At 46.2% G+C, this 71,611-nt stretch overlaps 3 protein-coding genes across 5 annotated transcripts in view; 2 read left to right on the top strand and 1 right to left on the bottom strand.

Moving 5' to 3' along the window:
- myom1a (myomesin 1a (skelemin)) overlaps nucleotides 1–4,836 on the top strand; it is a 30,354-nt gene extending 25,518 nt beyond the window's left edge. For all 3 annotated transcript variants that reach the window (XM_080011478.1, XM_080011476.1, XM_080011477.1), the window contains 5 exons: nucleotides 668–831; nucleotides 1,011–1,047; nucleotides 2,636–2,658; nucleotides 3,139–3,194; nucleotides 3,611–4,836. In XM_080011478.1, the coding sequence (XP_079867604.1) occupies nucleotides 668–831; nucleotides 1,011–1,047; nucleotides 2,636–2,658; nucleotides 3,139–3,194; nucleotides 3,611–3,868 (538 nt within the window). In that variant the 3' untranslated portion in view covers nucleotides 3,869–4,836. The remainder of the gene's footprint in view (nucleotides 1–667; nucleotides 832–1,010; nucleotides 1,048–2,635; nucleotides 2,659–3,138; nucleotides 3,195–3,610) is intronic.
- An 8,073-nt stretch (nucleotides 4,837–12,909) lies between these two features.
- Nucleotides 12,910–33,358, top strand: lpin2 (lipin 2; the record flags this gene model as incomplete). Its single annotated transcript, XM_080010410.1, has 19 exons — nucleotides 12,910–13,110; nucleotides 19,671–19,766; nucleotides 20,766–21,130; nucleotides 21,799–21,906; nucleotides 21,999–22,125; nucleotides 22,648–23,014; nucleotides 23,133–23,232; nucleotides 25,510–25,667; nucleotides 25,946–26,039; nucleotides 26,124–26,193; nucleotides 26,277–26,369; nucleotides 26,575–26,657; nucleotides 27,153–27,300; nucleotides 28,101–28,249; nucleotides 30,450–30,536; nucleotides 31,459–31,611; nucleotides 32,277–32,391; nucleotides 32,867–32,970; nucleotides 33,214–33,358. The coding sequence occupies exons 1-19, from the start codon at nucleotides 12,919–12,921 to the stop codon at nucleotides 33,356–33,358; spliced, it is 2,754 nt and encodes a 917-aa protein (XP_079866536.1). The 5' UTR covers nucleotides 12,910–12,918.
- Nucleotides 33,359–36,485: 3,127 nt separating this feature from the next.
- On the bottom strand, nucleotides 36,486–50,129 carry emilin2a (elastin microfibril interfacer 2a). The gene is made up of 9 exons (XM_080011482.1): nucleotides 49,850–50,129; nucleotides 48,671–48,796; nucleotides 47,745–47,935; nucleotides 45,629–47,560; nucleotides 39,510–39,812; nucleotides 38,713–38,760; nucleotides 38,173–38,244; nucleotides 37,809–37,949; nucleotides 36,486–37,293 (listed from the first exon to the last, which is right to left on the bottom strand). The coding sequence occupies exons 1-9, from the start codon at nucleotides 49,972–49,974 to the stop codon at nucleotides 36,962–36,964; spliced, it is 3,270 nt and encodes a 1,089-aa protein (XP_079867608.1). The 5' UTR covers nucleotides 49,975–50,129; the 3' UTR covers nucleotides 36,486–36,961.
- Nucleotides 50,130–71,611: the final 21,482 nt, after the last annotated feature.

Genomic DNA, 71,611 nt, shown 5'->3' with positions numbered 1-71,611 from the left:
TCTCAACCAAGACGTTGGTCTCTTTGATCCCAATCTGAGATTTTTATAATGTAGTAATTTAGTCCGATCCTCCATACCTATCTATAATATAGTAGATAATAATAAATAAATAGGAGATATAGAGATAACAGTGAAACTACGATTCAAACAGACATTTTTGTGCATTCTCTTATGGTGGTACTATGAAATAAGGATGAAGTTTGACTGTTAATCAGTTTGCTGGGGACCCCCGAGAACCTCTTGAGGGGGTTGACCCTGGGTGTCCCTGGACCCCGCGTTGAGAACCACTGCTCCAAGACACTATGTCATACAGTCCCTCACTGCAAAAGATCTCAGAAGAGATCAGAGGTCAGAAGCCTCTTTCATGACACCAGCACAGGAGTCGGATGTGGGACATTTCGATTAGCAACTGCAATCGTTTTTTTTTAGGCAGGGACAAATGTGGTTTTATTTTTGTATCACACTTGTGGGTTCTCCATTACGCCCTCGTTTGACTTCTGCATCGAGGAGCCCGTCTCCCTGTATCACGTTCAGGGGAGGGAGACATTGCCGTTTTATCTCTCTCTCTCTCTCTCTCTCTCTCTCTCTCTCTCTCTCTCTCTCTCTCTCTCTCTCTCTCTCTCTCGCTCTCTCTTTCTCTCTCGCTCTCGCTCCGTCTCTCCGTCAGGGATGCCAAGATGGCCAGCTCCGACAGGGTGCAGTCCGGCGTCACAGGAGAGCAGCTCTGGCTCAAGATCAACGAGCCGACTGAGAAGGACAAGGGCAAATACACCATGGACATCTTCGACGGCAAGGACGGCCTCAAGAGGGTCTTTGACCTCAGCGGCCAGGGTGAGAGAGGTGGAAAGCCTCCATCCAGAACCGGACCAAGGAATAAAAAAGCTCTTCTTTCCGTCACGGTGTCCCCATGAACTATTTTAGTTCCCGGTAGAACTACTGTTGACTGACACTTAGTTTCAGATAATAAGATAATATCTCACATTTTTTTCATCTGTTCTGCTTCCACGCAGCATGGGAGGAGGCATTTGAAGAATTCCAGAGGCTGAAGTAAGTGCACAAACACAGACCTGCCAACTGTGGGAAAATATCGTGAGTGAACAACAGTGTAACGGGGAGTCTCTGTGGTGTTTGAGTCACTGCAGCTAAATGACTCCATCAGTTATTCACACCGTAGGCGTCTCCTAACGAGGATAATCACATCGTATTGGAGCTGCTACGGCTAACTATATACAGTTTACAAACGCATATCATTGGGATAAACACCTTAAAATGCATCATCTTGTAAAGTTACCGAACATGTTTACCAACTAGAGATGCACCAACTGCTATTTTCTTGGCCGATTCAGATTCCTGATTTTGCTATTTCTGTTCCCACAATAGTGAGATTGCTGATTTTGACACTGTTCATTATTGTTCATTATTCACTATGGAACAATAATAGAACATGAAACTGTCCCTGAGTTCCAGTTAAATAGAATATTGGAATGTCACCAAGTTTCAGTATAATTCAACCTATAACTCTCACTGAGTTTGAGTAGGACCCAACATATAACTAACACGGTCCAGTTCAAACTTCAAATTAAAGTCTCTTTCACTTTAAGTGCAAATATACATTTATATTATATTTATATGGTACTTAGCAGATAAATTGCAATCATTACAAAAATTTAACACAATGAAATAAATGGCTGATTCTTCTCACTCTCGTTCATTGGAAGTCCTCCTTCCCTCACCGTGCGTTAAACCAAGTGAATCAAATGGAAGAATCCTCTTTTTACTGAGTGACTCGTCAAGAACTGAGTCTTAAAAAAAGAGTCAAACTTCTCATCGCGAGCAGAGCTCTGCTGTGACAGCAGTAGATACAGTCTGCACAATGTTAGAATACTGTCAGGCGATAAATAAATAATTTACATTTACCTTGAAGTACCTCCAAACAGCAATCCTTTTCTTTCTTTCGCTCTTTTTTGAGCGACAACCATGCAACTACATTACATTACGTTGGTATCGGGTTTGAGTACAGTACGTAAGAGCAGTATCGGTGTGTACATTTGACCGGCACAGAATCGAAAAAATATATGTGACACTGATCATTAACATTACGGTCACATTTTTGTGCTTTATTATAACTCCCCCACTTCCCATTTGACCTCAGAAATGCAACGTTACACCTCGGTGGATAATAAAGTACCACTCACTGCTGTATATATATATATAAATTTTTGCTTTATATATGTTTATAATTTTTTTTTGCATAGTTTCAGCTGGCATTTCGTACCTGCGTATTTTGACTAAGAACTGCGTAGTAGGTACACAAAATGCATGCAGGTTGGCAGGTCTGCAAACACATTCTACCAGCGTGTGCTGTTGTGTAATTCTATTATTCCCGTCTCCTCAACCGAAGAGGATGTTTATAAAAAAAATAATAAAAGAAATGAAGATAAAAAATGGCAAGCGGCCATCACAAGCTTAAAATAGCCTCGATGTACTCTCCGTGACCTTTTAAAAGCCACTTCACTCCAAACACATTTCCAGGCATTGTGAAAAAATTGTTTCTCGCCGCCTTTGTACTCGCACCTTTGACGCCATGTTGAGATGCTTCTGACGAACATCTCTCTCTCTTCCCTTCCTTCCTCAGAGCGGCAGCTATTGCAGAGAGAAGTAAGTGGTTGTTTGTACTAAGGTTCGTCCAGAGAGGGAAAACGTCTCTCCCTTTCCAAAATGGTGTCACGGTTTTCTGGACATTGAAGTTAAACTGAAACTGAAAATGAACTATACTACAGTATACTATATACAGTACTTCAATATATTTCTGATATTACATTTTGCGGCACTATTTTCAACGTTTTCAAATCCATAAATGTTTTGATTGCTTGTTGTATTTACATCCATCCACTCATCATCCATTCATTCATGCACGCTCTCCAATTCAAAGGGACTGTCGATGGTCAATATGTGGTGATTGATGTGGTTGATTGAGTTGATTTGGGATGAATTGGGATTCGTTTTGGTGAATGTTTAGAGATACTTGCATTTGTGCTTCCTATGTATTGTTTAATGTCATTCATATTTGGCTCTTATTCAATTCTTAATGAAATCACAGTTGCTTACTGGCTTTTCTTTATCATATTTCCTCTCCAGACCGCGCTCGTGTTGTCGGAGGCTTGCCAGATGTGGTCACAATCCAAGAGGGCAAGGTAATAAGATCAGATATTTACTCTGAACATTTGCTTTGCTCTCTCTCTCTCTCTCCCTCGCTCTCTCCTAATGTCGAAGGCATCTTCAGATTTATTTGTTTATTTTTTAGATTGATTTATTTTAAATCACTGCTTAAATCTCCCCCGTCTAAAATATTATGATAACTTAATCTCTAGGACCCCTAATTAATATTAAATATGTTTTCTATCCCATTGTACTTTTGTAATGTGATCATTTTCTCGCAGTTTGATAAACTGAACTACTGCTCTATGTTGCTTTCTTTTTCGATTGATTGACATTTAAAAACAGCATGTTGATGTACACACAATTCCTTTGTATTGATGATATCTGCTAATAAAGTTTTGGAAAGTTTCTTCATAAAAAAACACGCCTCACCCTCTCTCGCTCTCTCCAGTCCCTGAACCTGACGGGCAACGTGTGGGGTGACCCCGCGCCCGAGGTCTGCTGGGTGAAGAACGACAGAGAGTTGGTGTGCGACGAGCGCTACTCGCTCAAGTTCGAGCACGGGAAGTTCGCCAGCATCACCATCGCCGCCGTCACCGCGGCCGACTCCGGCAAGTACGCCCTGCGGGTCAAGAACAAGTACGGCACGGAGGCCGGCGAGTTCACCGTCAGCGTCTACTTCCCGGAGGACGAGCAAAACAAGGAGTGAAAGGGTGGCGTTGTATAATAAGCGGTGGCGGGGAGGAGAGGAGGAGGAGGAGGAGGAGGAGGAGAAGGAGGATGACGGGGCGATCTCCAACAAGTCTTACCCCGGTGCATGCCCGTGTGCCAAAGCAGTCTGAATTGAAATATTAAACCAGGAAGAAAAACGGCGAGGATTCCTCCTGTCCCTGTTTTCCGTGCGCTGGGCTAAGCGGCTTGGAGCTCGGCTCGTCGGGGATGGAAGTTCCGAATGTGGATTTGTGAACCGATAGTTGCTTAGTATGTAATTACGTGTCATTTCATGTCTCATGTCACTTTTGGCCGCCATCCAGAAATATAATAATGTTAAGACACTTGTAACAGAATCACCCATGAATCATTTTCACCAAAGGCCCGACAGTTGTGTGTTTTATTCTTACTACACTGTTAGGGTTTAACTTTTGAGTCGTTTTTTGACCTCTCAAACCTCCCCGACACCCCTAAGGTACGATATATAAAAGGGGGAGTAAAAACATAAAAACAAAAACATTTAAATGTTGTTAACTTTTTATTTGCTATTGGCTCTTTATTGTGAAACCTTTGAGATCATTTGGTCCAGTGGAAACAGGGTCAATAGAACGCTCATTCTGTGTTAGTTATCTGCGTCAGTCTTTACTGGAAGTCGGCACGAGTAGGAAACGTTGACAAAGTGAAGGTGTGTTGAAAACACGTGATTGAACCGGGGGGAAACGTGTCTGTGGCTCGGCCCCGAAGCTGCGTGCGGCGGGTAATTTGTGCGGGTCTGCAGGCTGCGGAACTAGTTTGATGAGTGATAACACCACTCCGTCAGAGGAATGTGTCTCCGAGTAAAACTAGACTAGAAATCATTCAGGACGTCCCCTCGCTGAAGCTGCTCTGAGACCGAGACAAGAGGTTCGTTATCCCTATGACATACATGTATGGTACTGTATCAATAAAGTTGAACTTGAATGAAAACTTGTTCTTTTTTATTCTTTAGATCAACATAGCCATTCTAAGCCATGAGTGAGCAACTTCCAATAATATAATTAACTGTAGTTATTAAGATATTTTCTTGTCAGTGGGGCAAATCGCTGGCACATAATTGATTCATTGCTGTGGTGTGGGGATGGTATGGTGAGCAGTTACACCTGACCTGGATCTAGGTGATTGGGATCAGAGTGGCTGCATACCTGTTGGTTGGTCTAACGAGCAGCAGGTAAAACCGCCATCACCGCCCACACTCACTCAGGATAGGAGCCCCTGTCTTGACATATGTCTGTCTGCTTCCAACCGATCAACTCTCTACAATAAAACGGTGTTCACAACCCACCGTCTTCTGTGTGGCAGGGGAAACTGCCACACCGGCACCTGCACTGGCACCTGAACAGGGACTCTCCGGCAGGGGGAAGGGACACAGTAGGGCCGTACGGGGATTCTCCCTGGCCTCAGTTTGGTGTCGGGTAAGTGGTGAAGGGGTGGTCTGGGTTGAGCAGCCTGACCTGGATCTAGGCTTGTTGGTTGGTCTAACAAGCAGCAGGTTAAACCTCCATCCCCACACACACTCCGGAGAGGAGCCCTGTCATGACATGTTCGATCTGCTCCCGGCTTATTCCAACTGGCCCACTCTCTACAATAAAATTGATGTTTACAACCCCCGTCTTCTGTGTCTCTGTGCCAGAGGACCCTGAAAACATCACTTGGGTGGCGTGTGTAGGTGAAACTGTCACAATTGCATTAGGTTTATTTCTTATTTTTGACGCTTTTATGGGGCTGTAATTGCAATTTATGTAATGGAAAATATGTTTTAGGGTAAGGATTTCATGCACTGAACTGCAGGCATATTCATGTGGTTGCCCACATTAATGCCTGGCCCTTTGAATATATTCTAAGGTTAGCGATGAACTGTGGTTACATTATGAGACATGTCTAGGGCTTAAAGTACCCACAACCATATCACCATCCAGAGTGCATTTAACACAACCTGAGAGAATACTATGAGAAATGTCATATATCATTTTAAACGTTTTTCATTAACTGATAAAGATCATTTAAAGAATGAAGGTGGTTTTCAAGTGGCTACAGAATCAACAATGAAAGTCATTTGTGACGGAAACGCATGTACATATATAAACCTCTTACATTATGGGAATTCCCCGCATAGCCCCGCCCGCCAGGCGGCGTCATCAGGCGATTTCTTTGTGACTTCACAACTCTCCCCCTATAAAGAAATGGGAGCTCCCAAAATGTAAGTACAGCTTTCGACCTTCCCCACCCGGTTGGAGAAGGTTTTCAGGTACACACATACACGACAGTTATACAAAAATAAAATTAAATAAACAATACATATTAAGCCTTTATATGCACATTTTGATCACAGATGAACATGTAGTTTGTTTCCCTCTTAGATTAGTCTATGAATGGATCCAATATTTAATCTATTGGCCGAGTTGGAAACCAATTCTCCATCTGTATCGTCAAAAAAATAAAAATAAAAAAACATTGAATTTGGCCATTTTTGCTTCCCGCAGGGAGGCCAGGATGAGGTCCGGTCCGGAAGGATGATTTTCTTGGCCACAACCACTCCGAGCATTAGAGCCATTTACGCTTCACGCATGAGTCCCCGAGCGGCCTCCGAGCATCCAAAGAAGGCAAGTTCAGGCCCCCGGGGGTGCCAGGGGTCTTCCACAGAGACATCTTAGGAAACCATTCAAATGTGACAAGAGGATGAAGCGCGAAAACAGACAGGTTCATGTAGCCCGTCTGTGTCACACAGTGGAAGACCTGTGGGATAAATGAGTAAAGTTCATGCACAGCCTTATACTGCAGACCTTCCGTTTGATTGCATTGGTTTAACAAGTAGGCCTCTAACTAGTAACTCTGCCGTCGAGATAATTCTTCCTCCTAGATTGCATTCGGTCACCCAGTGGCAATCGGCGCTTTCTTTAAATAAATAGTTCCGACTGAAGTTTATCCCTGTTTCATACTCGCCCCTCATAGTACCTGGGTGGGTTGCAGCCTTATCTCCATATTGGACGCGCAGCTCCACACTCCCACCAGGATTGAATGGGTATGATGATGGGAGCATGGAGTCCAGCCCGGGAATGAAACCTACCTGCAAAACCGCATGAAGGCTCAGGATGAAACAGGGATCAACTAAAAGAGAAATAAATACAAATAAGTCCCAACTCCTTTAATCCCATTCGGCGCTGCAGTGCGGCGCTCGGCCGCTAGGGGGGCCCTCCTCCGCCTCCAGCACAGCAGCAGCAGCAGCGGCGGCGGCGGCGACAGGCAGTGCGCGGTGGTCCGTGCTCCAGCCTCCAGGGTCGGACACGTCAGGAGGGTTTGACCGGGTCTTATGGGGGAGACACGGGGAGCCACTGAAGATCCGCATCCGTCTTTCCCTGCAGTATCGCGGTAGAGTCGAGGAAAGGTAAAGGCGTCGATCCCGGAGCGGGTCGTCGGTTCGCTGCCGCCGTGGTTTTTATTCTAGTGGCGCCGCTGGTGATGCTAACCCTGGCGTTAGCCGCTCTAGCTAGCCGCCCGGCGCGCTAGCGCCTCTTAACCTTCATCCCTACAAAGTAACGCGTGGGCGCAATTAGTCAAACGGTTTTATCCATACGGGTTGAATTACGAGTGGGTTTGTGTGGAATTCGGCGTCAACCGTGCGGTTGGGTCGCATAGGGTCAGTGTTGTTTGAATGGACGTTAGCAGCGCCCTCCATTCAAACTGTGAGACTGTTATTTTATTTATTTATTTTTTCGTTATCTATTCTTTTTTTTTTGATTTTTTTTTTTTGGTGTAATTCATTTCTCTTGCTAGTCGCCGTTAACTTCCCGATATTTAATTGGGCCTAGTCGATGATCTTAGTTTATATAAAAAAAAAACCAACAAAATAAAAACTTAGAAAAGTCCTAAAATGTCTTTTTTAAATGTATTTATTCATTCGATTGAATGTATCCGTGTGTTTGCTTTATGTCAGTCCACGTCCTCCTCTGCGTTGGGGTCAACATGTCCTCACAACAGCTTAGAGAATCGCCTACGTTTGCAAAACTTTCACAGCTTCCCACTTTTGACAGGATGCGAATGTGACTTGTCCAAAAATTCCATTTCGTTTGAATAGGTCCTTTAAAAAAAAAAAATAATAATAATAATAAAAAAAAAAAAAAAAAAGGCAACTATGATACCTGCAGACACCGTGGACGGGGCGTCGCTGCTCGCCAGCCAGTGTTAGGGTTTCTTGTGGTGGTTATTTAAATGTGGCGGTTAAAAGTTCTACAGCTCGGTTGACACAGAGGGACACAAGTACAGCACATGGAAATACTTGGAAAAGTCAGCTTTGAATTGGGGAAACAGAACCACCCTGTAGCCATCACAATTGTGTTGTCTATAAACACAGAGGAACTCTGCAGTTGGCTGGAATGCCCACTGGGCTTCAATAAACTACATGTTCAGACTTATTATCCTGGCGAGGGAAACTTGAATTGCAAAGAATTTTGAGTAGCGACTAGGTTAGCCCCGAACGGTTTCAGACTCTTGTTTACTTTATGCTGACGGGGTATAATATTGGATATTGCAAAACTGTTGTTTAAACTAGCACAGGGGCTGCGCGGAACACACTTTTAAATGTTGAGCTGAGTAAGAGCACAGGTTTGCTCACTTTTAAGGTTGACAATCTCTCCCTCCTGTCCGGCCTAGCCTCATTATGAGTGTCGCAGGAGGCATGTTTAGTAGGACGCCCACGTATTTGGACTAAATTGATTACCTTTAAAACAAACCCCTTTTTTCGGTTTACCCATGGACCTTTATTATTGAACAGGCTAAAAGGAGCAAACTGTTTAAATTATGTGTTATTTTGACACAATTAAGCAATTATTAATGGCCTTTCATTGCGCCTGCCCTTTGCCTTACTTTAACGTAACGGGTACACTACTCCAGGGAAATAAGCTTTTTCAGGTTATTTCAGTAAGGCTGCGTTTTAAACACTGCTCCACTTCATTTAGAATTTTACAAAAAAAACAACAGCTTTTTATAGCCAATAACATCCATGCAATCACAAGTGCTCAACAGTCCCTGGGGGGTGCTCTGAATGGAAAACTGCTTCCAATCTTGAACTTGACATGTGGTTTTCTCTGATATTGTGATAAGCGAGGTTTCAGAGAGCCACGTGTGTTGTGTTTATCCAAGGCGTTCACTCAGGAGCCGAGCCAGACGGACGATGCAGGGCGCCAAACTCGAGCTGACTATGAACAAGAAAACGAAAACACGATTTGTTTCACTGTTTTGACTCCGGTTGGAGCATGGTCTATATATCCCATCGGCTTCCTGATTAGATGTACACCTTTGCCATGTGCGTTGCTACTACAATATTCTCATAACGGCATTCACATGTCCAGGTGAGATCCCGTGCTTTGCAGTATGAAGGCTTGCAGTGCCAGAACAACGAGGTCTACGTCAAAATCTTATACAGGAAAGATCTTGGTGGTGTGTGACAAATGAGCATGAGCTCCTCCTTAATTAATCATCCACAGAAACGAGGGCACACAGTGATCAGAGTGTGGTACATGTGACTCGACCGCCTGCTCCTTTCCCCCAGTTCGCCAAGCTTGTGCCCTTATCGCCGGGAAAACATTGTGCAGCTCTTCACAGGAACTTGCTGTCCCCTTATCAGCCGTACACCCGACAGCTTAAAGGGCCGACTCGATTGGCTAAACACTTGTGTGTAAGGGGCTGTTTGGACAGGCACCGAGCTGTGCTTCCATCACACAGTAGCATATTAGAGAACAGCCCAGGAAAAAATAGGCAACATTTATGACGATGTAGCACAATCGTGGCCGGCCCCACATAGGAATATAGTTGGTTGTCCTTGTGCTTACACCGTAAGGCTGTTAGGTATGGCTGTATTTGCAATAGGCACAACTATGGCAGGAAGGCTTCATCGTTCTCAGAGTGAGGAATACTTGCCTCACTGGAGAGTGTCCTGAGGTGGACATAACATATCGTTATCACTGTTGCTCCAACTGCAATGAAGAAGCTTCGGTCCGGGGGGGACATGGAGCCCCCCGGGAGCAATACAGAGGACAACACGGACAATAGTGAGCAAGATGAGTGTTCATCTCCCAGGTCCGCTTGGTCATTGGTGAGTCGGGATTTGGTCCTGTTTGTCAGTGTCAGTGAGGGCCTGATGCTGGAGGGTCTTTCACAGTGTTGGTCACTTTCTTGTATGTTTTGAGGAGTGGTTTACGCTTGTTTTGGAGGTAGGCCATGATGAGTCATGAATGGATGGTGAGTGTTTAGCTGCTTTGACTCATGAACTCCTGACAGTGTCTGGATAATCAGGTCCAGACATTGTCCGGAGTTGCCACACACATTTAGCACACAACCGGAGATTGTCCGTTTCAGATCCGTTTACACTACTTGGAAAAACTCTGGAAATATTAATAGTTTGGTTTAAGTGAGGGGCGGAGCCTTGGTAGGGCGTGCAGGAGGCAGGATGTGATGCAATGAGGCATGATACTGCAGAGTTTACAGCACACCCAAAATGGCGGATGGGGCTACCAACTTATCTTTTTTGCGTTGATACTCCTTGTGGACTCCCGTGACTTGGATATATCCACAATATAAATGATAGAGTGGACGGGAATATAAAGGAAACTGGAAAAGACTACGAAGCAGCTACACTCCGTGCAAGAAGATCTGCACGAAGGTAAATGAGTGGCGCATGATAGAAACATCATCAACACGTGACATGCCCAGTCGCTCACTGTGAATTCTCCGGACACTCACCTGCTCTGTTCACACATACCACTCAATCGGATATTACACAGACTTTGTACTAGGGTGCTGGCTGGCTAAAGTCCGGGTAATGTCAAAATTATTTGAACATTTGCGTTCACACATACAGCTCCTCCGGGTAATGTCCAGATAATTTCAAGATTGCAATGCAGGTGTGGAAGCAGCTTTGGTCTCACACTAAACTTTGGGTTTTAAACTAAGATATTTTTATTTTCCTCTGCTATGGTACCTGCATACCTTTTGCTAGTGTCTTAGTGTTTCTTGGGAATAATGATTATGGAAAAAAGCATACATATACTTTCTTAATTCAGGTATACTTGTGTTGTGTGTGTGTTTTCCACTTCTTTTCTAAGTGGGTGTGGAACAGCAAGGCGAGGCATCATATTGGCCCATTGCAGCTCCAAGGAAACTATATTGGGTTTGTGTGGCATGGAAGTGCATGTTTTTGACCCATCTGGAAAGTTAAATAAACGTTGTTTGCCCCTATGTTTACCCCTGTGTTTACCCCTGGAAGGATCAGATTGCTGCAAAATTCACCCTATTACTAATGCCGACCTCAGACAATGTTGATCGTATATCTGTGTTTCACCCCCCTTCACCGCTGTCTCCAGACTAGACTCAGAACAAAAGATCATTGTGAGCGGGGAGTTTTCTTAATTTAAACCCAGTGAAGTCAGTGAGTGACTCATTGTTTACTAATACAACTAAACTCGACCCTAACCAGAGTCAAACTGGCAGCATTTTGTCTTGTGTAGTACTCTTAGAAAGGGGAGCAAACCTCAAAAATGTGTTCATTAAATCAGATTCCACAAGCTGCCAACGTGTTTGCCAATATGAGTAGTCACCGCTTTAATTAAATAAGTTCAATTTATTGTATTTTCAGGCCCCTTAACTATTCCCAGTCTGCAGTGTTCTTCGGGGGAGGCAGAATCCCCCCCCCCCCCCCCTTATTGCTCTGATGTGCTGTCTCGAGGGGACAGAATGTAAACAGGAAGATTGTCGTTTCCATGTCAGCAGAGCAACTAGGGTTTGGGTGTCTCTTCTCATTGTTTCACCGTCACGTGTCGCCACTCAGATTGATGTTGCTGAAACCACAGAGGCCATTGACGGTGGCTCTCTGCCAGATGGTAGATTACCACAACACAGGGCAGTTTGTCAGAGAGAGAGGGAACTTAAAAGCAGAAATCGAACTTGTTTGCAAGCATACTCCCAATCACATTGGTACCAAGTTAGAAGGGTTGGCAAGTTGAAGCCATTTGACTGACCCAAATATTTTAGCAGCATTTCTAACTTCCGTGGTAATTTTAATCAAGCCTGAAGTGTATTCTCATGCAGCAGGCCAAATTTACTACATGCAAAGACCTTCTAAACAGACGGTCGTTGCTACAGCTATGTTTTTACTTTTGACAATTTAGGTATGATTGTCCTTGTGTTTGCATATGTAATTTTATGTCTTAAAGTTTACAGTATTCTCAATAAAAACAACAGGATGTAAGTCAAGTTTGTATTGCACACAAGTTAACTCAATGCGCTTTGCAAGAAAAGGCAACAAAAAAGGGTCACTTTGTTCCTGTTTTCAGGCATGGCATGGTCTTGAGGGATGCGCTACAAAGGAACTATCTTGTTATCTTTAAGTTTTGCCAAATCAATCAAGCAAAGAACTCAAGCCCCTTTTCCACGGTCAGGCCGAACGCTTCTCAGCGTGGTTGGTGAAGGTTACAGTCGCGGTTCCACTACGCACGGTTTGGCATGGAACGGTTGTGAGCCGTTCCTATTCCTGGATTTTCGGCCCCGGGTGTAGTAACCGTAATGAATGGGGCAAAAACACGCTGTAATGAAAATGATACTCGCTACGTAGCTGTAAGGGCTGCCTACGTATGTTAATGGCTCAAATATATATCCTTCATTGGGAAAGAGTGCGTGGCCAAGTCTGCCGGTCCTTATATCTACGGAAATGATAACTTTCTCATTGTCGCTTCCTAAGCCCTCTTTCCAGGATCCAATCAAAATAGTAATGAAAACATGGGGTGTGATGAAAATGGGGATGATAATAGACTAATAAAAATAGCGGCTATGATTCTCAAATTCAGTAACGGTTTTCAGAGTAAGACACAGTCGAGTCATTATTGGAGGCAGCAGTGTGAAAGGAAACAAAATTAATTCGAGTAAAGGTTCGCCGTTTCTCTGACAGTCATGACTGTAGGAGAACCATCTGTCCGTGCTCCTCTTATTCTGCTGATTCCACCCTCTTTCTAGGCGGACACCATGAACTATGTGGGCCAGCTGGCGGGGCAGGTGCTGGTGACCGTCAAGGAACTGTACAAGGGCATCAACCAGGCCACGCTGTCCGGCTGCATCGATGTGGTGGTGGTTCGCCAGAGAGACGGCACCTACCAGTGCTCACCTTTCCATGTGCGCTTTGGCAAGCTGGGGGTGCTGCGCTCGAAGGAAAAAGTGGTGAGTAGCGGGAAGATTCATTGAAAATGGAGACGAATAAATCTCCCGATAACCACTGCTCAAATGTTTTATATTGATGACGTCATGTGGATGTTGAAGCGTCTCACTATTACCCCAGTCTCAACAGAAGTCCTTCTGAATTTCTTATCTGATCAGTGTAATGCCTCTTTGAAAGATATCTACTTTGGCGTCTGTACTTCAAGCCATTGACAAAGGAATTAGCGTTGGTTGTCTTGTTATCTGGGGGATGTTTGAAATACACACCTGTTAAAGAGGACATATTACGCTCCTTTTTACACAAGTTAATATAGGTCTCTGAGGTCCCCAAAACATGTTTTTGAAGGTTTTTTTTATTTATTTATTTATTTTTTTTCAGATTATGCATTCGAGCCATTCTAGCATGCCTCTATACCATTGTGTTCCAAAACGGCTGTTTTCTGTGTGTGGCTTTAATTGTAAATGAGCAGCCAAGCCCCTAGTTTCTGAGCCAATGGGGTTTGAGCACAAGTTCCCGGTTCTGTGAGCCAATGGGGTTCGCGCTTTAATACATTTACAGAAAGAAACACAGCAGAATTAATTCTTAAATTTCCCTCATCTGCAGTTTTGTCACAGACCGTTTGTTTTAATTCCTCTTTCTTTTAAAAGATTTGTGCTGGTCTGTAAGCAAACAACAGTGCACTTCTCCTGCCAGCAAGTCCGGTCGCGCTCCAGCCCTGGGTGGAGCTACTCAGATGGAGGGCGGTTCTGATTCGAATGTCTCTCAATGCTACGTAGCGCTGAGTCACAAAGACGAACAGCTCGCATGTTATCTAAAACTGAGAGCTCACAAAGAACTGACTGGGTTGTCCTATTTCACAGTTTGTGTGTTAGTAGGCCCATCAGAGGCCAAGATGTATGCACTCAAGCGCTGAGAACCTGAGTGAGCTTTGCATAATAGGTCCCCTTTGAGTTTGGGAGCCCTCAGGTCCCGGTCTCCTTGAAGCCCTTCAACATACTCCGGATTCCTCACTAAGTTTCAGCTTGGAACAGTTATTATCTCTGTCGATCTAGAGCCCTCATTCATCAACAGATTTTGGTGTGTGTAGGCTCATATCTATATAACATATCTAAAAGTGTGGAACGTGTTAAAGTGTACGTCCATAAAAAAGAACATGTGTATGCGCATCATTTAGCAGTAGAAAAGGGATTGTCAATGACATTGCATCCGTTCAATGTGCAAATCTTACATTATTTACAATGTAGGAATGGTCTTTCTGTATTGAGTCTTACTGCCCGGTAGTCGCTTGATATGGATATTGTGACTATTTCATCGGTAAACTATTTTGGCTGAGGTTAATGATATTGCATTTGAATCAAGCACAATTGAATAAATGATAGTTATTTGGATCTGCTGTTATATTATAAAAAGGTACATTCCATCGAGAAATAGGTCCAATATTTCACGGCCCTCAGCCTTCATAATGCCGCCTGTCCTTCATGCAATTTACTCAACTCCACAACACATTGAGTTCCCATATAATGCTGTGAAAGGGAGTAAAAAGCAGCTTCCATGTAAGAAAACAGAAATTGGTCTTTGGATGCATCTCTAAAATAAGACATACAGATGTTGCTACTAAGGCAAGAAAAAAAACATAAAGAAAACATAACCCTGTCTCGCTCTCTGTTTAGCTGGCTGAAATAGACCTGTCGTGCGTAAACTTGTGTGCTCTCTTGGTTCATGGCGGTTTAAATATGGGCTAAAAGCAACCGGTCTGGCAGCTGTGTTGCATTCAGGAGGTGAAGAGGAATTACAAGCATAAATTGTTAATGTTTATCCAGCGCCTATTTCTGTCTAAGAAGGAGGTTTTACTCGGAGAGTAAATGGTCTGCATCTTATACTGTATATCTTCTTATATAGCGCTTTTCTAATCTTGCAACCACTCAGACAATACGCGCCTCACGTTCACACACATTCACACATAGATGGTGGCGGCAACCGTGCAAGGCGCCCACCCGCCTCTTCCAGAGCAGTTACGTGTTCAGTGTCTTGCTCAAGGACACTTCTGCTCGCTGCCGGGGAGGAGCAGGGGATCGAACCAGGAACCCTTTGATTACTGGACAACCCGCTCTACCTCCTGCACTATGCCACCCGAGTCAACATATAGTTGTCCTCCTTTCAAAAGAGACATTTGTGTTTAAGGATTTAAATAATAACAGTAAAAAGTATCCACAAAAGTAATGTAGTGTTATTACTTATGGGTTGGTGTATTCTTCCATTTGGGGCTTTAGTTAAACCCATTAGTGAAGTCATTTGTAAAAACTGCTTTTGAGCAATTCCATTCCTATTTAATTTTTAAAGAGTTTGCTGTGTAGTTACTCTTTCTGCCTCATCTCATCTTAACTCATGACATTTTTTTTTTTTTACATAATAAAAGCTGCATTCCAGTAGTGTATTGCCATAATAATTTGACAAATGCTTAAGCATATTAAGCCAATATACATTAAGCATATTGATGCTTTTTGTTTGTAAGAGATTGTTTTTTTTTTTTTTGGGGGGGGCGTTGGAGTTGTTGCTATTGACTTGTCATTCTTGAAGTCAGCTGCTCAACATCAAGTAACGGTGATATAGCTTATCAATTCTTGTAAAATTGGAAATTTAGAACTCATTCCATATCAATAAATGATTTAAGGTAAAACGTTCAACCCCACCCCCAGATGATTACTGCTAGCTGCCGTTGGCTGCAGGTCGGATGACATTAATCATGGTCAAGAAAGAGTGGCTATTTTTAGTGTTCTCTCAAGGGAGCCGAATTGTTCTGGTGCCTGCTGCGGGCGTAAATCATTGATGTATAAAGCAAGAAAGTTAAGCTTGTTTCCTGGTTCTTTTCTTCAACATTAGTGAATAGATGGAGGATAGCCTGCATAAATATTTGACAAACCTGGACCTGCTGTCAGGGAAATAGGTTAGGGCAAACCTTGAAGACTGTGGCGGTTCGTATATGTGTTTTGTATAATCACACACAAAACACACATACTGTACATACTTTAATAGTTAAGAATAAAATAAAAAATATTATACAGCACTGACCTTAGCTATCCAATAATAAAAAAATTAATTATTTTGTATCTTATTAACCAATAAAAGACCTTTCAATTGAAGAAAACAGAGTGGGTAGACTTGAGGAGGGTGTAAGCTGCCTAGCTATCTACCCAGAATGCTGATAGGCTTGGTGGGAGGAATGGATGAATGAATGGTTCCTATGGCAACAGGCTAAGACTTCATGTATAGAAGGGGGGGGGGGGCATGTGAAACGGAGCGCTGCAGCAAAGCCTGATGGTTAATAATTATGAATGTATCAGATTGCTTTCCAAATTATTATGTGGATAAGCAAGACCTTAAAATCCCATTCCCCGAGTGTGTGTGTGTGTGTATGAACTGGTCTCATCCAGTGCCGATTGACTGCTTGTCTTTTCCCTTCCCAGGGTACAAACTGTGCTCAGCAGGGAACACTTACACACGAGTGAGTTCCTGTCTGGTTGCCACTGATAAATAAGTAAAATGAAACATAGTGGCTGCCAATCGATAAATCCAATATTGCAAAAGGGTACTCGCAGAGCGGCGTCAGAGCAGCGTCATTAAGTTCAAGGGTGTGGAGAGCCCTTAAATTTATTCTGGCCCATTATCAACTGTGCATTGAGATTCTGAGGCGTCACCCGCTGCACATAAATTGGCACCGCCAGCCCTATGGGGGTATGTTTAAGCCACACAGACAGGAAAGGTTTTCTGCAGCGGGTGACCTGGCAGGGCACAGGCACCAAGATCAATAGAATGCCATTGCCGTCGTTTTGGGATTTGTATTAAAGAGCTGGTATTGGTTTGTGAGACTGGGCGGGCACAGTCTAATTGGGCCCTCTCCCTCTCTTTAGTCTCTGCCAGACGTGGCCTGGTTTCCTCTTTTTGTAGTGTCACATTTCTGAATTGCCCGAATTCTGCTGGGGGTTTTGCTTGGCAATACTTAGCGGCCCTGGTCTCTTGGCTGGCTGGAGGACAGGGGAGCCCGGCGGCCCTAGTCGCTAATTAGGTTCAGTGAGGCCGTTCTCTGTGGCCTGGAAAATGCTTTTCTGATGATATACCCCTTTTTTTTTTTTTTTTTTTTTTTTTTTTTTTTAAATCACGCTGCTTTCTTGGCTAGGTCTTTTCTGGAAAAAGGTTATTTAATCGTTACTAAAGGTTCATTCTAAGTTTATATGAATGAATTCACAAGGCATGATGGTGGTTTTCCTTGTATATTATTTCCCTTCCCTGTGCCAGGTGGGTGGCGGGTAGAAATGATACACGGGTAGATCAGTGCCATGCTGTGGATCTGGCTGTCATCCAGCAGGTGATAGGGACCCGATTTTGCTGGTTCCTGATTGAAGGACTGCGTGCGGCTGTTCCCTCAGGTGTCGTCACTAATGGACCCATTAAAAATGCATTTTTAGATTTTTTTTATATTGTCTTCATTTTCGGGTTTTGGAAAATGTGAATGATATTGGTGAGAAACCTGCCTTAAAATGATCTCCTGGTCCAGCTGACAATTAAAGTAATGCATAATTCTCAACGATATTAAATTTTGCCATATTTTGTATTTGTTAACACCATGTTAAAGCAATGGTTCTTTCACCTTTTGAAATGGAATGAACAATTACGCTAACACATATCTTTGTCAAAGATAAGTAGAAGCATGCAATGGTGCAATTTAAGTAGAAGCAAGCAATGGTGATTTCCTCATCTCAAACAATTTATTGAAACAAAAGCCAACAACAGTGGAGGGTACACCACAACAAAAAATGTCAATGTCTCAATAACTTGTCATGTGCCCTTGAGCATCAATTACAGCTTGACAACCACGTCTCATGCTGTTCACAAGTCAACTTATTGTCTGCTGAGGCCTGGCCCCCCACTCTTCTTGAAGGGCGGCCCTCAGGTCATTGAGGTTCTGGGGTACAGAGTGACGAGCCTCTACACGGTGACTCAGCTGATCCCACAGGTTTTCTATGGGATTCAGGTCTGAAGAAAGTGCAGGCCACTCCATTTGAGGTGCCCCAGTCTCCAGCAGCCGTTCCCTAATTATGCGACCTCCATGAGCTGGAGCATTGTCGTCCATGAAGATGAAATGAGGCCTGTGTTGTTCATGCAGGGGCACAATGACTGGATTAATGATGTTATTCAGGTAGTACGGGCTTGTCACTGTACCATTCACAAAGTGTAGGGCAGTTCTGTATTGACTAGACACACCTGCCCACACTATAACACCACCACCACCAAAGGCTCCTCTGGTGACAACAGTGGCTGATGCATAGCGCTCTCCTTGACGTCTCCAACATCGTGGCGGCCATCATTTCTGCTCAACATGAATGGACTTTCATCAGAGAACAGCACTGAGGCCACTGGTCCCTCGTCCAGTGTAAATGCTCCCTGGCCCCTGCAAGACGATGATGCATGTGCCTGGTGGTGTGGTCAGGTACCCTTGCAGGTTGTCTAGCAAAACAGACGATGCTGATGTAAACGGTTTCAAACGGTCTGATGTGACACTTGGGTGCCTCTCACCTCCCTTCAATGTGCCTGGAGTTGAGTGGCATTCATCATCCGGTTCCACAGGGCACTGTTCACAATGAAGCGGTCATCAGTGTGGGATGTGGCCAAAGCACGTCCACTTCTATGCCTTTCTGTGACTATCTCTGTTGCAACCTGCTGATGACACTCTAAGCTCAGTGGCCACTTCCCTCTGAGAACATCCTGTTTGAAGCCTCAATGGCGAGGGACTGTTGATCAATTGTTAGGTGTCGTCTTGGTTTCATGATGTCAAAATGTGAACAGCATGATGAAGAGGACTGTTTGAATACCAATTCTAATTGAACCAGGAAATGTATTGGTCGATTCATGGATCAAACACCTGTTGTGAATTTTGCCGTTCAGCTCCTTGTTAGAGAACAGCAAGTTGTGCAAAAAGTACTGAAACATTGAACAGTTGGACATGTGCATTCACAAGTTTAGAGAAGGTCAAGTTAAGTTCACCTGTAAAGGATATAGTGCATCTTAGGTTCATCCTAAATTTCACCCGAAAGCCGAATATCCCTAACCTTTTGTGAGTAGTGTATGTTACCGTATCTGTATGCCACATTGCCAAATCAAAATTATATATTTTTTTTATTATACTTAAATATCATAATTTGACGGTATTTTGGGGAGGACTGTTGGTGCTTTCATAAGATATTAACACACAAGAAATTTTTAAGACACAACTATTTGTAAGGTGGATATTATGACCAGACAGCCAGAGCCATTGCTTAGAACAACAAGAACAGTTTATGATGTTCAGAAAATGACTTTACTCTGACGCAGCCTTAAAGACGACATTGAACTATATTACAATAGCCAAAATCCCAATTGGAAGTGATGAGAAAAATGACTTGAGGATAAACCACTCGAGTAATTTTGAATACTTTTTGAATTGTATTGTCCAAAATTCTCATTCAATCGATTTCCATGACATGACACCATTTTCAAGGCTATTCTGTTCTGTGTTCTGTCCTTTCAGATCGACATTGAAGTGAATGGTGAGACAGTGGACCTGCACATGAAGCTTGGGGACAATGGGGAGGCCTTTTTCGTCCAGGAGACTGAGCAGCTGAATGTGAGATTCTAACCAACCATATGAAGGAAAATCTAGATGTTTCTCGAAAATGATTTTGATAAAAATATAAATATAAATAATTCTCGAGATTGAATATAAAATTATTGGCATTCATCACAGAGCGTTACTTTCAAAGTTATGCCTTTTTTTTTGCAAGTCCTGTCCCAAGAGCTTCTTGCGTAAGAGTGAAATCGCTAAAAGATACTGTCTCGTTGAATAAAACGAACAAATAAAGGAACAATTTTTGCTCGCTCCTTTTACTTTTTTTTTTTTTTTTTTTTTTTTCTTTCTTCTTTTTAGCAGTAATCTTTTCACAGCTTGCAAGGATTCACTCATTTTGGTAATAATGTTCATTAAAAGAGCATGTAGTGTTGCTAAAGCGATTGATCTTCCTCCTCAGTAAAATGAGGGAACTGCATTGAATGTAAAGCAATCCAGCAAGTACCAGACAGTGCGTGGACTTTGTGCCGTCCACAGCGCTGTGCCTTTCCTGGATAGATTTATTAAGATACAAAGTTGTGATCTAAGGTTATTATTATTATTATTATTATTATTATTAATAATATTATTATTATATTCCTTGGACAAATAATTAACAATCAGGTGGCTGCAGTAAGTGAATTTCTGTTGCATGCTGCTGTTGTCCTTAGTGGTGGTCGGCTGTGCTTTTTGAAACACTACAGTATACAAGGCCACAGTGACATAAAGTTATAGATAGCCTGCAGCAAACATTAAGTGGAAGTGTTGAGCACTTTTTTTTCCCGTGTCAAGTTTTGTTTGAGCAAACAGAGGCTGTAACGCAAGTTGTTATACACACTTCAAAACAGGTTCTGTGCCAAATATGCAAGAAGTCTGTGAGATGGTTCAACAACAACAACAACAACAACGTCTCAAAGTCATAGGCTTCCCTCATTTTTTTTGAACATAACTTACGCTTCCTGGGCTCAAGTCCATTATTCATATCAAATTCCCTTTTATCTTCTCTGGTCTTCTCTGGAGCAGATAGTCCCAGCCCATCTGGCCACTTCCCCCATCCCCACCGATGGCCACATGTTCTGGATCACCGAGGTGGAGCACATGGTGTCGCAGGACCTGGAGTATCACCCTATCGACCCCGAGCCTCCTGCCCTAAGCACAGTGGGCATCAAAAAGAAGAAGAAGAGGAGGAAGAAGCACAAAGGAGACCCCCGCAGAGAGGAGCTGACTCCACCCATGGCCCACAATACTGCAAACCCAAATGCTGCTAACACGCCCACCGCTACCACCACCACCACCGCTGCTGCTACCGGCGGCACCGGGCAGATAGAGAACATCTTTGAGCTGGAGCTGAGCTCTGACGAGGAGGCCACTGCGCACGCATCAAGGTCGGTCCATGCTCGGCACAGAGGTTCTTGAACAAAGTAGATTTAAGTCAATACTCCGATACAATTCAACTCTACTGATTCATATGACATTTCATATGACATTTAAACATCCAAAACAATTATATAGGTCAAGGAGTCCCAAACTTGGGCCCCTAGTGGTCATTGAATGAATTGCACATGTTTCGCACCAAAATAATTTCACTTTTATTTGTTGAACTTTTTAAAATTTTAATTTTTTTTAATTATTTTTTCTTTTTAACAAAATATTTATTCTCAACCTCACTAATGATAAGGGCTGGGTAAATTCAAATTCTATTCTTTCCATTTCTGAATGGATTCGAAAATTGTGATGTCTTTGTTGGAAGTTATGCAACTATTTTCCCACCACAGTCACAAATGAATGGAAATATTTAATTCCTGAATTCTTGTTCATCTGTAATGTGAAATATTTTTATTACGCATGTCAGATGGTATACCGAAAAGTTGGTAGTAATTCTCATTTGTATTAAATGTAAAGATACTGTATATTGATATAAAATCGTGTTGTAAGCCCCAATGTCGGTTTCAATCTATATCGAATTCAATCGTGAGATCCTGCTCAACGCCCGGCATGTATTTACATTCACATTGAATAACAGGTCTGTTGACCATAGGTCTGTTGGTTTCAGGTCACCGTCCATGAACACCATACGCGATATCGACCCCAAGTTACCCGCAGCCAGACACAATCAAGACAGCTACCCGTATTCTGACGGCGACTGGACTGCGGCCGACAGGTACAGAGTTATAGCTGCACGCACTGTATGAGTTGTACTATTACTGTGAATACTGTCTGTGCGTTATTGAGTGTCTCCGTCCGTCCTTCCAGTCACGGCTTGTCGCAGGCCTTCTCCCCCAAAAGCGACTCAGAGCTGTTGGTGAGGCCGTCGGAGAGCATGCTCCGAGCCGAGTCCCACATGCAGTGGACCTGGGGAGAGTTCCCCGCATCCACCAGGGTAAGCTCCTCCAGATGCCTTTCACCGAGGAACCCACCCCCACCCAGTGGTGGAGGGCGAGAAAGTAGAAGTACTTTGTTACTGTTCTGTACTATATTTTTCAAGGGTCTGAACTAGTCTATTTGGTCTATTTTTACCCCGCTACATTTCAAAAAAAAAATCTAGACTTTTTTCTCTACTACATTTCAAACAGTCGCGTTACTTTATTTTTTAAATAAATCAGAATTTTTCTTCATATATATTTTTAAATACAGATCGTTTTTTTTCTGTATTCTAGGCTGTTACATGGGAACTTAATTTGACAAGTACTTTTACTTACATTACCTTACCTATACCTACATTACTTTTACTTAAGTAGAACAGGCAATGTGGTACTTCTACTAGAGTAATTATGTGTCAGGGTATTTGCACTTTTACATAAAGTAAAAGTAAAAGAGAGAAAGTAAAAGAGTACTTCTTTCGCCTCTGCCCTTCAATCCTTCCATTAAACTGATTAAACTTCTCTCCGTATCCTCTTATCAGGTCGCCAAGAAGGAGAGGCCGGAGCTGCCCAAAACAGTGACCATCACCCCGTCGGAGAGCACCCACTTCCGCGTCATCCTCAGCTCGGACGCGATGCGGCGTGGCGCCGAGCCGCTGATCATCATGGACCACGGCCGCAGCCCGCTGCGCACCATCGTCAAGCCCGAGCCACTGACCCCCATCGCCGTGATACGCACATGCTCTTTAGCCTCGATCCACAACGAATCTCCGTCAGAGCCCCTGGACGTCCCGCCCTCCTACTTCGCGACCTCCACCCCTTCCAACAGCCTCACAACTCATGCCTCCGCCCAGGTGCTGGCGGACGTGGGAGAAATCTCCAAGTGTGACTCACCGTCCAAGAAGAAAGGTGAGAAAGGGCCGACCGCCGGACAGTTTTTTTTTCTTATTATTTTTTATTGATTATTAGTATTTTTTTTTTTTCTCTCCTGCGTTTTTGTGTTGAATGTTTCTCTCGTTGCATAAAGGGGTCCCAAAGAGGAGCCAGCACCAGGGTCCCGACGATATCTACCTAGATGACCTGAATGTACTTGAACCTGATGTTGTTGCACGTTACTTCCCTAAAAGGTTAGTTCACTGAAAAAATATTAAAGGAGACCTATTATGAAAAACTGGCTTTTGCAGGGCTTGTGCACATTCATCCGGGTCTCTGATGGGCCTACGAACACACAAACTCTGACATAAAACAACCCAGTCAGTTTTCTATGAGCTGGGTATTTCAGAAAATGTGTTTGAACAAGCCGTTCAGATTTGTGTCTCAGTCCTACCTCTCATTGAGACGCAATAGAATTAGAACTGCTCCCCATCTGAGTAACTCCACCCACGGCTTGCAGGGACCAGCACAAATCTTTTAAAAGAAAGAGGAAACAATACCAACTGTCTGTGACAAAATTGCAGACGAGGGAAATGTCAGTATTTAAAAAATAATTGTATATTGTTGGGAACGTTGACAGTACACTGCGGCAATTAGGCCTTGCAGATCTAATATGGCTGAACAGGGTTTGACATTAAGCTTTATAAGTCACTTTGCAGGGGCAGATGTTTTGGTTGCCTGCTTGCCGGAGGGAGTTAAGTCACAGTGCCAGTGAAATAGCAGCATGGACGACGTGGAAAGAAGTATTTATAAGTCGTTATTAAATAATTTATTCTCCGTTCAGCATTTTTTTATCATTATTATTGGTGTTAAAATTGAGTTGTGATGAAAGTGTTAGAATAATCATCTCTAGGAGCTTTGAGCTCCGTCCAGACCTTGTAAGCTTTGTGCGAGCAGTAGAATTAGTTACTTGAATAAACATTTATATAAGAGTGTATTTTACTTGAAAATATTGAAACATTAAAAAAATAGATTAAACAAGAATGTCTCCTCTATTCGAACAACGGCTCCCTTTTTCTCTGTGCTGGGGGGGATGATTTGGAGGCCTCAGGAAATACCTATTTAAGGCCCGTTCTCCACCTCGCTCATTGCCGTAGGTTCTGTTTGAACATGGAGGGGACACATTAGGCGGTGGGGTCCGGGGGCCCTCCCCCAGGACATTTTGAGCATCAAACACTTCATTTTCTCTATTCTGGTGAATTGTTATGCATCAATTTGTGCCTTTTCTGCCTCATTTTTTTGGTGGAAATGTTTATTTATGTAAAGGAAAACACAACTTTTTAATGAAGGGGACAAATGCACATGCTCTAAATATTGAAGGGGACGTATCACCTGCATCCCCAAAATTGACTTAACTAAATGCAGTCTTTCTAAGTAAACAATAACTATTTCGAGCTAGATCTCTCCAGTAAACAGAGCTAAATGAGAATTCTAACTGAACATTTCAAATGCTCTTTACTCCGGTCGAAGACAATGGAGCAAGAAAAATGTTGTGAATGTAACATTTAATTATTTTAAAACAATAGGATAGAATTGTTTTCATTAAATGCCTTGCTTTCATTATAATTGCGTCATTTGTTTCAGAGGATTTTTTTTATTTTGTAGTGGAAGAAATATAAAAAAAATATGTCATACAATTTCAGAGTTTAAAATAAATGCTTAGAAGATAAGAGCTTTTTTTTATTTTTTTTTATACACTTTTCAACAGTACTGCAAGTGCGTCTCTTCTCCTCCGCCCACGACAACTGTCTCTCTAAAAACGTACGTTTCCCATAACAACAGAGGGGAGACACGGCTTAAATCTTCTCCTCTCCGTAAGCCCGTCCCATCTCGACCCTCCACTTATCCCCCGACGTTGCTTCCCTCCTCTGCATCCCCGGTGTGTTTTCTTCCAGAGTTCAGATGGTATATCAGCTGGTCTGGCCACCATGCCGGTCGGCATTAGCGTGATCAGCTGTTCTCTGGAGTAAACAAAGGCAGCGTGTCCCGGTGGAAGCGGCATAATAAAAACGACACGAAAAAAACAAACACAAACTCTCTAAAAAAAACTTTGTTAGAGAGAGCAGGGCTTCACAGAGTTGAGTGGGGGAAAAAAAACAAGAACGAACAAAAGAGAATAAAAGTTAAGAAAGTTAAGGAGCAGACTCAAAAGTTGGAGCAACGTAACAGGCAGCATGCAGCTTTCGCGCACGCGCACTGATCGATACTGAATCGTGACATCCTGCCCGATATCCAGCTGTAGGAATAGTCAAGTTTTGTTTGGGTTTTTTTTTTTTTCCTATTAAAACCTGAAGAAAGAAAAAGTCTGCATAAAAAGAGTACCTCCAGTGACTTTTTTTTTTTTTTTAACTTCTCTACAAAAAGGGAATTTCTGCCTGGCATAATAAAATCTATAGAATTGGAAGCACTTTCAACCGCTAGGATATGGCTTGTGACCATGTGCATCACATGAGCTGTGTTTGGGCTTCCAGTGAGTCGGAGGCGGCCTCTGGATCCCAGTCCCCCCAGTCGGTTGGCAGCGCAGCGGCAGACAGTGGCACCGAGTGTCTGTCCGACTCGGCCGGCGATCTCCCCGACGTCACGCTCTCACTGTGTGGAGGCCTCAGTGAGAACGCCGAGATATCCAAAGGTAGAAAGAACTCTTCTAGTGTTCATCTTTCTCAACGTAACCCACAGTGCTCCTAAATCGCACATCATTCCAGAGCTGCAGGCGGTCCATTTTAAATGGTCATCAGTTCAGTTTTACGAATATTATTCCTTAAAAGTCATTGTATACTCATAGATTTGAATGTATGAGCCCTTAGGTATAACATTATTTGTTTGATTTAACCATAAATTAATTTTTGTCAAAATTAGTATGATTTTCTAAATGGTTTTTTTTTGTTTTGTTTTTTTTAACCCTTTCAGAAAAGTTTATGGAACATATCATCACTTACCACGAATTTGCTGAAAATCCAGCAATCATCGATAATCCCAATTTGGTTGTAAAAATCGCTAATCGGTAAGTAATCATTAATGGCCCATTATTTGTGAATTACATGATATTAGTTTGATCTTTTTCTTAACGACTGGTCTCAATCCACAGATATTACAACTGGACGCTAGCCGCACCCTTGATCCTATGTATGCAAGCGTTTCAGAAGAATTTGCCAAAGGTAACATTGTTTATTACACGGTGCTCACAAAGGGGCGTGTTGTGGTCAGTCAGCGTCATTTCAACACTTTCTGAATGTCCCAGGCTACCGAAGAGGCATGGGTGAAACAAAAGATGCCAAAGAAGTCAGGCCGCTGGTGGTTCTGGCGAAAGAGGGCTGACAGTACAATCAAGCAGGTATGAAACGGAGCTTGTTGTCTTCAAACCTTTTAGAAACCTGCTTGCCGCTTTCTTTTGCCTCTCCAATCAAAGAGTCAAAACTGTGCTGTAACCGAGGTGAATAAGTTTCTCCCAACGTTAGAATTGCAGATCTACACTCTCTGGACTTTGTATTTGTGTTGTTGTGCTACACATGTACTTGCATATTTATGAATTCTCCCAGTCAGAAACCAAGCTGGAAACCAAGGATGACGCTCAGTTGGGGGAGGGAGGAGCCTCCCTATCACAGGAGTCGCTTGCCCTGAAGTAAATTAGCGTCTTAACACACACACACACACACACACACACACACACACACACACACACACACACACACACACACACACACACACACACACTGTATTTTATTGGTCACTGTGTTTTATGTGTCGTCCGAACAGTCAGATGGGTTCCGTGGCCCAGACAATGTTATATTAAAATCCTCATTGATTCCCAGTCATGTTGTACTGTGTTGTTCAACCTCTGGTTATTAAAGTATATAATCAGGTATCTCATAAAAGTACAAGTGATGAGAATTTGGAATTGTCTAAAGGAATTCAGTTATTCAAAATGTAAAGTAAATATATATTTTTTCCTGAAACATAATTAAACTGTCTTGTAAAGGAACGCAGTTAAATGTTGTTTCCCTACTATCGTCATTAAATATCGTTGGAATTGCCAAAAATATTACATGCTTCATTTTGTAACTGAAAATGTATTGTACTTACAGTATATTTAATACAAATGTGTGTGCGTGTGTAGGCCTAAAGCGGGGGACTCCTCCAGTGACGGAGAGGAGTCCAAGGAGGTCAGCGCTGCCTCCTGCCAGGAGCGACTCCAGCCGGAGCCTCAGCCTCACTCCGGTTCCCACATCTACAGGAAGTCGTTGCGTCTCTCCTCCGACCAGATAGTAAATACACCTTTCAGCCATCAACTTTTCAATTCTACTTTTTCTTTTTTTCAACAAAATTGTCTTTGTGGCGAGCCCAAAAAAATATTTTGACATGGGAGAAAAAAAAACAACCAAAAAAACGAATTTGGCTACTGTTTTGAACAGTATTATATGATAAGTTGAAGCTTTTTTACCCATAAAACAAATTATTTTCAAATAGTAAGGATTAATTCTGGAAAAAAAAACAAAACAAAGCTTTGACACATCAAAACATCTTATTAGTAATCTCTCAATAGACTTTGAAAAATACCTGCTTTGGAGGTTGAGATGATGCATTCCATGATTTGGCACATTTCTGGGGAATCATGAACCCTGGTAGGAAAATTTGAATTTCAAATTGTACCGGATTGACAATCCCCTCTAGTGCTGAAAGCTTTAGAGGAAATGACCATCGGATACCACACAGAATTGCAACCTGGTTTTGTCAACCCTTTGTCAAAATTGCAGCTCGGCTTAAAAACAATTCAAATTCTGTGTCCTGGTATCGGGGATTTGGTCCGTTCGAGCGCCCCCTGCTGGCTTTCTAAGATCAGCACCGTGTTCATTCCCACAGAAGACTCTAGGTGGCTCTAAAGCTCTTTGCATGTTTAGCCAAACAACATAAATATTACCTAAATACTGGTTTGGGTTAAGCACACTTGGAATACAATTTTTTGTTTGTTGTTGTATGTATCTATGTATGTATGTATGTATGTATGTATGTATGTATGTAATGTCTCTTATTTCCTGTCGTCATTTCTGCCGCCATCTGTCCCCAGGCCAGTCTGAAACTGAAGGAGGGCCCCAACGACGTGACCTTCAGCATTACCACGCAGTACCAAGGCACCTGCCGCTGCGAGGGCACCATCTACCTGTGGAACTGGGACGACAAGGTCATCATCTCCGACATCGACGGCACCATCACCAAGTAGGTGCTTCCAACGCTGGGTTCAAGCAGAGTGGTTCTCCGTCAGCTACAGACATGGTGGAATTTCAAAGGGACGTTTATTTTCAAATCTCCTCTTATAGTCCTTCAACCCTCTGATATATTTATCATGCGTTGGGAATCCCAAAGTAAATTACTTGAGTTGTTTGAGAGAGACTTTAAAGGGGGACCTATTGTGAAAAACTCGCTTTTTCAGTGCTTGTGCACATACATTTAGGTCTCTGATAGGCCTAAATGACACAAACTGAAATAAGACATATAAGTCAGTTGTTTGTGTGCTGCCTGGTGAAATAAGCCATTCAGATTTGCAGCCCTTATCTACGTCATTTAGGGCTTCAGTAGAATTGGAGCCGCCCTCCATCTGAGAGTAACTCTGCCCACGGCTGGAGAACGACAAGCGCCGCTGGGAAGACCAGCACAAATCTTTTAAAAGAAAGAGGAATTAAAACTGTCTGTGAAGAAAATGCAGGCGAATTATGCTGTGTGCTTCTTCCTAAAAAAAATATAATTAAAAGTTTGTGGTAGATAGACTGTAGGCTGCGGCGTGTGATCCGCTGTGGGTTTCTCCAAACAAAACTGATAAAAATAGTGTTTTTATTGTAGATGTATTTATTATACTGACATGAAACAGAAAATCCCTGCATGCAGTGCATCCCAGCAGGGTGGCCCCCGCATGCTTCGAGAACGGCAACGAAAGTGGGGATTCACTTTTAAATGAGGCCGTGTAGATCTTATATGAGTGAAGATTCAGCAACTGGTTTGCTTACTTCTCGCCTCAAATTTGTTCTGAAACAGGTTTCGGCTTACTGATAAGGTGAAATCAGTGAACATTTATGGACTAAATAGAACGGAACCCGGAAGTGAAAATCAAACCCCATTGGCTCCCAGCACCTGGATCTTGTGCTTAAACACCATTGGCTCACGGAGCTAGGGGTCTGGCAGCTCAATTACATTTATAGCGGGCACACACTGAAACAGCCCGCTGAGAACAGGGGGGGATATAGAGGCATGTTAGAATGGTTAGAATGCATAATCTGAGTGGTATTTTCAGCATAAACCTTCAGAAACGTGTTGGGTACCATTATAGAGCATAATAGGTCCCCTTTAATGTTCACCAAACACCTAGGACTGGGTGTTGTTTTTTTCAAATTGCAGCCTTCTCATTTCCGAATGAGTTGCAAGTTGCTTTCATGTCAATGTATCGATTGACGTCAATAGGCCCCCCCGCTGCAGAGAGGAGCCGTGCGCACATCATCACGACGCCGATGCTCACGAGTCCGCCGCGTCGTTCGCCCTGTTGAAAAGGCCCCCCCTGTGTGCGTGGCAAACCGAGCAGCTCCCCAAATAAAATACAACCCCTCGTGGCGGCGTTCCGTCGACGCTCAAAGCGCCGAGCGAGGGCAGGTGTGCTGCATTCGACGGAGAGACGGAGAGAGCAGCGGGGCGAGAGCTTCCGAGGCCACGCGAAAGAGACTCTTCCCTCCCTTTCCCCGAGTGTTATCTATAGCCTGCAGCAACTCATAACCCAACACTGCACAAGCTGTTCCGTACGAGCTTGGCCAAATTTAGCAGATATTAATTCAGTCCAGAAAAATAAGGCTTTATATATTGTGTACGCTTTTTAATTAGTGGAAGGTCCGCGTTTGTTGTTTTAAACGTCGTTTCCTCAGATGCCTGCTCTGCGCCGTGGCCCACTTCACACGGGGACAGATTGACTGGAGCTTATTATCGCCGTGACCCCTCTCATGTGTCTGTATGTCAGTGTGTGTGTGTGTGTGTGTGTGTGTGTGGCCGTGAGACGTGTTGCTGTGTTATAAGAAGCCGGGGTCTATAATGAGCCCATTTACATTTCTCGCTGTGTGAATGGATGGAGCCAGCCAGCCATTTGAGGTCTGACATGGAAGTCCCTCCTGTGTGTGGGAAGGATTCTCATTAGCGAAGAAACAGCGTTTCTCAACGTTTATCCATTTCTGATGAAACAGGGAGACATTTTGAGGGGGCTGAACGACAGCTGTGTTTCATTTTTTTTCCCTTTATGTGTCTCGATGCGCACGCACACACACGCACACACACGCACGCACGCGTGCGCACATACACCCGCTGTGCTTCTGGAGCCCGGCGCGCGGCGGTGGGTCCCACAGACGGGGAAATCCTTCACTCCTCTTGTCTTTTAATGTTGCAGGTCAGACGTGTTTGGACAGATCCTGCCGCAGCTGGGGAAGGACTGGACCCACCAGGGCATCGCCAAGCTCTACCACTCAGTAGCCGAGTAAGAGCAGGAGAAATGCAATCGGATAAGAATAATCTGACTCGCCCGACCTGGATTTGACGTGAAGTTAAAACTACCGCTGGGTATTGGGGAGGGTCTCACAATTTGATTTGGTTAAACCATTGCTCTGACGCTGTACTGTTTGGATTCCAAAGACGAGAGTTTGATATTTGCGAGCGTTTCAGCGCTTTCGACGAATTAGACCCTAAATGAGTTGGAAAGCTGATATGTTTTTTCGTTCCGCCGCATTCTGGCGAGCTTCCGCTTTTGAATCTGATCGAAAACAAGCATCTCGTCAAGCGTGCTGTATCTGTGCTGTATCTGTGCTGTATCTCTCGACTGTTGAAGCATAAATTTGTGCTCAGTGTAATCAGACCCAATCTGGCGTTTATTTTGGACCCGGATCAGAGCAACAGGAGGTGAAAGTCAGGACACTCGACAGTAGAACTCTGTATTGTGTTATGTGGAGCCCCCAAGCTGTGTGGGGATAAGATGTTGCTTTGTTTGCTGTGAAACAGTGTGGACTGCCATTTGAATATTATAGAAAAGTTTGAATTGATACCATCCACCTACTTTTGAAGTACTCTGTCAAACTTAGTTGACACCATTTAGACCTGGGCAGTATTGACAAAATCAAATTTTACGATTATAGGTTATGACAACTATTGGTGCTTCTACCGGTTATATCACTATCACGCTAACCAAATTCCCAGAATATATGTAGTCTTATATCACGTTATCAGTGTTGGTATGCGTTATATACTGTGTGTGTGTGTGTATGTGTGTATGTATATGTGTGTGTGTGTGTGTGTGTATGTATATATATATATATATATATATATATATATATATATATAATGTCATTCATAGTTAGTTTGATATAATCTTGATCAGTAATAATCCCTCCTGCTCCCGTGTGAAGGAACGGCTACAAGTTCCTGTACTGCTCGGCGCGGGCCATCGGCATGGCGGACATGACGCGCGGCTACCTGCAGTGGGTGAACGACGGCGGCACCATCCTGCCGCGGGGCCCACTCATGCTGTCCCCCAGCAGCCTCTTCTCGGCTTTCCACAGGTACGCCGCGACCGCGGGGCGCCTCGGCGTCTCAACGTCAGATCCCTCCCGCCTCGAAACCCAGCCCCCTCCCCATTCATCTCAGATTTCATTCTCTCTTTCAACCCCCCCCCCCCCCCAAACGTTCGGCTTAAACTCAGATTCCCTTTGTCCCCGAAACTCTTTGCCCTCCCTGCTGCGCCTCCTCCCCCCCTCAACACACATCCGGAGTCTGAATCCAAATCCTCTTCAGCCCCTCCACCACCGTCCAACATTCAAGCTGGGACTCCAGTTTTTTTGAGACAGGGCTATTGATCGAGAGAGAAACTCCCCCCCGGTGTGTTTATTACAAGTCCGGATTGTGTGTGTTGTGCCGAGCTCACGCCCGCTAAGATCTTCAAGCCACTAGTTCTCAAGGCGGGGTTGGGGGCCTTGCAGCCACCCTGGAAAGTGATTCCTAGTCGAACTCAAATTTTATTTTATTGACAAGCGGCTGATGACGGAGCGACTGTTTTGATCGTGGTCTCACTGTTGTACCCTTCACTGTAGCATAGACCGGTCTGGAGTTTTTTGACTAAATCATATCTAACATGAATTAAACATCTCAGATTGGGGTCCCAGGGACGAAATGTGATCCCCTTGATGCGGGGGGGGGGGTTTGAGATTAACGGCTCTGTCGCTTGCAGGGAGGTCATCGAGAAGAAGCCGGAGATCTTCAAGATCGAATGCCTCACCGACATCAAGAACCTGTTCCAGCACAACAAGCAGCCCTTCTACGCCGCCTTCGGGAACAGAACCAACGTGAGTCGAGCCCAATTGTTTCCCGCGCCGGCGCTCTTGACTCGCGCGGTGTGAAGACACATGAGCTCATTTTCGATGGCTGTACCCCGAAAGGCTGAGCTCACGACGGGGTACGGCCCCCCCAGGCCCCCGGTCTGGACTCTCGCCGGGCGCGGTGTCTCTTCCCTCAGCTGCACAAACACAAACAACCAGCTGGCGCCGGGCGAGAGCCAGCAACACACACACACACTCTCTCTCTCTCTCGCTCTCGCTCTCGCAGAAACCCGCACGCAGAAACCCTCTCGCTCAAATGTTTGATCTCGAAATGGCGCCGATCGGCGCATTAGGTGGAGGGCAGGAAAATCTGTGGCTGATGTGATTAGTGGTTTGTGTCAGCGGGCGCGATGAGTAACGGCTTCTCGGAGGTTACATAATTGAGCGCTAATTTTTTTCAGATGTTGTCTTAAGCCCGCCCCCTCTCTCGTGTGCCGTCTAGGACGTGTTTGCCTACAAGGAGGTGGGAGTCCCGGTGTGCCGGATCTTCACGGTCAACCCCAAGGGAGAGCTGATCCAGGAGCAGACCAAGGGCAACAAGTCCTCGTAAGTTCGTCGACAGTTCTGCAAGTCGTGTGTGTGTGTGTGTGTGTGTGTGTGTGTGTGTGTGTGTGTGTGTGTGTGTGTGTGTGTGTGTGTGTGTGTGTGTGTGTGTGTGTGTGTGTGTGTGTGTGTGTGTGTGTGTGTGTGTGTGTGTCCCCCAAATGTCTCCATGGCGATTTGCAATTTGATTATAAGGATCGTATCACCATGATAGACTTTCATTCCTTCCTTCCTTCATGTCTCCAGCTACGGCAGGCTGAGTGAGCTGGTGGAGCACGTCTTCCCGCTGCTGAGTAAGGAGCAGAGCCAGGCCTTCATCCTGCCGGAGTTCAGCTCCTTCTGCTACTGGAGGCAACCCATCCCCGACCTGAGCCCCAACGAGCTGCTCTGATCCCAAAACTCATAAACACACCCACACACACACACACACACACATACACACACACACGCGCGCGCGCGTTCACGTGCCACACATCACATGAGCAACAGGAGCCATGCACTTGAACGCAACAAGAAACACTTGTACATCCCCAATACCTTCAGGTAAACATAAGCACTCACATGTAAATACGCACACACACACACACACACACACACACACACACAGCCACTGGCAGGGATGTTGGTTTTCGATGTCCTCTCCGTAGGAAAAAACTGTTAATGCGTTCAGGAAACACAAAACAGCAGAAAATCTGTGACCTCCTTTTTCTTTTTTTTTTTTTTTTCTTTTTTTTTTTTTTTTTATTTAATTGAATGGAAGAAATGAGGTAAAGCTTGAAAACGGCGCTCGGAGACCACCTCGCTGGCATCCGGAGACCACCTCGCTGGCATCCGGAGACCACCTCGCTGGCATCCGGAGACCACCTCGCTGGCATCCGGCCAGCAGGGGGGGGGCGACGCCCGCCGGTCCCGAGGCGTCTCTCTGGCGACTGGCCTCGTTTTCCAGGATGGGCAGGTCCGCGCCTCGCACCCGTCCGGGGGGTAGAGGCCCGAGTCCCCTGCGCTCAGCTCCAGGCGGATGCCGCCGGGTGCTCGCTCCACCCCCGAAGCCGCACTTTTTAAATCCGGCGCTCTCCACGTCCTCCGAGAGCGAAATGAAGGAAACTATTAAAGCAAAGATCTGTAGACGACCCCGCCCCCCCCCCAGACAACCTTGTTCCGGTTGTTTCTTTCTTTTTTTTTTACCCGACGATACGACAGGACCATGTTTATGGCAGTCCCTTTCTTTTCCTTTCCAAACGTCATTTCTTGGCCAAGAGAACCGGATCGGTACCGTCCGCATAGAACAAATACGTTGAATTTGCCTTGAAAGTCTCATTTCAACCTCAAACGACTTGTTGTTGTTTCACCGCCGATGCATGACGCGATGTACAGCTTACTGTTTAGAAGAAGAAGAAAAAAAAAACGTGATCCCTCATTTTTTGTGTTGTGTCCGAGCGGTTATATATGATATATACACACTTTGCATCAACTTCACTTCACGTCAGGTTTTTTTTTCGTTAACGATGCAGTGATTGTTTAACTTAACGTTATCGGTTTAAATTATTAATTTTCATCCGACTTGTTTTGTCTTAAATGCTCTAAGGATGTGCGCTGCTGGTCGCCGGGACGGGGGACGGGGGCTCGTGTCAACTCAAAGTTATCCCCCAGCCCCCCGAGGCGACTTTAACTTTTTAACAATTTATTGATCTTCTCCGACGCCGTTGTCGTGTGTGTGTGTGTGTGTGTGTGTGTGTGTGTGTGTGTGTGTGTGTGTGTGTGTGTGTGTGTGTGTGTGTGTGTGTGTGTGTGTGTGTGTGTGTGTGTGGCCACGGGGAGTTCGCCAGGAAACCGTCTCTGCGACGAGGCGGGGCCGCGCGGACTCCCGACTCAAGTAAATGTTCCCCAAAGCCTTATCCGGCGCACTTTGTGGCGTCTGCCGCCGTCCCCGCCGAAGGTAAATGGCATCGCACCGTTTGAGACGCCCGACCAGGGGAGACGAGGAGGAACCGGCTCGTTGGCTCCGACGCGTTGGAGCTAGTGATGCGCGGCGGCGGCTCAGCCGTCTTTATTTGGGAGGTGGATTGTACCGTCTTCAGACACCATCCCCTCGCGTCAGCACTAGGGTGGAAAAACAGCGAGTGATGCCATGACGCCCTTCGCATGTAGAGTAGAATCTGAGCTTTGGGAGCTGTGAGACTTCACATTGGTTGTGTGTGTGTGTGTGTGTGTGTGTGTGTGTGTGTGTGTGTGTGTGTCCAGTGCCACAACTTATATCAGAGCCAAGCGAGTGATGGGTATCACCATAAAAAGGAAGTTGTCAGAATTAAAAGGAAATACTTGAGGGAGCAGGAAGCACTTTGAAGCGCCTGACTGACGTAGTGAGTGTTCATGGTTTATACGTAGGAAGAGCATAATGCCATAACATTATGTTGACGAATCCCAAAAAGGGGGGTCCCCGTACCTCAACAGCAGGAGTGTAGTAATCGTAAGCGTGTTCTGGCTGTTTCAGTGAGACGACTGAGTGATTTATCCAAGAGCACACTTTAACAATGATAGCTTCTTCATTCATGTAGATTATTACTATTACTGTTATTATTATTATTATTATTTCTATCGGTTGTTACTTGACTGAGAGGTGCTTTTTGACGTTAGCATTGATTGTTGAGATACGATTGGTTGGTTTTTGTTTTATGATGAATAAGATGTGTGTGTACCTCGCTTTCATATTTTTGTTTGTGCTTTGTGAAGTTTGAAGTCAAATTTATCTGATTTAAAAAAAAATATAATAATAATAAAAAAAAAATCCATTCTTTCTATGAAAGTAATAAATCTTGTGTGTAAAGATCACACTTCATCTACGATCCTGCTTATACTAGACTAGATTGTTGGTTCTGACGACTGCTGTAGAAAATGCCACATGCTGAACTTTTTTTTTTTTTTTTTTTTTTCCCCCCCCCTTGTCCGATGCCTTTATTTTTTTTTTATTTCATTCATTTCTTATATGATGTGTAATCTTTTTGTGGGAAATTGATTCGTTTGGTTCTGTCGGGGAGGAAAGCCTGCCACTCGCATCTGACCAACAGAAGTACATGAAGTGTATACGCTATATTGATTTATATGGAAATGTGGTTAAAATGTAACGTTTACAAAACAAAGTTGTTGTTTAAAAGAAGAAAGGAAAAAAAAATGCTGGCCCTGATGACGCTACCAATGCGTGGCTAGTGGTCATGTTTGTGTTAAATAAAGTTTCTAACCAAATGCAACCGCCTGTGTCTTTTCATTGGTGATTAGTTGCTGCTTTTTATTTGACTTTATTTTTCCCATACCAGTATTTTATTTTAGTCTCGGGGGGGAGGGAGAAGTTCATTTAATTCACCCACACACCCACTTTACACAACACATGAAAAATGAAGCTCAACCTCTGATCCGCTCTTTCCAAATACAGTTTCCAACGCTGGACCAGCTGAGGGTGTAATATTAATAGCACACTGTTACGCAACTCAACCGCGTTTGTTTTTTTTTCCTTTTTCAAATCATTCAACGTTCTTTGGTCATTTTTATTGATCATCAATCGTCGTGTTTCAAGAGTAAGATTACAAAGTGAGATAAATCGAGGGCGGCTACAGAAGCTCATTCGTATTATTGCATGTGACGCCCCGTGTCGCATTTATAACTGACAATAATAATCGACTCTGAGGTGGTTTTTGTGAAAAATAAAATAGATAACGTTTCGTTAATTTAAAAAAACAAACAACCTTTTATACAAAGACACTCAAATAGTACAGTAGGTAGAAAATGATATAGACTATGAAATAGAAGCAACACATAACACGTCTCGTTTCCAGAACTCTAAATTGAAAACCAGAGCGATACGACGACCTCAGGAAATGGCGGCGTGAGGAATCCATCGCCGTTCCACCACCACCCTCTTGACACGCAGGCCTAATAGCAAAGTCAATTTCTCTCCCCTCCCCCAGTCTGTCGGACGGGAAACGGACCAGTCCGGTGGTGGTTATCTCTTGGCGTGTGGGGCGTAGAGGAAGATGGCGCTGAAGGTGGAGAGGATCTCCCGGGCCTCGCTGGTGGCCAGGCGGCCTCCAGTCCTGACCAGGCCCACGACGTCTCCCTTCCTCAGCGGCAGGATGACGCTGGAGGCCACCGATCCTCCGCAGCCGCAGCCTCCGCCCCCGCCTCCTCCCGTCGGACCCCCCTGGCGGGCGGAGCTCTGCAGCCGCTGCACGCTGCGGTTGGACACGGACAGCACGGCCTCCACGCGGTCGCCCGCTCTGGCCGCCAGCTGAGCGGAGACTAGGTAGCGGCCGTCCACGGGGACGGTGAAGAGTCCTGTGGAGGGATGATTGGGATGATTTTTTTTTTTTTTCACAGGAATTTCGCAATATCTGCCTAGGTGTTTAAAATACCACAATAAGGAAGATGATCAGAATCAGATTCGATGATTATAAGGTTATTATAGATTGTTTATTCTATTTATTGTATTCTCTAGATTTTTTGTATACTGCCATTTTGTTCCATTTTTATTTAATTTAGTTTTTAAATTTCTTGCATATTGCCACATTTTTCAGTTTATTCTTATTCCTTTATTATTATAGTATTTATTATTGATAACTATATATTATATCGTAAACACTGCTACATCTTAAAACACTAATCACTCATCTCCTGAAATACTGTGTATATTATATTGCAACCGTTTTGTTTTCCATCCTGATACGCACAGTATATGTACAAATTGAATTGTGTATATATTTACATTGCACATTGCCAATTTATTCCCTTTTTTTTTTTGTAACTTTATAATTACCTATTGTTGTTGATGCCACGATAAATGAACTACTTACCTGTGCTTGGGCTGTAGTGCCCCCCGTCGTTGACCAGAACTCTGTTAAAGCGGATGGTGCCGAACTCGCCAAAGAACGGCTGCAGAGTCAGCCCGGCGGAGAAGGAGAAGGGGTCGGCCAGAGCGCTGCTGTCGAGCGACGCTGGAGCAGAGGGTCAGGGTTAGAAATCCCCCCCCGATGATGCTCACAACTTCACAGTGTTCAGTAGTAATAAGCCACGGTAAGCTCTCGGAAGGAGGCTTCTCAATTGACTTGCCTTGACACCCTCTATAAATCCTAACTCTGCGTCGTAGTTGACAGCAGAGGGGCGTTTCACGCTGAACTACATCTACCACACTTTTCTTAATCGATGTAGACGCTGTACCTGTGGACAGAACCGGGGCTTGGTAAACCGGGCTCCAGGGAACCTTCACCGCCGCAGCGGCCGCCACCGGAGCTACGAGAGGAAGGGAGGTAAGGGAGAGGTGAGGGGTTGATTCTACAGATCACAGCAACCTCTCCGGCTTGAGGTGAGACGGAAGGGCCGACACATATATTTTTAAAAAGGTGTCCACGGAGATCACTGGTGTGATATTTGCATTGCAGATTCTCCGTTCATTCATTAAAATCTCCTGGCAGGTGTCGCGAGCTGCATAGCTTTGCACTAGAGAGTGTGTGTGTGTGTGTGTGTGTGTGTGTGTGTGTGTGACACCATTGATAAAGAACGGTGCAGTCAGGTGTGCTAGTCGTCTGGATTTTAAAATACATGTTCGGGTTCTGAGGCACCGGAGCTAAAGCGTGACCCCGGGGCCCGGCCCCCCCCCCCGGCTCGTAACATCTTCACAGCCATTCCCACCTGACAGCGGACGGGAAACGGCTGAGCGGCGCCGGAGACGCTCATTAGGAGGAAGAAAGGAGTGTGTACCTGCGTTGATGTGGGATCTGAATGACGCCGGCCGCACGGGGGGGTGGCCTGCGGGAACGAAGTGAGGAAAAGTGGCGTCATCGTCTTTTTAAAATGTATTATTATTATTATTATTATTATTCTTTTCTTCAGGAAACACGCCGCGGGCGGCCGCTGAGCGTCACGCGTCGGTGAAACAAAACAAACAAACGTCTGCGCAAAGCCTGGGTTTCAGTCACAAGCCAAGCCCTCGGGTGCTTCAGGTCAATTTGTTTGGTCCTTTTGATTAAAGACTACACATCTAAACTGTGTGTGTGTGTGTGTGTGTGTGTGTGTGTGTGTGTGTGTGTTCAGGATATTAAAGTAAGGGGTGAATCATAATCTGGAAATACGTAAATGCGGTTTTCATTTGGCCGTCTGGAACACTTTGGGTTCCGTCTGTTTACATCCAGACCGCTGTAGTCCTTCATGTTGAAAAGGTTTCTCTCACATACCTAGAAAATTTTACTTGAATAGATCTTAATAGATCGAAATAGATTCATCTTAATCCTTGTTATAAATCGAGATCTGATTCCGATACGTAAACACGGGGTAATGTTACCACTGATCTCAAAAAGATTTGTATCGTTAGATATGATTCAGTGCCTGATCATTTAGCGATTTAGAGTCTAAACTTGCTGGGGGCCCCCGGGAGCCTCTTGGGAGGGTCCCCGGCGGGTCCCCGGACCCCAGGTTGAAAAACCACGGGGCCTAGAAACGCGTCAGATCGTCAAATCGTCAGATCGTCAAATCGTCAAATCGGCGACTCGGTTACGTACCCGGCGCTCCGGCAAAGCCCTGGACGGGCGTGGACGACGAGTCCTCGGAGCCCCTGCGCACGGTGACCCTGCGCAGGTACCCGGGGGGGCCGGCCTCGCCCGTCTCCATCACGGGCCTCCTGGAGACCGGGGGCTGGTCCGGCTGGCGGGCAGGTGCGCTGGGCTGCCGGGGGCTGCCGGGCTGCCGGGGGCTGCCGGGCTGCCGGGGCGGCGGCTGGTGAGGGATGATGAGCGGAATGTGGATCTGGGGGATGTGCGCCAGCCTGGGCACGGAGCCAGGCCTGTCCGGTTTCAGGGTTATGCCTTGGGGGGGAGAGGAGGGGCCGGGTGAGAGAGAAGCGCAGGGTTACATCAATTCGGGGGCTTTGTCATCCTGTGGGAGAGTAAACGTACCAGTACCAGTAAACGCTTCCTTGGCGTAACCATGGGCGCGGCGCCGGCCGACGGGAAACACCGACGAGGCCCGGCGCTGCAAATTAATGACTTCCCATGAAGCCCCTCACTGTCGCGCGTCCTCCCATTCAGGCCACGTCTCAACCCCCACCCCCGCTCCCCGCCCTTCGCCCCCACCCCCTCAATTAATTTCCCTGTTAATGGCTTATATTACGTTGTGGGTCCAAATTAGGCTTGGCCTCTCGCTGCGACTTTGAGCAGGTTTTAATTTTTAACTGCTGACATTATTAACGTTTAGGAAAACGCAAAGTGGGCGGTGGGTGCATTTAGGGCCGATGAGGACCCCCCGCCGCCACCACCACCACCACCCGACATCGCCATCACAGCATGCCTGGAGGCTCAGAGATCAGCCGGGGCTGGAGGTGCGCGTAGTGACGCCCAGATGCCGTCCCCCCGGGGCAGATAACAAATAACATCAGGGCCCCCGCTTCTCTCCTCCCTCCGCCGCCGCGCTGATGCTATCACACTGCATCGTCGGGTAAATAACAGGGGATTTTTGTACCTTATCTTTTCTTTGTTCCGGAGCTTTTATTTGGGCGTTTCGCATTTGCATTTAAATCAACATCTCGGCGGTGCAAATATAATGCGAAATGGCGCCGCCACGGCGGTTAGTTAATAACAAACTCACAAATCAAATTTGAAGTCTGTTTCATTAGCAGGAGCTGGCGAAGGTGATGGAGCGGCAGAACGGAGTGCATGTCGAAATATTGAGAAATAACAATAGTTAATGACACATAAACAACGCAAATTATGGTTCGAGTGAAATAAAACTGAACGTTACGGGCGCGGCGCACGAACAAAATTTTTTTTCCGCCCTCCGCCTGGGAGCCCGCTCCTCCCCTCATCAAATAACAGAACCATCGGCCCCCAAAACAGCGTCCCTCCTCCTGACCGCAACGTACACCGCAAACCTCCCCCCAAAAAAACCCCACTTCCAATAAAAAACAAATTGAAGCCGAGCGATCCTGTCGCACTGAGATAATCACAAATCTCTTGTTAATTTCCTCCCCATACCCCGCCCCCCCCCCCCCCCCCCCCTGCAGTAACGCGGCCTGCGTGGAGTGCATATTTCCCATGAGCACTCCATCTGTGTCTCAATGAGGGGCAGCCGCAACGTCTCAAGACACAGACACGCACGCACGCACACACACACAAGGGGTAGTGGTGTAACCATGCATCACCGAAACCAGATGTCAGCGCTCGCTAACCAGGTCTGAGTCACTGCCCGAATCTCCCCCCGGATCGGTGGGGCGAGGGAGCCTGCGTGGTGTTAAGGGCCGAGGAGCTTCTGGGGCCACGCCTCGGCCAAGCCAAGCAGAGCGGCGGGGAGTCGTCGGAAAAAGGTGTCGGGGGTGGGGGCCAGACGGGCGGGGGGGCGGTTACGTCCACGCGCGACAATGCATTACGCGCGGTCGAAAACATTCCCCCCCCCCCCCCCCGTTCCTCCCGTTGGCGTCGGGAATCTGGGAGCATGGGAACGCCACTCCCCGCCGGCACACGGTGGAAAACAATCGGGGGCTTGAATTCGGAAATTCTCTGACCACAACCTGCTCTCCTCTCGCCGGTAATGATGGGAGGTTCAAGCTGAGTGAGAGGTAGACCTGAGTGACCTTCCCTGTGTGTGTGTGTGTGTGTGTGTGTGTGCGTGTGTGTTTGTGTGTGCCTGTGTGCATGCGTGCGTGTGTGTGTGTGTGTGTGTGTGTGCATGCATAAGCGTGCGTGTGTGCGTGTGTGTGTGTGTGTGCGTGTGTGTTTGCTCTCTGAAGGCTTCCAGATGGGCTCCTAGATGGTTCTTGGGGACTCACCCGCACCTGAGCCCTTCAGGATTTTTCCAAAGGGCGTGTTGTTGAAAGTCTGAGAGGGTTTGCCTGAGAAAATATCAATTCCTTATTGCGACTGAAGTGAGTCGACGCTGGCGCGGCCCCTGGCGCTAACCACCCGGCTCGGAGACCACTCAAAAGTCTGCGCTCTTTGAAGTTCGGGTCGCACTGTCCGATCCTTATCAGACGGTTTAATTTTTTCGCCGGCCCGCGCCCGGCGAGGACGATCAATCGCCGAGTATTGATCCGTGAAATCAAAGCAGCCGTTTTATCCTTCCTCAAACACGACTGCACAAAAAAAAAAACTTTTTTTTTTTTCCTTCCCTCCCTCGGGGGCTGACCTTGAAATAAATGCAACCAAACAATTTTGAGCGAGCGAGATAGATGAGGGAGAAACAGAGAGAGGGAGAGAGAGACGGGCAGCGAGAACAAGATGACCTTCCTAAAAAGGAAGGTTAGTAAAACAGTGCAGCAACAGCAACGGCTTCGCACATCACATCTGCTGCCGGGGATCGGATGTGCGACAAACCGCTGAAGCCCAGGACGAAGGATCAACTCGCTTTCTAATATTTCTGTTTTTGGGGGGCCAGGGGTGGGGGCGACGAGAGAGAAAAAAAAAAAAAAAAAAAAAGTCTTGGCACTCAAACATAATTCCATCTATTTCAACCATGTAAGGCGACAAATTCATAATAAATTTGCCATGACCCCCCCCCCCCCCCGTCGGAGAGCTGCGGTGGATGACCCTCCTCTCGCGGTTTCGCAGCTGCTGCTGCTGCTGCCACCGCCGTCGGAGGAGGAGTCGGTGCCAACAACGGGGCTGAGCCGAACCCTCGGCCGCTCCGCCCCGTCGCGGTGAGTAAGGCGGCGGCGATCCGGGCGGAAATCCCTTTTCGGGATTTTATTACCGACACTTGATGCGTTTGCAGAGTCCCGAGGGCCCTCGTGCGACACCGGCGAGAACATTGGGTCCGTCGTGGAAGGGAAATACCGACGGCTGCTTTGTCAGCCACACCCAGAGGACTGAGACTCTTTCTCGCCGTCTTCACACAAAACTAATATACAAATATAGAGTATTAAGCTGACTCTACCTCGAACAAGTACCCTCCCTCCCAGCCCCCCTTGTGTGGGTTTAGGCCACGTGACTTCCAGCCGACCACCGTCCCCTCAGTGTGGCGGTTCTGGTGACCGCCGGCGGCCCGCTGCCGCTGCCGCCAGGGGCTGGCGTTGACGATCCTTCCGCAGGCTCACCCGACGGAAACCTTCTTACGACTTTCTGAGTGCTGATTAGCTGGCGATGATCTCTACGACCGGTGATTCGACGCATCCAAAGAAAACTCCACAAATATTGATGATCGCATATGTACTCCCTTGTGAGCTACTTCTATTCCAGGAGTTGGCTCTCCGCATAAGCCCCTTGTACGGTAATGAAATCAGCTACGGTTATCTCGAAACAATTTTTGTCCGTGTTTTGGGTTCACGTGGGAGAGCCCGTTTTTGGCCCTTTTCAGCCAACTAAGCCACCCCTTCTTTCCCCCGGCTCCTCCATTCCGTGCTTTTGACGACAATCTTCTTGTGCTTTTCGGGGAGAGGGAGGCACGCGGGGATGAGGGGGCCCCTCTCGTGACATCACAGCTGAGGGCAGTCGGAGCATCTGGTCCTGGGTGTGGGAGCCGCCTGCTTCTCCCCTCTCCATCAAGAGCGGCTCCAGCAGTGAGTCAGGTTCCTTAATGAGGACCAGACTCCACACATCAGGCTGAGGTCACCCCACGGGAATCTCAGGAGGCTGGTTGCATGTACGTTTGTTTCGCGGGGTTGGTTGGGCTATGATGTATGTGTGTGTGGGCGTGTGTGTGTGTGTGTGTGTGTGTGTGTGTGTGTGTGTCAGCGTCTGGGTCCGTGTGTGCGTGCGGGGAGGGCTGTAATGGGATAGTGGAGATGTGTGCGCGCGCGTGTGTTTTTGTACATGTCTGCGGCTCTGATCTGTGTGTTTGTGTGCATTTCCAGTGCGTGTGATCGATCGAATTCTCCGTTATGTGTGGTAAAACTAGGCCGTGGTGTGTAAAAGAAGAGCTACGCCCAAATCATTGGTCCATAAAAGCATGAATAGGGGAAAGGGGAATACTCCGCAATGGGGAGGGCTTGGCTACATGCTTGGCTGAGGCTTGGTTTTAGGGAAGACTGGGTTATCATGATCATAACAAGGAATTCTGTATCTATCAATGACTCATAAATGATATCTGCTTATTTATTAGAAACCTGTAGTTCAGCCGAGATTCATCACAGTATAATGCATTATACCCAATCTCGGTGGTTTAATGCCGATACGATTACGCTGAAAGACGATAAGCAGTTATATTGAATTGTTGCCCTGTCCGTCCTATCTCTTGTGGCGCAAACACTACGGCACATGGAAGCAATGAGGCACAAAACAGTGAAAGTAAATTATTACTGAAGGTGGCCTGAGAGCGGAGGGGGGTTGCAGTTAAACACAATATCCAGAGAGGCCGTCCATCTCTCTGCTGCAGTGTTTTCCTGCTGTGAACTCACTGCACTCCTCCTGGAGATGCCGCCGGGACATATGTAACATGGATTCCTTTCGCCCTCCAAAAAAAAAAAAAAAAAAAAAAAAAAAAAGAGCGCCCGCGAAACCCCAGTCCCGAGCTGGATGCGTGCGCCTTTGGCTATTAGGTCGCAGTCGCATATGTCGCATGTGTTTTGAGTTTCATGGCTCAATCATAGTTTGTGTTTATACAGATGTTTTTTTTCCCACAAAGAATAAATTCAGAATCAGGAAGTTGAGGAGGACGTCAATACAGGCTATCTTCTGGTCTTCTTCTGTATCGCTACTATCTTAATTCAGCCTCCCCCGCATCCTTTGCCTCCCCTGGCATCGCCAGACCTTATTCACAAATGCCTGTTTGTCTGGAACCTCTCCGTTCGTTTTCGATTTCCAAGGGGCGTTACTAACGGGCGCAGACCAACATGCCTCTGGACGCAATTGTATAGACCTACAACCAATCAGAGCATTGGATAGACCTACAACCAATGAGAGCATTGTAGAGACCAACAACCAATCAGAGCATTGGATAGACCAACAACCAATCAGAGCATATGATAGACCTATAACCAATCAGAGCAGTGAGTTGGTAAATTATACTTTCACCAAATCCTGTCGGAAGTACGGCAAACACATCTTTCTTATCAACAAAAGTTTTTTTTTTTTTTTGAGAAAACGTACCGTCCAGTTCGTTTAATACTGTCGTGATTGCGAATTCAACAGACCGTTCCACATCAGCCAGCAGCCGTCTTGGTAAAGTGCCTCAACGGCTGACCTCCGTATCGCCATCGTATCAAAGCCGCCCCATATTAGATAAACGGTTGTGATTGGCCCGACCCTGGCAAAGTCGGGTGGAAATCAGTTTCAATGGGAGGGTGGCTAGACGTATTCTGCAGAGCGAATGAAACATGAGCTGCAGATTGTTCTGGTTCCCAGATTATCATTTGCCACGCTTATCCAATCACTAAAATGGGCAAACGCTATGAAAACTAGCAACCAACTATTGCCTTTTATTGAATGTGTTGCTGTGTAAATGTACCATGATCTATATGTCATTATTGGGTAAAAGATAACCCCCTAGGATCAAATAAGTACATTTGTTGAATTATGGCACTAAATAAAACCATACACTGCTCAAAGAAGTATTGACAATCATGACTTTAGCGGAATTATTCACCAAAAATTTGAAAATCATAAGCAAAAAAATCGAAGAGACCCTTTGATTTTCCGTTATTTTGTATAAGCAGATTTCCCTAAATTGACAATGATGTAAATAAAAAATAGCTCACCTGGCTGTTTGGCAGTGGCATCTTTGAGGGCGTGTCTCGTCATTGCAGAAAGCTGCGTCTGGACACTCTGCAGGGAATTCTGCACTGAGCTAATGCCCTCGCTGTGATTACCCAAGGTGTCGTTCATCCTGCGGACGGAGTCCCAGAGGCGGGCAACGTGTCCGTCCAGCCCGTCCTGGAGTTCTTTCATTTTGCCCTCGTCCTGCCCTCCGCGCACCTTTTCGAGTCTGGTCACACGTCCGTCTACAATGGAAATGTCATTTGCAACACGCTGAGTGTTCTCTTTACAGCCACTCAGTTCCGATGATAATTGGGTGCTGAGCGTATCAAGCCTGCGCCTTAGTTCTTCCACTTGGTCGGAGGCTACGTTTGCCCCGTGCTCCCTCACTGGGGCACCGGTGCCGATCTGCCCTGCCTGGCAGCATGTGTAGTTTATTTTGTGAATATCCTGGCTGTATTTTCCCATGGAGTCACCCAACCCTTTAACAGCCCCAGCCAGACCAATTACATTATCTTGGAGATTAATTAATCCATTCTGGAAATCCTCCATGGTCTTGGAACTACTTTGATATCCCGCGGACTGCCCTTCAATGATGCCCTCTAGGTTCCTGAGCTTGTCTGAGTTGTCGCCGACATCCGTGTGGAGAACATCTACGTTGTTCCTGAGCTGTTCCAAGTCCTTCACAATGTGTTCGAGACGACCGGGCGAGGGGGCCGAACTGCTTGTACGGATGGCCACATCGGAACTGGAGCATCCGGCAGAGCACAACTCCCCAACAGTATTTAACTTATCATCCAAGCCCTGAAGGAGGAATTTGTTGTTGTTGACCTCGGCCTGGATAGCATCGACAGAGTCACCAAACATTCCAGGGAATGAGTTGTTGCTCATTTCCACCAGCATGTTGGTGAACTGGTCCTCCATATTGTTAAAACGCTCATCCAGCAACTGCCGAACCCCTTTCGCTTCGTCTGCCATCGCTCGGGTCAATTTTTCTTCTATGTAGAAGCAGTGAACCTCCGCGTTTTGTTCCGTGACGTTTATGCGCGCCTCCAGCTCCTCAATTAGTGGACGGTAGTCTTCATCCGGGGAAGGTGCGGACAGGTAAGCAAGCTCGTTGTCGATACGGACATTCAAGACGCGGTGGGCCTCCGCGACCCGGTCAATTTCGCGCCACAAATCTTTGTGGTCCTTGCAATCCTCTTCCTGTTTGGACGGCTCGGTCTGCCGTTGAGTGCGCACGGGTCCATCGGCCGCTGCCATGTCCAAGCGCAGCGCCCGGATTTCCTTCCTCAGGTCTTCTTCCTTTAAGTCTACCAACTTAGTCATGCTGGCCAGGCCTTGGTCGTGACACTCGTCGCAGGAACTCTGCAGCTTGGCCATCCGATCCTCCACATTTTGATGGAGCTCTTTCTTAAGCTTCTCAAATTTGCCGTCGATGTAGGTCTGGAGGATGTCGAGGTCGGGCTGAGAGCTGCTTTCCACCATGGCGGGTGGCTGAGACTGTGACGCATCCATCAAGAGCTGGATCTGCCCCTCGTGGCTCGTCACCATTCCCTTCAGTTCTTCGAAAGCCTCGTCCTTGCTTTTCAGAGCGTTGCTCATGTCATCCAGCTGGGCCACCATCTTTTCTACGCCTCTGTCTACATGCACGCCTTCTCTGGTGGCCTGGTGACCGTCGAGCACCGCCGGGCTCTCCTCCGGGCCCGTTTCTGTGGCGCTGTTGGGCGGCCGCAGGTTGTTGAGCAGAGTGACCAGCATCTTATTGGTGTCCTCCTGCAGATCCGTGCGTAGGTTGGCGGTGAGCGCTGTCAGTGCAGCCTGGAGATCCAGGACGGTTTGAGAGAGGCGCTGAACCTCACCCTCCAGTAGGTGCCCCTTGTCTGTACCTCCATGCCTGGTTTCATGGTGACCTGTCTCTCTCCGCTCCGGCCCTACAGTAACAGAATGAGAGTTTTTGGGGTTTTTTTTTTGTAACTTCTTAACAAGTGGGATTTACTCGGTTATTTATTTATAAAAGGGAACCTTTCAGTCTCAAAACATGAGAAACGTAATATTAATGGAAAAATTCATACGTAATCACGCATTTAATTTGAATCACAGATACTTTTATCTTACTCTGTGTGTGCCTGGTGTCGTATCCACCGTTTGGTGGGAAGTACGGTTGTGTTCCTTGCAAAGTCTGTTGGTTGCTGGATGGTTTCATGTCTTTACAGTCTGGACCTTGGTGACCAGGGCAGCACCTCCACTCTAGCTGTGTGACTGTCTTGAAGGCGATCTTGTAGATCGGCCGAAACCGCGTTCTGTGCCTGTCAAGATATGCAAGTTCAGTCCGATTTTTGAGAATCTCGAATAGAAAAGAAATGTTGAAAATCTGAATAAATGTATACGATATTTGTTACCTGTGGAAAACATAGTGTTTAATCGTTGGTATTACCAATGAAGGGACAATAATCGCAAGGCATTTCTTAGTTTTGCTTTCGAAATGTGTTTCTAAATCTGCAACCCTTCACTAGGAAAATTTCAACTTTCTGACTGAGCCAAAAGCCTCCCAAGCAAACAATAGCTGACATCATTTCCCCTAAGTCAGGGTTCGTGTCAAGCAAAACATCTGGAAGGGTAATTTTGCTCAAAAACGATCATCGTCTTTACAAGGGTGACTTTAGGGACCCTTTTTAGAGGGGTACATGCTATCCTAACTCATAGAAGGACCGACAGGACTGAGGTTGGTTTTCTCCAATGTCACATCGCTGATCTCGCCGATCCTCCCGTTAAATCGCTCATCAGCAGAAAAATAAACAACTTGCCACTTCCAGCTAGAAAAGTGATAATAATCACTTGGCAGCTCAAAGCACTGAAACCTGCGAGGTCTCCTGAGGAAGGCTGTAGATATTCAGGCCGAAAGTGTTGACAAACTATCACGTCACGGGAGGAAGAATCTGATCGATCAGCCTGAGCGAAACCATTGACTAAATGCTATTGACAAGTTAGGGTGTCGCAATCTGGCCCCAGCATAAACACGACGACGCACGGGAGATGCTTACATCACTTGTTGCTCGCAGTCAGGCTGATAGGCGGGACACGGGGCCTCCAGGGCCTCCTCAAAACTCTCCACGCCGCCCTGGACCGAGCAGCTCACGTTCCTCTGCACCACATACGCACACCAGTTCCTGGGAGGAAAGATGGATTCCCTATTAGTCCAATCAGTGAGATGGGGCCGACATTAATGGGCGTGCAACTTTGGCAGGCGTTTGTTTTTCAAAACAGTGGAAGTCATTTATAGATTTCCGTTTGGCCATTTTAGATCTGCTGTAAATATTCACTGGCACTTCCACTGTTCCGCTGTTGGTTGAATCCAGTGGTGGAAAAGTACAAGTGCTTTGTCACTGTACTGAAGTATAGACAATTTCCGAGACTTTTACAGACTTCATTACAGTCCAAAGCAAATATCCATACTTTTTACTGTACTAACACATTCATTTAGTCCAAACTTTATTTACTCATTTCAGTCAGGGACTGGATCTATCAAACTGCTTATACGGATTGCTCATCAATTATTTATTAGGTCCATATCCCAGTAAATGACTGAAACCACCAGTGCAATTTAATTTGTAAATTGTAATTAGGATTTGCATGAAAAAACTACACAATAGCACTTTAAGAACCTTTATAGTTATATATTAGTTATAAGCATTACAGTTTTATATACATATACTGCATAACTGTGTGTGTGTGTGTGTGTGTGTGTGTGTGTGTGTGTGTGTGTGTGTGTGCGCGTGCGTGCCTGTGTGTGTGTTTTACTCAAGTGAAACGTCTGAGAACTTCTTCCACCACCACTTGAATCTTATCAAATTTGGAAAAGCTATCAGACTAGGGCCATATTTAGTCGCAGGCTGATAAAGCACCCTTAATATAGGACCTCCACCCACATTTGCATGAGTGAGAGGGCTATCTTCGGCCTCAAGCAAAACTCGATTTGACTCAAACTTTGTTACCATAATCAAGTCCGAAAGTTAAAAATATTTCCATTCCACCCCACTGCACAACACAACACTTAAGAAAATAACAAATAAAACTAATAAATAAATAAATAAAAGCAATGGCATTGCGCATAAAAGGAGATTTATTTCGCGTTTCCACAAAAGTCCATGAGCACTGCATGGGTCTTAAGCAAAGAAAACGGAAAAAAATATAGACACAAATACAAATACAAAGTTCCTCACCTATTCCTGTGTCTGTGCACCGCTGCGGCGTGTGGGGATCCCTGGAATAAGCCGTAAGAGGAGGGAGAGCCGCAGCAACACTGCAACTCCAGGAACAAGGTGAACAGCGTCCATTTCCAATCCATCTCTGCGTGTTACTCCTTCAGAACTAGTGTTGCAAATGACTCCGGAGGAAACTCGGACGCTACGATGACATGTCTGTGTTGCGGCGGGGGAAGTCAGTGAGACTCCCAACTCTTCGGCTCAACTTTTTCAGGGTCCAGACCGGAGGAGCGGCTCCCTCCTCCAACTGCCTCCTCCCATCTGGAGAGCCGCGGGGGCTCGACGGCCTCTGATTTGACCGGTTTATTAAAGTGGGAATCCGTGAGTTTATTTTGTTGGGTGGGGGGGGGGGGGGGGGGGGGGCGAAACTAAATTTTATCATTTTCCGCGCGTCCACTTTATGAGAAACAGCCCTTGAATGTATTTGCATTACTGCGCGTACTCCTCTCTGTAACGTTTCCACGGATGGCGGCGGGGCCCGCCACCGCGAGAAGTGAGAGGCAGCCGCGGTGAACTTTGATGGACCAGCGCGGCTAGTTGCGGTCTCTAAACTGTCGATATAGACGAACATTCGAAACGGAATAACGCCCTTGGATGATAAAAAAAAAAAAAAGATATATATCCCCGCCACCTCCAATGACAGAGAAAAATAAAATCAACTGAACAGAAGAAGGCAAACTTTTGCAGCGAAGGAACCGACCATCTTGGAGCAAAGCAGAGGGTAAGAAATTAGATTCTGGGAGTCGTTCACACCCGGATGATTAATACACACTTTGTTCTTGTGAAGCTTAGGATTGTGTGTGTGTGCGTGTGTGTGTGTGTGTGTGTGTGTGTGTGTGTGTGTGTGTGTGTGTGTGTGTGTGTGTGTGTGTGTGTGTGTGTGTGTGTGTGTGTGTGGGTGTGTGTGCGTGTGCGCATACGCGCGTGTGTGTGTCGGGGGAATAATACAAACCTTGATGAGCTGTAGTATAATACGAGTAATGAGTTGTGGTTTGCAAATCTCGTCTCCTCTTTGATTAAAGTAATTGGATAGTGCATTCTTGCACAAAGCATTGTTGATTTCCGCGGCAGGGCCAACTCTCACCAAATTCTAACCCGAAACCCACGAAAAATAACAAATGTTTGCTTTTATTAATTATCTACGCGTTTAATCCTGTGGAACAGCGTTGTCGAAGCTACGGCCCGCGGTCCGGATTTGGCCCACAGAGGGGTCCAATCCGGCCCGCGGGATGGTTTTGTAATAAAATTAAAATGAAAATATATTCTTTATGTGTTAGTATAGTCACAGCTGAATCGACTGCAGTTTAGTTGAGGTCTCTGAGAAAACGGAGTCAATGTGGTTGATTGTGGTCATAAAATTAATCGCTAAATTAAACACTTTGTGGTTATACTGTAGCACCTACATCAGGTTTAAAAGAACTTCAATTCCATCTGCTTTGATTCCCACCCTGTCTCTTCTCATTCGCACGCTTGATGCTTTGGACGTTACCCTTTTACACCGTTTCATTTGACGCCATTTTTTTTTTTTTGCACCAGGCACTATCCCCTCCTCTGCCCCCGCAATAACTCAACCTCTCCACCGGGATTACTGTAATAAAATGCAATCCTGCTGCAGCGATGTGGACGCCTGATCCACCCTGCGCCTTCAATTCACAACATTAGGAGCAGATAGCCCAGCCCTGGGACCAGAATGTGAAAAAAGAGTTAAAAAAAAAAAAAATCCCCCGTTCAACAAGCCCTCCCCTTGTGGAGGGAGGGAGGGGGTTTCCTGGTCAGATCGTCTCATAGGAACACTGTGGGGGAAAAAAAGAATGGACGGAAAAAGCCGGAAAGAAGGAAATAGGGGGGTGATGATGAAAAGTTTGAAAAGGGAAGCGTGTATGGTAGTGATAGGGCCTACTGAAAAGTAAAGTATTCGGTGAAATTGAATAATCCAGAGGCATGATGTTGGCCTAAAAACAGCCTGTACATACACACACACGCGCACGCACACACACGCAAACAAACACACACACACACACACACACACACACACACACACACACACCCAAGCATGCACGCATGCACACACGCACACACAAAAAAAACCCACATTATACAAAATAAAGCTTTTTTGTCTTTCCTAAAATAATACTGTGCTGTTTTATCAGGGGATATGTTCTTGGTGGTTGGCCAAGAAGAGATGAAGGCAGAGGTTATGTAAGTGGAAGAGGTCTGTTTGGTTGGTGTTTCAATTTGTAATGTGTGTGGATTTGTGTGTGTGTGTCTGTGTGTGTGTGTGTGTGTGTGTGTGTGTGTGTGTGTGCGTACGTGTGAGTGTGTGTGTGTGTTTTTTGTGTTTGTGTGTGTGTGTGTGTGTGTGTGTACATGTGTGCGTGTGTGTGTGTGTGTGTGTGTTTGTGTGTGTGTGTGTGTGTGTGTGTGTGTGTGTGTGTGTGTGTGCATGTGTGTGTGTGTGTGTTTTGTTGCCCAAAGTGACATAACAACTTGTTTTGATAGGTAGCATTTTACCGGAGCCATATGTTTGATATCGTACATTTATACAGTTATCCATGGGCATACTGTGCAGTACATTTATTTACATAGTGAAGTCCCCATCCCACCCCTCCCACGTCTAAGAATGTTTATTGCACATATTTTTGTCTTTTCTTGTTGACATTAAATAAGCACACAAGGTCCTTATTTAACAGCATCAAGAGCTTTTATTCTACCATTTTATAGCATTCCAATTTGCAATTCCAACTTCGTGAAGCTCGTGTGGACAGTTATTTTGCCAAAAGAGGGCAGCAGAGCTGCAGATAAAACTCCCAGTTTATATGGAATTCCATTCAGAGGAGACCCACTGAGCAAAGGAATGTCTCTGCGACTGACACCTTATTCACACAGCCTCATTTGAGTTATTTATTTGAGTTCTTATTAGTCGTCGTCCCCCTCCCTCACTGATTCATGGCAAATGTAATATTGGATGTTGCATTGCATCGCCTGTATGATACGAGCGTTTGACCTGACCATGCTCTTCCATCTCATTCTCTCTAAATGGTGATGGACCGTCGAGCCATCCCTCATCCCTCACCCCTCCCAGGAGTCATTTGCCACGCGAACATAAACACAGAACACACACGAGCACCGTCGCTTCAGCCGTTACCGTCATATATCTTCACAGAGGTTGAACCAAAAAACAAATAAATAAAAAAAACAGAAAAAGAAAGAAAGAAATCCAGTTTCCCCTCCCTGCAATATTAACGCACGCGGCCACGCAGCCAGCTTGTGCCTATGAAATTATTCTTGGCGCCTCTCCCTTTACTCCTCTCCGTGATTGATTCAAGTCGGGGCGGCGCCGTCGCCCTGATTGGAGCGGGACCGGATTAACTGCGCCGCGGTGACTCACTCAAGGTCCGCGTCGAGCGGCGGGCGGGTCCCCGCCGCCCGTGGAGCCTGGTGGGATCCGCGTCTGCAACAAGTGACCTTGATCCGTACTCGGAATGTATGAATGTCGCGCTCAGGGGCGCGGCGCAACCAGCTCAGGTGTGTCACTGAGCTGCGACCCCCGGAAAGGCACCCGTCTCGGGGCGAGCGCAGAGGGCGTCGGGCTCGTCGACCGAAAGCTTCCACTGCGCGCGTCCTGGAATGCATAGTCGGAATAGTTTCCGAGCGCGGGGATGGGATGGCTCCGCTCCACGCGGGGAGCGGGGTGGATATTGTTCCTCCGTCGACCAAACGCGGAGGTTGGACCCGAGAACCGCTCGGTTTGTCCAGAGGTGCTTGATCGCCTTGAGCGATTGAAGGCTTGATCGCGCAGGTATTTCGGGCGGCCTGCGTAATTGTACCGTGGCACCAAGGAGTGGAAAACCGGGGGAGGTGGGTGGCCCGCTAGGGCCCCTGCTCCTGCCTGCACACCGGCTCCTTAAAGTGGGGTCAAGGCGAAGACAAGGGGCCCCGGAGGGGAGACAGCGGTTTAATGCCGGTATTGATTTATTCACTGAAAGTTGGCCCCGGGTCGGAAAAGCTCAAGAAATGGCTTTTCGATCATCCACACGCACGCACGCACGCACGCACACACACACACACACACACACACACACACACACACACACACACACACACACACACACACACACACACACACACACGCACGAAGTCCACGTCCACACCGACGTCATTTAATCCAGCGCCGAGCTCCAACGGTTTATTTTTCCCTGGGATGTTCGGGTGCTCTGTCTCCCCTCTCCTCCCCTCATCCCACCCCCCTCTCCTCCCCTCATCCCATCCCCCTCTCCTCCCCTCATCCCATCCCTCCCTCCTCCCTCTCCCTGGACCTGCCTCGTCAGCTCGGCAACAGTGAACTTTTTGAAAACACAGCAGGCTAATTAGCGGACGTTTTCCCACCATGCGTGACACTCGCTTTTTGTCGGTGCTTAGTTGGATTTAGTTCGAGTTATTAATTGGAATAACACTTTGGATGACCCTCGTAAGATCCGCTCGCAGGGTGGCTTTTTCCTTGTGGTTTTTTTTTTTTCTGTCCCGGAGAAAGTGGGAGGAAAGAAAACCCGAATAATGACTGTGATTCAATGTGGGTTCCGTGAACAGAACACGAGTTAAAGGAAGAGTTCAGACGAATGTCATGGTGAAAGGCAGGGAGAGAGAGAGAGAGAGAGGAAAGAGAGAGAGAGAGAGTGAGGGAGCGGGAGAGGGAGAGAGAGAGGGAGAGAGAGAGGGGAGAGAGAGAGAGGGAGGGAGAGAGAGGGGAGAGAGAGGGAGAGAGAGAGAGCGGGAGGGAGAGAGGGAGGGAGATAGGGAGAGAGAGAGAGACAGAAAGAGAGAGGGAGCGAGAGAGGGAGAGAAAGAGAGGGAGGGAGAGAGAGAGAGAGGAGAGAGAGAGGGAGAGAGAGAGAGAGAGAGGGAGAGAGAGAAAGGGAGAGGGGGGAGGGAGAGGGAGAGGGGGGTAGGTAGAGAGAGAGAGGGAGGGGGGAGGGAGAGGGGGAGAGAGAGGGAGGGGGGGAGAGAGAGGGAGGGGGGGAGAGATAGAGAGAGAGAGGGAGACCTGTAGACAGACAGACACAGATTTGTCCAGTAGCAGTCGGTCAGGTTCACATGTGTCTACATTGAGACCCCCCCCTCCCCTCTCCACACACACACGCACACACACACACACACACACACACACACACACACACACACACACACACACACACACACACACTCACACACACACGCCCAGATTAGGAAAGGAGGTGATTTATTGGTTGTAAAATGTTAATATAGCTATAAGCTGCTCCTCATGAATTGTTAATTTAAGCCGCGGCGGACCCATCACCTAAAATGTTAATGAGGGGAGATTGCGTCAAGCCGCAGAGGTCCGCGCGAGCCACCGAGCAAATACAGAAAAAGGACGGATCCGGATCCAAAACCCAAACCGTCCCCGTTGTGATGGGTAGATGGGAGTGTGTCAACTGTGAACTGAGCGTCATCACACTGCACTGGGTGTGATGATGAACATCCATTTTTTCGGGGCTCTGCTCCCGCCATGCAGCCAGTGTAGCGTGCTGTGTGCATTAGATTTGCGCTATATTGGGAGATGAAAATGTTATAAGAAATGTGTCCACCTTGTCTCCCGAGAGACGCAGTGTTAATTGTTTTTCATTTAGTGGTGCCAGAGGAAGAAAAAAAAATCCCGCCTCACCCTTCTCATTGACTATTATAATATAACCTCAATTAATAACTCATTCCTAGATTTAAGATAGTGAAATAAGAGGCCCCTTTGAAAGGTAAGAATTGTGTCAATAAAACGTGGCGGTTTCCATCATATTCAACAACATTTTATTTTTTTAAACATGTACATGGAGAAACATACACACGGAAACATCAGACTATGACATGTATCAAAACAACAGAGTAAATTAAGTACAGGAAAACTGGAAGAGCGATTGGGCACGTGGCCTCTTCCTGTCATAGCTATGGCAGAGAATGAGGGAGAAAAGGAGAGGGATGCAACCAGGAGGGTGCTGGGGTGTGTTCAAAGCAGGGGTTGGCAGTGTGTGTGTGCCTGTGATGAGACCGCCTGTATGTGTGTGTGTGTGTGTGTGTGTGCATGTGAAGTGTGTGTGTGTGTGTGTGTGAAGTGTCCACCGGTAAGTGTACGGGACTTGTCCCAATTGGTTCTGGTGTATAAGGTTGGTATTATATCGTAGCGCCTCCAAGCAACGGAAAAGGACCCAAAGCCACCCGAGCACCCTGGCCTTACAGACACCCAACGGCTGCGGGAAAGCCCCTGAGCACCCCGGCCTACAGCCACAGAAGACCCCCCAGCTCCCCAGAGAAGCCGGAATCCCACGGAGCAACCTCCACGCCCAGCCCCCGAGGAGCTGAACCCAGCTCTGGAGCGTGCGCGAGCAGACCCCGCACCCCTGAGGCGCACGCACACAACCCACCCCCATGTGCAGGCACAAGACGCAGCCGCGGGCGGCAGGCATGGACCACGGGCGCGGAGCCAGGTCCCCGCGCCGACAGACCGTCACGCCGCCCGAGCCACCCGCCCCGCAGGGGAGCCAGCGGGGGCCCCACGCCCACCTGCGCCCCGCCCCGCCGCGGCCGATCAGACGCCCCATCCGGCCACGAGCCCCGAGCGCCCATCCACGTAGCCGAGTGTGCTTCAGCACGGGGCACTGGGATGTCAGCCCCCTCCTTTCCCCATCTCCCGCCAGACGGCTGCGGAACACCAGACGCCTCCAGGCCGCCAGACAAACATCAATCATCAACAACTTTGTCTTGAATGTTCATTGTGGAGAACTTTTCTCTGTTTCACGTGCGTCACTCGTCCACGTAAACACATTCTTTTGACTTTCCATTCCTTGCTTTTCTTCGTCTTTTCATCGCCCCATTCGTCTGAATGCCTCCGTGCCGACTTTGAGGGCCACGCCGTTGCGTAACACTCTTTCACATATTTTTTTCTTTTCTTTTGTCGCTCGAACTGAAGGTGTTTAAAGTGCAAGACAACTGCTGAGATAACCCTGAGACATGGGCTCATATGGGCTTTTGAAGGGAAAAACAGAATAAGGAAAAAGGGTGCAGCCGGCCCGGGGCCATGAATGGTGGTGTTCATTTGAATCCACATGTTACGTCTTGGGCAGGATGAGTAACCAGCTCCAAAGAAGAAGTTTGGTAAAAACAAAGGAATCAAACCTCGAGAGAATAAATGTTAAAGATCATGAACTAGAACAGTCGTAATGAGCGTTGCTGTGGTTTCTACACTGTCGGCATTATGGTGTTTGAGTTTGTTTTCCTCTACTCCCGTATCTTATCTCTTAAAAGCAATACATATAAGAATACATATGATAGTGAGATATATTTAAAGGGCAATAATAATAATGATAATAATAATAATGGTATCTATCGTATCTATATTTATAAATAAAATATATAAATAAATCTATATCTATTTATATAAATCGATATAAATCTATCTATAATAAAAAAAAACAAGAACATGTTATCTTATCTGGCTCGGCTTATCATATTTTACCTTACCTTAACTTACTTTATCTTATATCATCTTGTCTCATCTTATCTTATTGTTTTATCTTATTTTATCCAATAAATGTAAAAGTAATAAATTAATGTAATAAATATAAAAAATATATAATAAAAAATGAATTACATATTACATATACATTAATATGTACATATCAAATACATTAAAAAAGGGGTAGAAGGACAAGACAATAAATAATGCTATCTTATCTTATCTCATCTTATCCTATTTTATCTTTTTAACACTTATCTTATCTTATCTCATCTTATCTTATCTTATTAATACTTATCTTATCTCATCTCATCTCATCTTATCTCATCTTATCTTATCTTATCTTACATAGTCACATTGTAAGTTCAAAATGTGAAAACGTTGACGTCAGCTTATGACTCATTGTGATGTAAATGTTTTGTTCAAAGGGCGTGGTCGATTTTGGTGACGTCAGAGTGACATCAGCATGAGACGATGAGCGAGCCCACCCACTTTAACACCCCCCCCCACACACACACACACCCTCCGCCCCCGCCCGCCCCCCCCCCCTTCCCAGGTCCAGAACCCCGTGTGGATCCAGCTTTGTGGTGCCGCAGCCCCCTGACAGGTTTACACAGAAATAGCCAAATTTATATATATATATATATACAAAAACATTTTTTTCTTCAAATAAAATATTGGAATAATAAAATCTCATCAGACTTCAAAGCGAGTGAAGAAAGGGAGATGGGGGGGGTGGGGTGGGGGGCAGAATAAAGACCCTGCAGTTTGCCAGTGGTGTCTGATCCATATGGGTGTGAATATAATTGATTTCCTGCTGCGTGGACATCTGCCTCTCAGAATCGCAGAACAAATGTTGACTGAATAGTTAAAAGGGCGGGAGGAATCCGGGGCTTAGCGCACGGCTTAGTGCGTCCGCTTCATCTCCCCGGGAAAAACAAAAAGCAGCTTTTCCTGCAATCAAAGGGAAGAGTCTGCTCGGCGCCCGGCGACCTTCATCCGGCCTTCGGCTCTTCCTTCCTTCCCTCCTTCCTTCCTTCCTTCCTCCCCCCTTCGACGGACGTTCTTACCCCTCCGATGGGCGAAGGCGTACGCCGCCGCGCCTGTTTTGCGGCGGAGCCCCCGCCCCCCGGTCGAAATCGGCGGAAAAACTTTTAGCGTCGGTCTCCGTTTCTCGGCCGGCGTTGGTGGAAGCTGTGAATCTTATCTGGGCTCCGCTGTGTAACACTGGAGACAGTGATTAGAGCCTGGGAATCAATAATACATGCTGGGGGACGACTAATGTACCACGGGGACCGACAGACAGACAGCGGCGTCTCCTAAATCTAGACCACCGACTAATACACACACGCACACAGGCTTCACACACACACACGCACACACACACACACGCACACACACACACGTGCACACACTCACACGCAGAGAGCCAAGCTGCAAAAAAGCAACAGGGGAAATAATGTTTGGAGGAGAGAAAGGTCGGACTAAGAGAGATAAAGGAGTTTTAAAGCACGGGAAAACAACCGAGAGAAGCCACCGGAGGAGCATTGCACGTGTTACCGAATATACACCCAAGACAGAGAGAGAGAAAGAAAGAAGGAAAGGCAAAACGTCACAAAAGTCCCCCAAAAATATGGCGACTATTACTTTGTGGCACGGGCGTCAAACGTAAGGCCCGCGGGACGGATTGGGCCCAGTCATTCGATCCGTTGTGATCGCGACTTCATCAGCTCCAAAGTGGACTGGCGTTGGTCGTGTTCACCAACAGCCCCCCCCCCCCCCCCCCCCCCCCCGGCCTAAAACGGGTTTGAACCGAGTTGTTTCGAAAAAAACCCCCAAAAAAACCAAAAAAAACAATCGATCCGACAGCAGCGGGGCTACTCGAGCACTGCGTGGAGGACGATGGCGGCCCAGAAATTAGGATCAAGAGCAAAGCCCAAAGCCACGCCAACCTTGTTTATTTATTTTATTTTATGTTTATTTTTTCACCAAAACCCACAAGGTGTTTGAGAAGGAAGGGGAGGCTTCTTCAACCTCACCGCCCACGCCGATGGATCGATGCGGGCGCAGCCAAACAGGTCAGAATGAAATAAGTGTGTGAGGGCTGTCCGGGAAATGGGATTGGCAGCGAATCAGCAGCATACCACTGGTCCCCAGGGTGTGTGTGTGTGTGTGTGTGTGTGTGCGTGTGCGTCTGTGTGTGTGTGTGTGTGTGTGTGTGTGTGTGTGTGTGTGTGTGTGTGTGTGTGTGCGCATTGGGGGGGGGCGGTTTGGACGGTAGCCGAGCCCATTTCTCATCCACAGATTAGGGTTAATGCCCTTCCTGCATTAGTACACGCACAATGATACCTGACCAGTACACCCACACCCACCACCACCACTACCCCCGCCCACCACCCACAGCAGAGTGATGAGTACAATAATCTAATTAATCGGTGATTGGAGAAACTGTCTGCTTCCTCTTCTGACCACCCCCTCCCTCCATCACTCCCTCATCCCACCACCATGCACCCCCCCCTTCCTTTCATCCACTTCCTCCCGTCTCATTTCCAGGACTAGTTGTCATTATGAGGACAACAAACGCACACACACGCGCACAAACACGCGCGCACACACACACACACACACACAACACTTCATTGTGTAGATACAGCATATCGCTCGTATCGCATTCAATTTAGCATTTTTTATTTTTGGTCGAACATATTGTGTTGATGTGAGTGATGGATGTGGAACTCAGCTCAATCATGTCTTTCAATTAATAACGCTTCTAAAACGCTGAGAGCCTCTTCCTCGAACGACCTTGGTGTCGTTCCGGCGCCGCTAATGATGTTCAAAAGGCACACAATAAAAGCTCTGTTCAAAGTTTTCATATTTTCAGCGCGTGTGGAAGGTGGAGGCTGCTGTTTGAATTTCTTTTCAATGCCGTCCACACGCTCAGCGCCACCGCTTTGAGAGTCAGTTTTATAAGCACTTCCCTTCTAAAGCCCAGATGCAGGAGAAGTTAGACACGCGCACGCGCGCGCACACACACACGCGCACACACACATTCAGAGAAACACACACACACACACACACATACTGGCTGTTAGAGCGCATTATTTTGAAATAACTAGAATATGCTACTCTACCAATATTGAATTTCAGCAGTGGTGGAAGACCTTTTAATTGAATAAAAATATAAAAATATTACTTAAGTAGAAGTGAAAGTACCACATTGACATTGCTACTTAGGTAAAATTATAATATAAATTTAAAAAAGAAAAAAAAAAAAAAAATATATATATTTTTTTTTATTTATTTATATATATATATATATATATATATATATATATATATATATATATATATATATATATATATATATATTTATGTGTATTTATTTATTTTTTATATATAAATATATACAGTATATATATATATGTCTTTGTTTATATAAATATATTTATGTAAAAATATAAATCAGATAAAAAAACAATAAAAAACAACGTCAAGTCACGTGTTAAAATTGTCCTTTAGTGAAAAGTAGAGATATTTGCTTTTGAAATGTCATGGAACTGAATGAATATAAGTACAGATACTTGAAAAGTGTACTTCAGTACAGTTACAAAATAACTTGTACTTTCCGACACTGGATTCAACCATCAGCGGAACTTCCATGTTCCATTTCGAGGAAGTCAGCTCATATTTGACCAAATGGAAACATAAACGCCCATTACCCAGAAAAACAATTCTGTCATCTGTCAGTGTAGCACACCCATTGATCTCAGTCCTCTCGTGTTTCCTCTCACTTCAGTGCTCGGGCGTTGTTGCTTTATCACTTTCCACTGGATTCATTTTATTACGTAATTCGGACCTGCGCTCCACACGGGGGTTTAGGTCGGATAACGGTGCGTGAACCAGAGTCTGGCCAGAGAGGCTCCTCCTCAGTCACTCCTCTCCATCCTCTCCTCCTCAGACACTCTTCTCATCTTCTCCTCCTCAGAATCTTCTCTCCATAATCTCCTCCGTAGACACTCTTCTCATCTTCTCCTCAGGCATGTCTCTCCATCCTCTCCTCCTCAGACACTTATTTCCTCCTCAGACACTCCCCTCTTCCTCTCCTCCTCAGAGACTGCTCTCATCCTCTCTTCCTCTCCTCCTCAGACACTCTTCTCATCTTCTCCTCCTCCGACACTCCTCTCCATCCTCTCCTCCTCGGACACTTCTATTCTCCTCAGACACTCCCCTCCATCCTCTCCTCCTCAGACACTCTTCTCATCTTCTCCTCCTCAGAATCTTCTCTCCATAATCTCCTCCGTAGACACTCTTCTCATCTTCTCCTCAGGCACTTATTTCCTCCTCAGACACTCCCCTCTTCCTCTCCTCCTCAGACACTCCTCTCATCCTCTCTTCCTCTCCTCCTCAGACGCTCTTCTCCATTCTCTCCTCATCAGACTCTCCTCCCCATCCTCTCCTACTCAGACACTTCTATACTCCTCAGACACTCTTCTCATCTTCTCCTCCTCCGACACTCCTCTCCTTCCTCTCCTCCTCAGACACTCTTCTCCATCCTCTCCTCATCAGACACTTCTCTTCTCAGACAATTATCCATCCTCTTCTCCTCAGACACTTCTATTCTCCTCAGACACTCTTCTCTTCCTCTCCTCGACACTCCGCTCCAGCCTCTCCTCCTCAGGCGCACTCTTCTCCTCCTCAGGCGCACTCTTCTTCTCCTCAGACACTCCTCTCATCCTCTCCTCCTCAGATACTCCTCTCCTTCTTCTCCTCCTCAGACACTCCTCTCATCCTAAGACACTCCTCTCCTTCCTCTCCTCCTCAGACACTCCTCTCCTCCTAAGACACTCCTCCCCATCCTCTCCTCCTCAGACACTTCTCTTCTCCTCAGACACTTCTCCATCCTCTTCTCCTCAGACTCTTCTCATCTTCTCCTCCTCAGATACGTCTCTTCATCCTCTCCTCCTCCGACACTCCTCTCTTCCTCTCCTCCTCAGACACTCCTCTCTTCCTCTCCTCCTCGGACACGTCTCTCCATCGTCTCCTCCTCTGACACCTCTCTCTTCCTCTCCTCCTCAGACACTCCTCTCATCTTCTCCTCAGACACGTCTCTCCATCTTCTCCTCCTCAGACCGCTCCTCTCCTTCCTCCCCTCCTCACACTCCTCCACTCAGACGCTCCTCTCTCCCCGTCCACCGTCCACCGTCCCCTCTCATCTCCCACGGGGGAACGAGGTTAAACCTCCGGCGGACATTTTTCAGTGTCTGGCAGGACGCCACCCAAAGCCCGATCTCAGCCGAGATTGTGTTGGCATTTTCATTTGACCCACAGCTGATTCTCCTATAATGAGAAGCCATCAGGAAGCGCTCTACCTAAAATAGAATGAGATTTCCATTTTCACATGCCCATATTGATATGCAAAATGATGGAGGGAGGAAATCCTCGGCTGGACACATTCATTATCCGGTCGATGTCCCGGTTTGCATGCATCAGGGCCGTTATTTATAGGTGAAAAGAAAATATGATAAATAATGCTAATGCTCATAGACTGTGGAAAGCGTCTTCTGAAAGGATGGCGCTATATTAACTTGAAATCTCATTTGGTGAGGAGGGTACGGATGAAATTGTTGTTTCTTCTGTGTCGGGGGTGAGGAAATCAATTTTAACGCTGTCATAATTGTTCCAGAAACCTCGTTTGCACAGTAAGTCCACAGGTAGAGTGGAGCATTAGTTCGATAACTTTTTTTACCTTTTACTTGCTTCTTTTGACTTTGACATATCCGCGACTCTATTGGTTGTTATCAGTTGACATGCCATGGATTTAGGGATATAAATCATATGGCTGACGGCGCCAAAGGGTTCGCTAACTCTTTCCCAAGAACGTGTATTTTGTCAAAATACAACTAGAATCCTGGCACTGATAAAAACAAAAAAAAAGGCTTGTTGTTTTATAGTTGCCACGGTGCTTCTTTCTTTGCTCCACTTTAATCTAGCGCCCCCGAGTGGCGGAACAACATACTCTCTTTTTTTTTTTTTTTTTTTTCCTCCCCTGACTCCATTTTCCCCGCTGTGACCTGACAATCCCCACTCGTCGCCTTCATCTTCTTATGTCTTAGGCCAAGTGAACAATTCCCACCGAACACCAACATCTGCTCCCATTTCTTCAGATGGGATCTTTCAGGGATAAATACCACATTGATAGTTTGGTCATGTTGTTGTGGGCACACCCAAAGGAAGAAGAAAAAAAAAAAAAGGCAGATCCTGTTGCTGCAGAAATAACTCAGCCCTTTATGGTTAATTAACCGTAGACAGACACCAGGAAAAAAAATGCTATAGAACTGTCTGACTGAAAGTTAGAGATTCGGCAAATTCCTCAGCATTTAACAATGTCACGTATAAATATATTTTTGTTATCTTTCAATTGATCTCACTGAGTTAACCTTCTTAGCTTTCGCTCTTTGGGGACTTCTAGAATTCCTCATTCTCCCCCATCTCTTGCCCATTCTTGCCAAAACCTTATACTCTCGCCGGGATTGTTGTGACCTCTGGGGAATGTCACCCGGAAAATAATCATACTCGTGGATTCTTCCAGAAATCTCCTACTTAAAAATAAAGATATAAGGAGATTGTGTGCTTACGTGGATTGCATCTAAATCATACTCTAAATGATGTGTGGGGCACATTTTATGGATTGCTGTAGAAGGATGAGAGAATTTTTTGTCTACTTGAATAATAAAGGTGAGCTTCGGCATTTTGCAACATGGACCGTATTAAAATGTTGGTTCCCACTGTATATAACACATTATTTATAACACTTTAAAATTGAGAAACCTACCACTCTGCTGCAGCTTCTCACTGTGCATAAATGCAGTCCAATGGGTCAAACCTTTAAGCCTTAAAAAACAAACCTTATCTCTTATTGGGAAAATGGGAATCTGTATGCACAGCATTTTATACCCAAAAAAGATGGTCCCAAATCTTGCACATTATTTGTTTTTTTTCAGGCTTTTAGTGACTCCAATGCACTATGAATTAGCACTTTGGGCTACAGTTGTGCTAACACAAAAGACTAGAAACGGGAAGTTGCGCCGCTTCCGACTGGCAACCTGTTGTAGCAAATGTTTTTGAAAAGAAGATTTCAGGAGATTTAGGTTAAGGCCTAAATGTTTGCCCCGGTGGACTGCATTTAAGCACAGAGAAGCCGCAGCAGAGTGGTAAGTTCCTCAATAGTAACACGCAATGGCGTATCTTTGGCTTGAGAAGTGGCGGGGGGCACAATAAAACGAGCGGCCCGGGGGTCCTCCCCCCATTTCCTGCATTTCTAGACGCACATGCGTGAGGAGACAGGGCTTGCCCCATACCGCGTTGACGCGCAAGATTCAACCGCGAGGTACCGGAGTGAGCAAAATGCAGTCTGGTTTCAATGTAAATTATGTTTTATTCCACTGAGTGGTAGAATGTCTGACACATCCTTCATTTTAAGTTAACCTTTGCAAAGAAGCTACTTACTGGAGGTCAGTCACCACTTCCACAGATTGCTCCACAGACACTGAGGGCTAATGGGTGTGGGGTTTTGGGGATGGCAGTGGACCAAACCACTGTGAGCCATATGAGGGGGGGAAGCAATCTTTCGAAACTTAAAAAGCACAAGTTTCGAAAGAATGCATATTATTACATTATTTAAAATGATATTGTTATGTTAACAATGATTTATTGAGGGGGACAACTCTGTTTTTCCCAGGAACGCGGGGGGGGTCCGGACCCCCCTTGTCTCCCCCGTAATTTCCACCCCCGGTAACACGTGCAGCGCGGGTGGTCTGGGAGCAGTTATGAATGATGGGAACCAACATTTTAACCAAAATAAAACCTATCCTTCAATCAGTTAGAAAAGAGAATTATGTAACATTTTTAGTCATCACCGGTGCTTAGTCACAATCAACTGTTGCTGGTTTGAAGTTGAAAAGAAGAAGAAAAGAAGTATGTGTTCCCCCAAAAATGGTCCCCCTCACGGGAATATTTTGCAGGAATACTATCAGCTCGCGTGCACTGCACACTGGGTTGACTACTGATTGTTTACTACTTGTAAATGACACGGCCACAGCCCTCTACTGTCACTGTGGATTTCACGGTGGCGAGCAGCACTCCTCACACGTTTACTGTACGGGGGCGGCGACCGTCTTTGTTAAAAAGCACAACAGGTGGTGGTTAAAAGTATATTACAAGAGACAAGGACGATGATTATTTCTCTCATCTGTCTTGGACGAAGCAATCAGTCAGAGCGAGCGGGGTGGGTGGTGGGGGGGGGGGGGGGGGGGACGGACGGACGGACTACGACACAGAGAAAGATTTTCGTACGACAGTCATTTTCTTTCAATTTTCCTCCATGGAAGGGACCAGATGAAATCCATTACATGACCCCCTGTCACCCGCAAACGTTTAATTTTCTCCCGAGCCGCGGATGAAATCCACCTTATTGCCGTCTCTCTTCCCCTCCCCCACACCCCGCGTAATGAGAGAATATTTCCCCAGAGTGCGAAGGAAAAATCGGAGCTGCCTTCCCTCTCGGCACTTTATTAAACAAATAAAACTCGTGCTTTTTTTTTTTTTTCATGATTAAGTTCCTCTTCTTTTTAAGCATTTCTTTCACACGCGCCCGGCCTTGGATGTCGCTTCTGACACCTGAGCATCCAACGAGGTGGGACTGGGACGGACGATTCGATTACAATGATTAAAATGCCCGGGAATACGTTCACAGCGCCAGCCGAAACGCTTTGTCATTTCTCCGGCAAGTTTGGTCGAGTCGCGAGGTTGTATAGAAATACAAAGAATACAGCCGGGGCCCCGACTCGGGGGTAGAGCATTTTTTAATACAAAAAGTCAGCCGGCTCCGGCGGCGGCGGAGCTCTGTTATCGAATTGCCCAGTTAGACAGTGATCAAACAGTCACTGGTGGGAGCTTGTGCTTCTCCGCTGACATTCATCTATTTATCTTTTCAACCGAGGATGGGGGAACAAAAAAAAAAAGAGGGAATGAATCAGAGGCTTTAGAAATGAGAAGAGGTCGGCCTCCGCGTGGCGTGATGGATGCCCCCGTCGCCCGCTGTTACCCGAGAAACCGGTTCGCCGGGGGAGGCCCGGAAGTCCCTCCCGCCAGCCCGAGCAGCCGCCTTGTCGCGACAGGGCTTCCAACGGGGTGGCCGAGGTGTGAGTGGGACTGCGGGAGAAGAAACCGAATCAGCCGCTGACTGATCTCCTGTCGCCCCGCCCGGTCGCCCCCACCCCGCCGCCGACCGAAACCCTCCCTCGCTCCTCATTATTGTCGTCGCCGGTGCTTCGGACTTTAATATCACGGCCCGCGCGCGCGCCCTGGGATTTTTCGGGGTCTTCACAAGATCAAGATTCAACGTCGCCGCAATCATCAGGAGGCGCCAGGCGCCGTCGTCTCCTCTCAGGTGCGGGAGGGTGACGCTCCCAGAGCCCTCCGCTTTTATCGCCCCCTTTCCCGCCCGCACGCCCGCCGTCCCTTCGACGGCTGCCAACGATTTAATATCCAACGGCGCGACACGTTGTAATGTAATCACCAAACATCCACCTGATTGTTTAGTGCGACTGCAACTGTTGCTTCTCTTAATCCTTGACTGAATCACTTTAATTAATTGAACAAAAGGAAAGCCTCCTCGTCGTAGGGAATGAAGACATAAGGAATCTTTTATTTCCTCGTCTCCCCGAGGAAATTTAAGGGTTGCTAATTGCTTTTTATTTTATTTTTTATTTTTTCCGCTTAGAGACTCGTGTCTGAGCGCCAGAAAGGAACGCTGCCACCGGTCCTTTGAAATTCTTAAAAAATATGGATTACGTTTTTTTTTTTTTTTAAAGCCATTAAGGCTCTTTTATTGCCGCTTGAGGCTGGCAGTTAATGGGAATTAAATTGCCGTCCTTGTCAAAAAAATCTCTAAAATCTGCCTGCGCTGCACGTAGACGGTAACAGGACCTCGTCTGTAAGGATTGCACACAAGCGTTAACATTTGCTTTCAAGTGTATGGAAGGGATTCGTCCCTGCTTAGTTCCTCATCAACAACTGTTGCGCCAGCAAACTCACCTCTCACCTCACTCGAGCCTCCCCATATCTATAACCATGTAGCTGTTGCCATGGTAACTGTGTGGCAACCGCCAGGGCGAGATCCAGCGTCGGAAAGGATTCTCAAGCGAGGCCCTCGGCTCCGAGGCGGCGCACGTGGAAACGGAACCAGAAAAGTTGGAAATGAGTTGACTGTGTTGAATTTTAGGAGGCGACGTATTCCACCCAAAGTACTTTGCCGAGGCTTCACGTGGGCATTTGCGGTCGCGGTGTTCGAGAAAACAGAAGAAAAGTCATTTTATTGGGGGGCGGGAGACACAGCCGCTTCTCCAGGGAAAGGATTGAAAGGTAGAGCGATAATTGTTTCCCTTCAGTCTACCTGCCTGTCCAATCCGTCACTGACCTATTGTCCCCATGTGTCAGTGTGTGTGTGTGTGTGTGTGTGTGTGTGTGTGTGGGTGGGTGTGCGCGTGCGCATGCGCTTCTGCGTGCACACGCGTGTGTGTGTGTGTGTGTGCATGCGCATCCGCCTGCAGACGCGCGCGTGTGTGTGCGTGTGTGTGTTTGTGTGTGTGTGTGTGTGCGCGTGTGTGTGTGCGTCCAACAGCCCCATTCTATTGGCGGCCTGGGGGACAAACATGGCCCTCCTATAAACCTAGACCGGCCCTTTGAATACATTTGGAGGGTTACCAATGAACTAAATTCTATTAATGTGACGAATACAAAGTCATGAAACAAAACAAACATATTATTCTGTATACTATTGTTTGCAGAAGCAGAATACTTATAAGAATGAATAACCTGAGAAAATATTATAATAGTTATTTTTAGTAATTCATTTGAATTATTACTGTGTGTCAATATTTTATACTTTTTTTATACTTTAGATTTTTCTTTAATATATAAACTAACAAACTAACAAACTAACAAATAAATTATAATAAATAAATAAATAAACAAACAAACAAATAAATAAATACATACATACATACATACATACATACATACATTATATATATAGTGGACTCGCCTTGGTGTACGAGCATCTGTCTGTTTGTTTGCTCTTCAATTTGTTCCTGTGCCGAAACCCAAAATGCAAAATGTGAATGGGTAGAAATTCCTGTAAACTCTCTGAAAAAAGAGCCCTGTAAAGCCTCCATTGAGAATTCATCAGAACCGATTCACACATGTCTGGAAGGATGAGCGCCGTGACGGCTGCAGGGTGATGACAGAGTTTTAGAGGAATACTTGGGCTGAGCGAGGATGGTGGAGGGTAAGGGGTAGTGGCGGTGGTGGGTGGATGGGCCGGTGGGGGGTGACTATGAAGGGGTCATCCATCTTCCAGGCAGACAGGGAGGCTGACTCTCGCCTCTGAGTGGCTGTCATACGTCTATCTTCTCCTCTCATCTTTATGGAGCTGTTTGGGCGCTGGCATCCTATCGCCTATCAGCACGTTTCCTGCAGGATCACACACAATAAACCCTTCTCACACACACAGCCCCCTGCAGAATCCTCAGGATTGGGGCGGTGGACAGGACAGCCTTTTTAAACAATTTTTATTTATTTTTTTAGATTAGGGTTTTTTGCTGGTCAAGGCTGGGGAGGTAACATGAGATTTTTATTTCCAATCAGGGAATATTTTTGACTATTGCAACTGCCATGTTGTAATAGCATATTGCCGAGCATATTCCGTTTGATAAACCTTGATGGTTTCATCCTATTCCGCATAATGTTTATCAGAATCAGAATGGGAATATTTTTATTCGGCCAAGTACAAGTGAGGAATTTGTCGTGATCCATCGGTGCATTGTTATGAGGACAATTTTCATTAAAAAAAACCCCCTCAAAAAACAGAATTTGTGACATTTTCTGGAAACTCCACTAAAATGCACAATGTGAAGAACGTACACGTCACTTCCTCTGCTCACAACGCCATTGAATATTTCAACTGGTAAACTCTCTGGTTGAGGGAATCGTATTCTGGTTATTTACCTTACTATAATCCAGTTCTTTGTACAGATTTCACAGGAGCTAGGCTAGTCAAACCCATCTGCAGCCACGCATTGAGCTCACACAGTAAGCAAGCAGACCATCGCTGTCTCTGCACTGGACACAGAGGGATGAAATAGCTTTTGCCCTTCTCGCCTGAATCTGGGTAAAATGGACAAAAAAGTGAATTCCCACCCCAAAAGTAGATGAATCCCTGTGTCCATATAAACGTACTGACTTTGTATTAATAAAAATAATTTGTCGGCGAATTGCTGCATTAACACATTAACAGGTTCTTCTTCTTCTTCTTCTTCTTTCCCTCTGGGCTGCTCCCGTTAGGGGTCGCCACAGCGGATCATCCGCCTCCAATACCTTCTGTTCTGCGCATCTTCCTCCCTTACACCGACCGCCTGCACGTCCTCCCTCACCACATCCATAATTCCTCTGCTTTCTTCCCCACCAGTTTCTCGATTAAACCAGAATCACTGATTGTGGAAACGTTCTCTCAGAATAGTTTATACGCAGGACACTAAAAGTGCCTTTTTTTCTTTCCGGAGTTAAATTGACGGGAGCCGTCCTCGTTCCTTCCTCAAAGACTCTCAGAAGAAACTGGCGCCCCGTCTGTTCTGCCTCGGAGGTAGTTGTTGCTCAGCGCACGTATCTGTTTACAAAGCCACAGGATTTCAGACACTCCCCAAAATACCTAATCTGACCCCTGCAGGAAATGGCAAACTGGGCTAAGAATAGAATCGGAGGGGCGGGGGAGGGGTGGGAGTGTGGGGGGGGGGTCTAAGCAATAGGTCCCATCGGCAGGCACATCCTGTCGGGCTGATCTGCTCTGCTTCTGGTTGGCTGCTCGGCGTAATCACCAGGTGCAGGGAAATCTCATTATCCTGGGTCCTGATCTCTAAGTACACGGTGCCGGGTAGCAAGCGCGGTTCACCGGCATTTTAAAACTCTGACCCTGCCGTTAATTGGGCGACGCTTGGCAGGTGCTCAACAAGGCGAGGGGTGCGGGATCAGCGCCGGAAGGAGTCGGGTGGGTGGGGTGATGGGGTGGGGGTCCACTCAGGTCTTCAGCCGAGAGGCGGGAGAGGTGCAGGGGGAGCGGTGGGGGTTGGGGTGTGTACATAGAGAATGCACATTTTCTTTTGTCCCCTGTTATTATTTCACGGGACAAAAGAGCTACAACCGGCTTAGGTACTGTTAATTGCTGCAAATGAATTGCCTATTTATCCTTTAATATGGCTACCAGCCAGCGAAAGGTCAATGAAATTCATTAATGCAAAGAAGGCAATAACCAAGCTTTAAAACTTCATAAAGTACTCGGCTATAAAGCACAGACCTTTGGAGGTATAAGCATCAAATACAATAGAAATGATTGTTGGGTGTGTGTGTGCTTGTGTGCGTGTGTGTGTGTGTGTCTGTGTCTGTGTGTTTGTGTGTGTGTGTGTGCGCACCGCAGAGCCCGGGAAGCCGCCATGGCTACCCCTTGAGATTAGAGCGCAATAAAAGAGGATGAACATATCCGGAAACCTCCAGAACGCGCTCCAGACGCCTCCTTACTGGAAATCAATCCGCTCGGTCAGGCCCCCTGCGTACCGGGTTTAAGTGGGAGAGGGTTAGGGAGAGGGAGAGAGAGAGAGAGAGAGAGAGAGAGAGAGAGCGAGTGAGCGAGCGAGTGAAAATGCAGAAGTGAAAATGGGAATTGGAGAGGGAGAAAATGTAGATTGTAGAAACGGGAAGAGAGGGGAAAGAGCAAAGAAAGACTGAAGAGGAATTTTATGTGTGTGTGAGAGAAAAAAATGCTCATGATCATTTATTTTGAATGAGGACAAAGGCCTGTACCTCCCGAGGGGGAGTTTGTTTTCCCAGGAACCCCCCAAACTTTATGTGAAGAGAAATGTTCTTATAAGAAGAATCTTTCACACAACACAGCACACACACGCTTTGGAAGGTGGCTGGTGAAATGAGGACTCTGCATTTAACCCATTGGACACTCGTCACCAAGTTGACGAATGCTGCCCACTGCTCCTGGCTGCCCCCCCCGGAGGAAGGACAAGCCAGGAGCAGTGGGCAGCATTCGTCAACTTGGTGACGAGTGTCCATCGCTGGTCAGACGATGATGTGTGCATGTT

The sequence above is a fragment of the Zeus faber genome, assembly GCF_960531495.2.
Source record: "Zeus faber genome assembly, chromosome: 12".
NCBI classification, from domain to species: domain Eukaryota; kingdom Metazoa; phylum Chordata; class Actinopteri; order Zeiformes; family Zeidae; genus Zeus; species Zeus faber.
This window is presented reverse-complemented; position numbering and strand designations above follow the sequence as displayed.

What these genes read in the sequence shown, in the direction of transcription:
- emilin2a (XM_080011482.1), bottom strand. Translation starts at nt 49,974, where the DNA reads ATGGATTGGAAATGGACGCTGTTCACCTTGTTCCTGGAGTTGCAGTGT. An exon ending in CGACACCAGGCACACACAGA is followed by an intron (nt 47,561 to 47,744) that starts GTAAGATAAAAG and finishes CTGTTACTGTAG; the next exon opens with GGCCGGAGCGGAGAGAGACA. An exon ending in TGCCACTGCCAAACAGCCAG is followed by an intron (nt 39,813 to 45,628) that starts GTGAGCTATTTT and finishes CTCCCCCCCAAG; the next exon opens with GCATAACCCTGAAACCGGAC.